Consider the following 71,768-nt stretch of genomic DNA (forward strand, 5'->3'; position numbering starts at 1 on the left):
TCTTCTAAAGACCTACCAAAGGAAAGTGACTAGGAACCTATCCCCATGAAACAGATAGGTAAACTGAGGCACGGGGAGGCATGAATTGGCCAAGGTCACACAGAGAATGATGGACAGAATCCAGGAGTTCTGACTTCCATGCTATAACCATAGTCTCGCCATCCGTCACGTTACTGGATTTTAAGGGGAGCAGCCAGATCACTGCTGCACTCATGGGGGCGGGGTGTTTGCCCCAAAGTCTGTACAGAAGGGGCCATGTGAGGTGTCAAATGAAAGCCTATACGCTACTGATTCTAGGTCTGCTACTCATGTACTGTGTGTGGAGTTATGAATATGGACTCTGTGCTTATACTGGAAGATTCTTTGTCTGAGACCGAGCAATGGGCCAGGAATGTTCATAGAATCATAAAACCATGGGGCTGGAAGAGACCTCAGAAGGTCAAGTCCAGCCCCCTGCTCTAGGCAGGACCAATCCCAACTAAATCAACCCAGCCAGGGCTTTGTCAAGCTTTGTCAGTGACTATGCTAATTAGCACAGTTCCAGGAACAATGGCTCTCAAGGTGCTCAATACACACCTGAGGAATGCGCCTGGAAACCTGCAAACCAGCCAATGCCTGGTTGCTGGCATGGGACACAAGGATAGGTCCCTTGGCCATGTGACCTGCTCCAGCTTGAAAGCATATACAGTGCCATGAGGAGGACTCCATCTTGTCTTCAATTCTCCTCCTGATCCCGGATGCAGCTTTGTGAGGGACAGCACGCCGGGAATAATCGTGGACACATCCTGACAGGATGTACACCAGAGACTTTTAAGCGAGCAGTTTGTAACTTCTCTGCTGAGAGCCTGCATCCAGAACTTGGTGACTGGTGTACGTCAGTGGTCCCCAACGCGGTGCCCGCGAGTGCCATGGTGCCCACCGGGCCATCTATGTGCATCCGCGGAGCAATTTGGGCCAGCCCCGCCCCCAGGTGTGCGGCAGGTGCTGGCTCCGAGTGCATGGGGTCGTGGAACATGCTGGTGCCAGCCCCGGCCCTGGGTGTGTGGCGCCTTGGCTGCCCCTGCCTGGGGTCGCAGCACATGCTGGTGCCGGCCCTGGCCCCGGGTGCGTGGCACATGCCAGTGCCGACCCTGGGCATACGGTGCCTGGACGGCCCCTGCCCAGGGTCACGGCACAATCCGGTGCTGGTGGCGGCGCCGGCCTCGGGCACATGGGTGGCCCCTGCCCGGGGTCGCAGCACATGTTGGTGTCAGCCCCAGGCACGCAGTGCATGCTTGGCCCCGCCCCCAGGCACATGGCCCATGAGCGGCTCCACCCCTGGACACGCGGCACATGAGCGGCCCCGCCCCCTGGTGCCCGGCAGCCCCAAAACATTGGGGACCACTGGTGTGCGTAAGGTATTTTCTTTAACAACCTTACTCTCCACCTTTTCTTTCTTTTATTAATAAACATTTAGATTTTAGATTCTAATGGATTGACCCAAGATCTTTCGAAAAAGGTTTATTTTTTGAAAGATCCACGTCTAGACTGCTGGTTTTTTTTAAAGCTCCGTTTTGAAAAAAAGTGGCAGCCATGTTTATGCAAATGAAGCACGGGATATTTAAATCCTGGCTCCATTTGCACTTTCAATGTGCCTAATCTACATTTCTCTCTCGACAGCGAGGTGTAGTCTAGACACACCTGGAGTGTCTGAGGGGTTTTGCTCGTGCGGCTTCCTGCTGGCCAGATTGGTAACTGAAGTGCTCGGTGCGACTGGTTTGTGGCCTATTTGGGAAAGGCCTCCAGTCTCTAAGGAGCCCTAATTTTGAGCCATTCACCCTGAGCGGACGCCGTCAGCGGTTCCCACACTCAGCCCAGTCCGTCACGCCGTCACACTCATATACAGACACGGACATAGCCAGCTGAGTCATAAGAGCCAGCTCTCCTGGCCCCCATCTCTCCAGCCTAATGCCCAGAGGTGTATCATCATACTCTGGTCCAAAGTCTGACCAGTGTATGTTTATTACCCATACACTGGGTTTATTCCACCCTCCCTCAATGTGGAAAGGACAATGCACCAGCCCCTGCTCCTCCTCAGCATTTCCTTTGACATTTCAAACAACTGTGTTTTGGGTAAAAAAAAAAAATATAAAGCAGATTTGTTAAATGCAGCACTTTTCAAAAGATTTTATGTGACTCTGAGTAACAGCATATGGATCAAACATGAGTATCTATGGAATAAATAAAATCACAGTCGGAGTTCTACACACTAGGCAGGGTGTCAATCCAGCAGTCTCGCACTCTGTTGGCACAAAGAGTCCACCAGTCTTCTGTACACCGGCTGGAAATCCCTTAAGCCTGAGACCACAACCCCAGTTCAGTCCTTGTTCCTAAGGTGTCACTATCACCATGTATAGCTTCTGCCCTCTGGCGAGAACGTTGGTTTTCCAATCAAAACTTCCTGACTATTCCACTTAGTGGAAAAACACAGAGGCTACGTCTACACTACGAGTTTCCCTGCAAAAATATGCTAATGAGGGACTCATTTGCATGAGTTGCAATCTCGTTTGCATATATTCTGCTGAGCCGTTTTTTGTGCTGTGGTTCTTTTGCGCAAAAACAAGCAGTGAGGATGTTTTCTTTTTGTGCAAAAAAACCCTTTTTCCGCAAGATCAGCAAACCTCCTTTTTTGGGGCATAAAGAAACCCAGTGCAAAAATGGATCAGCAGAAAATATGCAAATGAGATCGTGACTCATGCAAATTAGTCCCTCATTAGCATATGTTTTGCTGAGAAAACTTGCAGTGTAGATGTAGCCAGATACATCAGGAACTCCAGTGTCACATGAGCTGGTCACTTGCCCTTGGATGCTTCACTGATCCAGAGCAGGGGCCATCGCCTGTATCCTGGCTACAACGTTCACAGGAAAGTCCAGCACGTTGGGATGTGCTTCTTCCCAGGCCTTTTGTGTTTCTTTGGGCCATTCCCTTGAACGGCCCATCCACAATGTGCTGGCTAGACTGGGTGCAAACTAACTTGTGGGTATTACCCAGGACCAAATACTTTAAACGTACTGGCACTCAGTCAATACAAATCACTTTAGGAATTAACATGAGACATGCAAATGTAATGGCAACAGATGGCACCAAACCTGGGCCCTCTGGAGCTCAGTGCGTGAAGCGCGACAGCCTGAGCTAAAGCCAGCTGCTTCTCAGCTAAGGCTGTAGACAAGACTCATTTGCTCACTTTCAGTGAGTGGTCTAAGTGCTACTTCATGGGACAGTGCACCAGACGCAGTAGGTGAGTGGGGATATATCTAGACTACACGTCTCTGTCCAATTCAAATATTCCACGCTTCATTAGCATAAACATGGCCACCACTTTTTTTCAAAATGGAGCTTTTTCAGAAAAAATGGCAGTCTAGACACGGATCTGTCAACAATAAACCCTTTTCCGACAGCTCCTGTATGCCTCAAAAAATGAGGTTTACAGGATCTTTCAAAAGAGGCTTTATTTTTCGACAGATCTGCGTCTAGACTGCCGTTTGTTTGTTTTTTTTCGAAAAAGTTCCATTTCAAAAAAAAGCCGCAGCCATGTTTATGCTAATGAAGCGTGGGATATTTAAATCCCTGCTTCATTAGCAATTTCAATGTGCCTAATCTACATCTCTCTGTCGACAGAGAGGTGTAGTCTAGACACAGCCTAAGGGGTGTGGTTTACCAGTTATTTTGAGAGAAGGGTTTTCTCTCGAAATAACTGTGTCTTAACAGCATCTGTTATTTCGAAATAGTGCCATAACGCGATTATGGAAAGGAAGCGCGGGATATTTAAAGCCCAGCTTAATTTGCAATTTTCAATGCCCAGCTTAATTTGCAATTTTCAATTTTCATTTGCATCTCTCTTTCGAAAGTGCTAGTGTAGACATACCCTATGCAACGGGAGCTGCAACTTGATCGCAGGAAAGTAAGTACAAAATAATTTCAAAGTGAAAAAGCAGGACTAAGCAGGCTAATGAGAATTGACGCTTTACCTCATGGAGTTGCTCTGTAAGAGTTAACTGCAGCAGGTATGGGACTGGTCTTGCTTTTTTTACCAAGGACCACACACTGCCTGGAAGGCTGCACCACATAAAGAGCCTAGTGACGTGCTGCAAGGAACCAAATCAGTGCAGTGTAGGAGCTGAAGGCCTTAAAGGAGGGCCTTTCTGTAGCAGTGCACTGGAAAATGTAAATAATCCTCCCCGTTTCTGAATGGAGAGGTTGTGCACCCTGTCACCCCATGAATCCGTGGCTGTAGCGGGACTATTCACGCCTGGATAACAGGTCTCTGCTGACACTTCATCTCTAAATAAATAAATAAATAAATAAATATGAAGGAAGTGAGGGAGGCACGGAGGCAGGAAGGAAAGCAGGAAACGAAGAAGTCCTGTGGAACCTACGAGACCTAGATTAACACTAGGATCCGGGTAGAGGCATCCATGCTCAGGTGTTCTGTCTGGCTACAGGTGCAGGTAGAGGAGATAGAAGCAGTGCTGGCACATAGGAGACATTAGAACCAATCCTCAGCATGAGGGAGAGAAAGAGATCTGGGATGTACAAGGCTGAGAGGGCGCAGAGATGAGTCCCACAGGTCCCAAATGCCTTGAGCCGAGCGTCCTTTGTGGGCAGTCGGAAGATGGACCTCAGGATATGAGTGTAGGACACACCGATTAAAAACCCATCCACACTTGGCACAATGAATGTCACACAGACGCTGCAGTAACTACTTGGACGGATGTTGGCACAGGCCAGGGACACCACAGAAAAGTGCTTGCAGTACGTGTGAGGGATGATGTTGGTTTTGGTAAGTCCCTCAGCCTCTCCTCATAAGTCATATGCTCCAGCCCCCTAATCATTTTGGTTGCCCTCCACTGGACCCTCTCCAGTGCGTCCACATCCTTTTTGTAGTGGGGGGCCCAGAACTGGACACAATACTCCAGATGCGGCCTCACCAAAGCCGAATAAAGGGGAATAATGACATCTCTGGATCTGCTGGCAATGCTCATCTTAATGCAACCTAATATGCCATTAGCCTTCTTGGCTACAAGGGCACACTGTTGACTCATATCCAGCTTCTCATCCACTGTAACCCCCAGGTCCTTTTCTGCAGAACTACTACTTAACTGGTTGGTCCCCAGCCTGTAACTATGCTTGGGATTCTTCTCTCCCAAGTGCAGGACTCTGCACTTGTCCTTGTTGAACCTCATCAGATTTCTTGTGGCCCAATCCTCCAATTTGTCTAAGTCATTCTGGACCCTATCTCTGCCCTTAAGCGTATCTACCTCTCCCCCCAGCTTAGTGTCATCCGCAAACTTGCTGAGGGTGCAATCCATCCCCTCATCCAGATCATTAATAAAGATATTGAACAAAACCGGTCCTAGAACTGAACCTTGGGGCACTCCACTAGAAACCGACCACCATCCTGACATCGAGCCATTGATCACTACCCGCTGGGCCCAGCCTTCTAGCCATCTTTCTATCCATCTTACCGTCCATTTATCCAATCCACAATCCCTTAACTTGCTGGCAAGAATATTGTGGGAGACCGTATCAAAAGCCTTGCTAAAGTCAAGGTATATAACATCCACTGACTTCCCCATGTCCACAGAGCCAGTTACCTCATCATAGAAGCTAATCAGATTGGTCAGGCACGACTTGCCCTTTGTGAATCCATGCTGACTATTCCTAATCACTTTCCTCTCATCCAAGTGCCTCAATATGGATTCCTTAAGGATCCCTTCCATGATTTTTCCAGGAACCGAGGTAAGACTGACCGGCCTATAGTTCCCTGGGTCATCCTTCCCTTTTTTGAAGATGGGCACTACATTTGCCTTTTTCCAGTCATCCGGGATTTCTCCTGATCTCCACGACTTTTCAAAGATAATAGCCAAAGGCTCCACAATGACATTTGCCAACTCCCTCAGTACCCTCGGATGCACTAAGCCCGGACCCATGGATTTATGTACATTTAGCTTTTCTAAATAGTTCCTAATCTGTTCTTTACCCACCACGGGCTGTCCATCTTCATCCCATCTTGCGTCACTTGGCGCAGAAGTCCAGGAGCCGACCTTGTCCGTGAATACAGAGGCAAAGAAAGCATTGAGTACTTCAGCTTTCCCCACATCATCTGTCACTAGGTTACCTCCTTCATCCAGTAGGGGCCGCACACCCTCTCTGATCACCTTCTTCTTGTTAACATGCCTGTAGAAACCTTTCTTGTTATCCTTCACATCCTTAGCCAGTCGCAATTCCATTTGCGCTTTCGCCTTCCTGATAACCCCCCGGCATTCACGAGCTATACCTTTAAACTCCTCCCTGGTCATTTGTCCAAGTTTCCACTCTTTGTAAGCTTCCGTTTTGTGCTTAAGTTCACCAAGGATTTTCCCTGTAAACCAGTCCGGTCTCCTACCATGTTTGTCTCTCTTGCTACGCGTCGGGATGGTTTCTTTCTGTGCCTTCAATAAGGCTTCTTTAAAATACTGCCGGGTGTCCTGGACTCCTTTCCCCTTCATGTTAACATCCCAGGAGATCAGATCTCTGAGGGAGTCAAAATCTGCTTTTTTGAAGTCCAAGGTGTGTATTTTACTACTCGCTTTTCTTCCTTTGGTCAGGATCCTGAAATTTACCATCTCATGATCACTGCTTCCCAGGTTGTCACCCACCTCCACTTCCCGTATTAGTTCCTCCCTGTTTGTGAGCAGAAGGTCAAGCTGCGCACGGCCCCTGGTCGGATCCTTCTGCACTTGTGCCAAGAAGTTATCCCCAACATTCTCCAAAAACTTCCTGGTTTGCCTGTGTACTGCCATATAGGTTTCCCAGCAGATGTCAGGGAGATTAAAGTCCCCCACGAGAACCAGGGCCTGCGATCTGTGTGAAGAACTTTCTTTTATTCGTTTTAAACCTGCTACCCATTAATTTACCCATTAGTCAGACTTATTCATGATGACAACAGCACCTCCTTTATCAGCCTCTTTGATTATGATGTTAGAGTTGTTTCTGAGGCAGTGGATTGCATTGTGTTCTGCACGGCTGAGATTATGGGGCAAATGATGCTGCTTTTCCACAATCTCTGCCTATGCACGTTGGCGGAAGCATTCTGGCTGTGTCTACACTGGCATGAATTTCCGGAAATGCTTAAAACGGAATACTATTCTGTTTTCAGTTTTTCCGGAAAAGGAGCGACTACATTGGCAGGCTGCTTTTCTGGAAAAGCCCTTTTTCCGGAAAAGCGTCCGTGGCCAATGTAGACGCGCTTTTCCGGAAAAGAGCCCCAATCACCATTTTCACAATCGGGGCTTTTTTCCGGAAAAGACTACTGGGCTGTCCACACTGGCCCTTTTCCGGAACAGTGTTCCGGAATAAGGACTTATGCCCAAGCGGGAGCAGAATAGTTTTTCCAGAATAGCGGCTGATTTTGTACAGTAGAGCATCGTTGCTTTTCCGGAAATTCAAGGGCCAGTGTAGACAGCTCGCAGCTTATTCCGGAAAAGCGGCTGATTTTCCGGAATAAGTGGCCCAGTGTAGACACAGCCTCTATGTATAAGTCCAGTCTGTCGTTTTGACCATCAGCCGGAGTTCATGCAGAATTCTTCTTCTTGTACTGTGGGTGGGAGGGTATCTGTGGGCCAGTGCGCTGTTCAGTGTTGTGTTGAAAGTATTCCTTGAGACAGCGAAAGTAGGCTTCCAGATCACCGCAGAACTGTATCATATTTGTGGTGGCAGTGGGACAAAAAGAGAGTCCCTGAGATAGGACAGACTCTTCTGCCAGGCTGAGTGTGTAATTGGATAGATTGACGATATTGCTGAGTGAGTTGAGGGAAGCACTATTGTGGCCCCATGTGGCACATCGGAGTTTAGAGACCTTACAGTCCTTTTTCCTCTATAAAGCAGTGAAGTGTGCAATATAAATCTCCTGTCTTGTTTTAGTAAACTCCAGCCACGACGAAGTTTGTGTGGAAGGTTGGTTTTTTATGAGAGTCTCCAGATTTGAGAGCTCTTTTTTGCTGTTTTCCTATTTGCTGTACAGGATGCTCCCAAAAGGGGCAAGGAGTCCTCAGTTTACCTATCTCCCAGTGCCTCAGTTTACCTATCTATATATTCCAATATGGTGCTAGTGACATTCCTTTGCCAGGGGTTTTGACGAACCTTCCGTGAAAGGGGTGGCTCAGGGGGATGAGAGTTACTGATCTTCGATGTCGCACCAGCAGCCCCATTTGCCTGCAGAAAGTTTTCAAGGTTCCCCTCAGTTTGTCCAGACCTGTCTTAGCTCTGTCCCTCCCTGGCCTTTACACGGCGTCAGGCTCTAGGAAAAGCTCGATAATATCCACAGTTTTCTTCCTAATTAACCACAAAATATAAATCTACACAAATACACAGAACAGCAAATTAACCTCTGGCTCAGCCCAGAGCCCAATGGATCTCATCTCCCTTTGGGAAGGCCCCTTAATTACTGTTTACTGCTGATGCTGGAAAAATAGCCCAGCCACAGACAGGCCGGTTTGCAGCCTTTTTTCCATCCAGATGCCACATCCCCCCAGGGGCCGAGCGAACCCCACAGAGACTGCCCAGAGCTGGGTTATAACCAGTGCCCAGCCCTGTGCTGGCTCTCAGTGTGGGATGCTGCTGCAGACGCTGGGCTGAGAGAGGTGGGGACGCGGCTGCCTGAGGGGGATACCAGGAAAGACACGTCGCTCTCAGCACTCACAGGTACCAGCTCTGGCTGAGGAGCTCCCCTGCTCCACAACCCCAGTGCAACATGGGCGTGACAGGATAGAGAGTCAGTCTGTGATGCTTTCTTCTCTGCAGAGCCACTAAACATCCCAGGGACCCTCCCCAGAGGTGAGATTTTTCTAGAACCACAGGCCAAAATGTCCCTTTTGGCTGGGCCCTCAGGTTGGCTGGTTGCCTCCAGCCCTCAGGTGTCCTCATTTCAGCGCCATAGGGGACCCTGTGATGTTAAGAGAGGCACAGTACAAGGCCAATTCAGAGTCAGTGACCCAGACTTTCCTCAGGCTCCACTGAGGCAAAACCACCCTCGGAGCAAGAACAGAGGAAAAAACCTCGTAAGCCAGATGTGGGTTAATGCGCAGAGCCTGGCACCTCTTCCTCTTGCATGTGAGACCCCAAGGTGCTGTTACCCCCCATCTGCGTGCTGTGATGCATGGAGGTTTAGGGATCCTCACTGAATAGTTGTAACTTAAAACAAAAATGTGCAAGACATATTTTCTCTCACCTGTCGACTGTTTAGCTGAAATGTTATAGCTGAAACTGTCAACAAACAGGTCAGCCAGAGACAGACATGAGGGAATGGAAAATTACGGTCTAAACATTCATAGTTTGGCAAACATATACTCAGGTGTAAAAGAGCTGTCTTTACAGAAAGTGTCAGGCTGCCTTCAGTAAATTCTGTTCCTCCAGTGACCCTCAACGGCCAATCCATTTGTTAATCCCATTCCACTTAGCTCTTTGCTCTTAGTGTGTATTTCCACAAGCCAATGATGGATTAGGCCAACTGTTGTCTTTTCTCCATGTGATATGTTCTGGCCTTCCACGTAACAGAAAAATTTTCCTTTGTTGGTGGCCGTCCACCGGGACTCTGGTATTGCAACATTCATGCAGGGCCGGATGGAAACATGGGCGAGCCGGGCACCTGCCCAGGGCGCCAACCAATGGGGGGGCACCTGATGGCAGCTGTAAGGGGCGCGTGGCATCCCTTACAGCTGCCATCAGGCGCCGCGCACTTGGCTCCCACAGCGCTGGCCCACCCGCATCCCCGCGGCGGCGGCCAGTACTGTTCTCTCCCCCACACAGTCATGGGGCCCTACATGGCCCGGCGCACATGCCAGCAGCGACGGCCGGGCTGGACTGGGCCATGCTTGTGTCATGTGCCCATGGGGCGGGCCCCGGGCTGAGCGCCAACGGCCATAGCCAGGCCACGCCCGTGCCATGCGCCCGGGGGGTGGCGCCACGCACCCATGCCTGAGACGCCAGAATACCTCGGGCCGGCCCTGCATTCATGCCAGACCATGGATATTGCCAGACCAGAAAACCATGGTTGGGAGAGTTTCAACCTGTATCTGATTAGTAAGAAGCTTTCAATATTTCATTATATTAATAAATACATTTTGCTACACTCCTACTAAACATGAGTGAAATTAAGCAGCACCCATGTTTACTTACTTTATAAATGACACTTTTGCAGTTCTAACTCATTACACTATTGCAACATTGTTTTCATCTTCCTTAAAATTAAACAGCTTTTGTTATTTTTTACAGTGCAGTTACAGCGGCAAATGAGTGCCATCACAAACACTTATAGTCTTTTATGGTTCAGGTGGGATGATAAATTCACCCACAGAATGCCAGGTTTCTTGAGGAAACAATGAGGACAATGGGTCAGAGTCCAACGTATGATCACTTTGGAGACACAGGGAATACAAAAGCCAGATTCTGTTTTCTTTATTGATCAGTTCATGGGATTGAAGGGGAAAAGGAGCCATTAGCTCATCCAATTGGAACCCCTGCAGAACACGTGCCATTAATTTTTACCCAGTTACCCCTGTACTGAGCGCTGTGACTTGACACAGCACTTCATCCGAGGCCTACCCAGCGCGACCCCGAGTCGCCCTGTCCACACCTGAGACCTGCATGTCCGGCCGCTGTTAATTCAACCCCAAACTAAGTTTTCTTTTTCTGGCCATCCGCTAAAAATTCTACCCCTACCCCGAGAAGTGCAGCTGTAGCGAGTATCCTCTGAACAGGCAGCACGAGGTTAATGGAAGAATTCTTTTACCCGCTTAGCCAACATCTCTGGGGGAGACAGGATACCCACGCTGAGGGGAGCCCTGCAGTCACTGTCAGTACTATTTACGCTGCAGGGCTACAGCCCAGCCGCTATGCCTCACATGTCTAGTCAAGGCCTCAGGCAGATGCATCCCGTCTGGGCCTGCAGAGATGGGGAGCTGAAGCATCCCCCATTGGTTGTGTGTCCCAGTGGCTACTCACCCTCAGGGCTAAACTTTCAACCCTTATTATACCCCAGGAATGTGTCCGACTTCAGCTTTCGGTACATGGCTTTTCTCTGCCCGTCACAGAGCCCATGAGGGCCCCTGGGTCTCTCCCAGTGAAATCCTCAGGTTGGACATCTGTTAAGTCTCTCAGAGTCTGGCATTCTCTTCTGCCTCTGATCAGTTTTGTGGCTCTTTTCTGCAGCCATTGCAATTTTTCAACATCCTTTGTCCAGGCCTGGATGCTGGACCTCGTCCGTTCCTCCAGCACCCTGTGTAGAGGTAAGATGGTTTGGGAAGCAGGGCTCATGCCAACACAATGTTTTCATAGAGTCAAATCCATCGTTATTCTCCCAGAACCAGAGCGGCAGGTCCCACCTCACACGAGGGCTCTCTATGAGGCAAGGTTATGACCCTGAGGTGAACGCTCTGCCAATATTTGGCACATGTGACAATTTTGTGTCCGGGTTTTTTATTTGCTTCCAGGTCATTCATGAAAATATCAGAGTTCCTCAGGCTTCGAGGTGAGCCCTGCAGATCCCCACTGGAAACATCCCCATTGGCTGATCTGTGAGCCAGCGAGGGCTGAGTCTGTGTGCCACTTGCTTAGTGCTGTTGTGCAGGGTTCGTGTTCAACTGGTCTCGTTCCCAGTACTAAATTACATGCCTCAGTGAAATCAAAGTTGACTGTGTCTGAGCTATTTTCTTGATCAACCACATGCGCGCACTTCTTAAAGACAGAAATCGGATTGATTTGACAAAACTAGGTCTCCGTAAACCCTGCGGTTGCCTGGCATTTATTTTATTTTAAACTGATCCCATAGCAACCTTTCCATTGTTTCCTAACCTTGGGAAAACTTTTTAAAATTCCATTCTTATAGACTTGTTTATCCCAGTATTGTCCCATATATTTTTTTGTCTCTTGTTTCCTTACTGCTTACTTTTTGTTCCAAGTGAGCTGTGGGGTTGATTTGTCCATTTGCGACTCCTGTTCAGAACTCTTGGTTCTCCTGCAGATGCAGTTTAATATCCCCCTTGGAGGATGATAGGCTGGAAAATATTTCATCACCTCATGTGCGAGCTCTGCCTCATACGGCTTCCTTCCCCTCGCAACGCAAAGCTATGGCTTGAACACATCTAGGTTTTCAGCAACACTTACAGGTTTTCTTTCTCTGGCAAGGGATTGTCCTAAACTTCTTCTAGGATTTCATTTGTTCCTAATAGGATTCATAACTCCCATGTGATACATGGCTCTGCCAAGGATTTTCCCCGATCTCTTTAACGTCAGTTATGATAACATCCCCTTTCTATTGCTTGTGCTCAATATTTCCCTTCCCTCTGTTGTGTGTCGCTTTCCTGCTCCCCAACCTCTACCATTTGCTGCCTTCCATATCCCACTGACCTGCATATTAAGCCAAAGTTATTCACTTGCTTCGCTGAGGAATCATGAATTGGAGCCATCTCATTCATTCCTGTGAAGAAATCCCAGTGTGCATTCCTATTTTTGTCTAAATCGGGGGTGAAGAATCTAAGGCCCGGAGGCCAGATGTGGTCCCCAGCTTGCCTGGATCTGCCCCCCAGGGCTTCTCCCCACAGCCTTGGGGATCCTGCACTGATTCTCCACCCTTCACTGCCTCCAGCCCGAATGATTTTTCTGTGGGCCAGTAGCCCCTGACCCAAAGAAGATTTCTCACCCCTGCTCTAAAGGTTTCCTCTCAATCTCTTTCAGTTGTACCTGGCTACAGTGTTGGGGAGCTCACATTTCTAGAGCACTGTCTATTGCAAGGGAGGGCATGCCAAGGATTTGGAAAGTGGTCCAGGGCCACACTCTTTCAGGATATGGAGAACTGGACTGAGGTGCAGGTGGTTGGATTGTGACCCAGGGCAGGGAATTGGGGTACAGGAGGAGGTGCAGGGAGTTGGGTTTTGAGCTACGGCAGGAGGGGACTGTGATCTGTGGCAGGGGATTTTGGTACTGGATCTGGGAGGGGATATGGGTACAAGAGGGGTGGCATAGTATTTGGGTGTGTGGAGTAGGGGGCAGTAGTGGGGGGCAGAAGGTTGGGGAAGGGAGGCGCTGGGGTGCCAGAGGCAGGGTCTGCCCAGGAGACTTCTCAGCCAGCAGCCCGTCCTGGAGTCAGCCTCCCTGTGCCCGCGCCGCCCCCACACAAGCTGCCGCCATGTGCTCTGGAGCCCCTTGTGCTTCCTGGCTGCCTGTTATTGAAACAGGAGCTCCCATTGGCCAGTTTGTGGCCAGAAACCGGCCAATGGGAATGGGATGTGGGTGGCAGCACCAAAGGTTTCCCCCACTCCTTTTGGACTCACAGTTTTGAAAGAAAAACCGCCCCACATCTGCGTTTCTATGGGGTATGCGAGGGGGGCAAGGAAAGCAGAGAGCCTGCTTAGGACTCCCCACAGAATCTGTGGGCTGGATCTGGTGGGTTGGCCGTCTGGATCCAGCCCGTGGGCCATATTTTGCCCAGGCCTGGTCTACAGATATTGCATGGGGGGGACATTTCTCCCTTTGTCCATTTGAATGGAGTAAGTTCCATTTCTGTCATCTCTTCTGTCGTACACTCGTCCATCATGTCTTCTTTAAACTCAACGGTCCCAGCATTTTCAGGCTGTTCCACTTTGGCAACCACCCCGACTCTCAGAGCCCATCTCAGACACCCCTTTTGTATCTGCTATACCCCCTACAAAGAAATGGGTGAGCAAACCTGCATGCATGCCTAGAGTATGTTATTCTCCATCCCATTCTGTAGGCATCCAAAGGGTTCCTTGGTTTCGACAGAGTAGGTGGGTCCATGGAGCTGCTGTCAATTATTTCTGGCCTTCTCTCTGAGGTGGACTCCACCTGGGATGTTTCCCTCACCACATGTCTTAGTGAACTCTCTGCAGCATGGGCTCCGCAGGTTGGGTTTATTGCCTTGAAAAACAATGAAGGAGAACCAGTAGCCAAACATTGTTATCTGCTGGTGCCTGATATGTAACTGGAATTACTGACACATGGAGCTCCAGCAAATCTGGATTGGGCATTACTAGGGACAGTTGTTCATAATTCCTGTGTTTGAGTAATAAAATGTCATTTTCAGTGGGTGAGGAGCAACCAACCTGCTTCCCCAATGAGAACATTCTCCCGTAGTCATATTGACATTGTGTCTCCATCCAGGTATTTGTATTGCGACCATCATCTGGGGCACTGGGCACATACCAGAAGTCAGGGGAATATAAGGTACTCGTAGGAGACTCCATTCTGCCTCAGAGTTGGAAGCCCGCTCCTGGACTCCATGTCAGATTCCAACACAACCACCTTCACCAACCCCTCCATCTTCATCCTGCAGGGCATCCCTGGCCTGGAGGCGGCCCATGGCTGGATCTCCATCCCCTTCTGTGTCATGTACATTGTAGCCATCTTGGGGAACTTCACCATCCTGTACATTGTGAAGAGGGAGCCGAGCCTCCATGAGCCCATGTACTATTTCCTCTGCATGCTGGCTGTCACTGACCTGGTCCTGTCCACGTCCATTGTGCCCAAAACACTGAGCATCTTCTGGTTCAATTCCAGGGAGATCGATTTTGGTGCCTGCTTCACCCAGGTGTACTTCATTAACAGCTTTGCAGCAATGGAGTCGGGGATCTTCGTGGCCATGGCTTTTGATCGCTACGTGGCCATCTGCCATCCCCTGAGACATTCCACCATCCTGACAAATTCCATTGTAGCCAAGATCTGCGTGGCCGTGGTGCTGCGCGGCTTCATGATCATACTTCCCATTCCCATCATGGGGAGTAGGTGGCCGTACTGCAAAACCAACATCATCCCCCACTCGTACTGCAAACACTTTTCTGTGGTGTCCCTGGCCTGTGCCGACATCCGGCCCAGTAGTTACTACAGCGTCTGTGTGACATTCCTTGTGCCCAGTGTGGATGGGTTTTTCATTGCTGTGTCCTACATCCAGATCCTCAGGGCCATCTTTCGACTGCCTACAAAGGACGCTCGGCTCAAGGCATTTGGGACCTGTGGCTCTCACCTCTGCGCCATCTCAGCCTTTTACATCCCAGATCTTTTTGTCTCCCTCATGCAGAGGGTTGGTTCTAATGTGCCCCTGCCTGTGCTCATCCTCATGTCCAATATGTACCTCTTGGTGCCCCCCATGCTGCACCCCATCATCTATGGGGTGAGAACAAAGCAAATTAGGGACAGGCTGTTGTGGATAGTTACTCAGAAAAGGGCCTAACGTTCACTCCTGGAGCTCAGAATCACCGACTCTGCACCATGCTGAGCTGACTGGTGACATGACGCTGAGCCCTCTTTCCTCAATCGTTTCCTGGACAGTCAGACAAAACCTGAGTCCTTTCATGACTATACAGGGTCAGCATGAGAAACCGGGGAATCGGTTTAGGTCTAAGTCCCTGAATTTCCTCTTTCGTATGGCTTGTAACTGTACCTCACTCTTTGGCAAAGTGTTTCCACAGGGTGACCATGAAGAAATATGTCTTATTGTTCCTTTGAAATCTGTTGCCTATTGAATGGGTGACCCCCAGTTGTCGTGTTATATGAAGGAATAAATAATATTTCCTTGTTCCGTTTTTGCACAACCTTCATGGCTTTATAGACCTTTTTCTATCCTCCCAGTTATTTCTTTTCCAGTCTCCTTCTACAGAAGCCATTCCATTGCTTAATAATTTTCACTGCTCTTTTTTATTGTATCTGCAATGATTTGGGGCCACCAAATTTGCATGCAGATCTTGGCATTGCAAAAGGTTCAAGATAAGGGCAACAAAAATGATTAGATGTTTGGAACAGGTGCCATTTGAAGAGAGTTTAAAATGACTGAGACTTTTCATCTTAGAAGAGAGGAGACTAAGGGTGGGGATATGAGAGAGGTCTATAAAATTATGAGTTGTGTGGTGAAAGTGAATAAGGAAAAGTATTTACTTGTTCCTATAACATAAGAACTAGTAATCAACAAATTAAATTAATATGTAACAGGTTTAAAACAAACAAAAGGGGGATTTTCTTCACTCAGTGCATAGTTAACCTGTGGAACTCCTTGTCAGAGGAGTTGGTGAAGACCAGGATTTTACAGGATTCAAGAAAGAAATAGATACATTCATAGAGGTTAAGTCCATCAATGGCTATTAGCCAGGATGAGTAGGAATTGTGCCCTGGCATCTGTTTATCTGGAAATGGGTGACAGGGGAGATACCATGTGAGGATCACCTGGTGGGTTCCCTCCCTCTGGTGCATCTGGTATTGGTCGCTGTCAGAACACAGGTGACTGTCTCAGAAGGCTGATCTTATATTCTGATGTTCATTGTTCCACATGTGGGCACTATATGGGTTTATAGAGGAGCCGTATGCGATTTTTTGTCTTATTTTCTCTCCCTTTCCTAATGATTCCCATCATTTTGTTAATGTTTTTGATTAACACTGCACACCGAGTGTATTTAACCCTATAAATACATCTTCGATTGCATGAACCATCTAGATCCTCCAAAAAGATATTTTGGCCTTGGAAAGGGTTCAGAAAAGGGTAACTAAAATGATTAAGGGTTTGGAACGGGTCCAGTATGAAGAGAGGTTAAAACGACTGGGACTTTGCAGTTTAGAAAAGAGGAGACTGAGGGGGGATATAGAATCATAGAATCATAGAATAATAGGACTGGAAGGGACCTCGAGAGGTCATCGAGTCCAGCCCCCCGCCCTCAAGGCAGGATCAAGCTCCGTCTACACCATCCCTGATATGATAGAGGTCTATAAAATCATGAGTGGTGTGCAGAGGGCGAATAAAGAAAAGTTATTTATTAGTTCCCATAATTGAAGAACTGGAGGACACCAAATGAAGTTAATGGGTAGCCGGTTTAAAACTAATAAAAGAAAGTTCTTTTTCACATAGCGTGTAGTCAACTTGTGGAACTCCTTGCCAGAGGAGGCTGTGAAGGCTAGGACTATAATAGAGTTTAAAGAGAAGCTAGATAATTTCATGGAGGTTAGGTCCATAAAAGGCTATTACCCAGGGAATAGAAATGGTTTCCCTGGCCTCTGTTTGTCAGAGGCTGGAGAGGGATGGCAGGAGACAAATTGCTTGATCATTGTCTTCAGTCCACCCTCTCTAGGGCCCCTGGTGTTGGCCACTGTCGGCAGACAGGAAACTGGGCTACATGGACCTTTGGCCTGACCCAGTACGGCCGTTCTTATGTTCTTATCCTTCTGTCTCCGTGCTTTTCCTATATTCTTCAGACACTCCTCCTGTGCTAAGGGACAGGAGGCTGGGGAAAAGGCATCTTTCTGTAAATTGGTTGGTCATTGAAGCCCTCATGAAATCTCACCCAGACACCTGAAAGAAGTAAGTGCCTTGTAGAGAAAATTCAGTTTTCTCTGGCGTGTCTGCACTGGAGTGGAAATAAAAGGATTGGAAACTCGACAGACGAGGGGAGAGAGAAGATAAGAACATAAGAACAGCAATACTGGGTCAGATGAAAGGTCCATCTTGCTCAGTATTCTAATAGAGGAAGAAAGATTTGGTCCAGCCTTGAAAAACACAATGTCTGGAGAAGGCAGAAAAAGCTGAGTCAGGAGAAAGGCAGAAGGGCAGCAGAGGGGACTTTTTGGTTGCTGGGCCATGACAGCAATAGAGAGACAGCTGGAGGAAAAGCCTGACATTGGAGAAATGATACCTTGGACTCCCAGGAGGGCTATGCCTAAATCTGAAAATATGCTCCAGCATGGTATGGCCAAAGTCCTGCCCATTGCAAAACATAATCCCAACTACAGCTAGAAAATGATGGGTCTAAATTAGCTTTTATCATTCAAGAAGGAGATTGTGGAGTCAGTGTGTCATTCAATGTGCAGGGACAACACACAAAAAACCTTACAGATTGTTGGGGATCTTTAGGAAAGAGATAAATAAGAGGAAGAAAATATTGTATTATACAATCGTAGAATCCCAGGGCTGGAAGAGACCTCAGGACTCATTGGATCCAGCCACCTGCCCAAGGCAGGACCAACCCCAACTCAGTCATCCCAGCCAGGGCTTTGTCAAGCCAGGACTTAAACACCTCCAGGGATGGAGATTCCAACCCCTCCCTAGGGAACCCATCTCAGTGCTTCCCCACACTCCTCGTGAAACAGCTTTTCCTAATATCCAACCTAGACCTCCACTACTGTAACTTGAGCTCATTGCTCCTTGTTCTGCCATCTGCCCTCACTGAGAACAGCCTCTCTCCAGCCTCTTTGGAACCTCCCTTCAGGAAGTCGAAGGCTGCTCTCAAATCCCCCCTCACTCTTCTCTTCTGCAGACTAAATTGTCTCTGGAAAAGTACATGTTGTGCCCTCATATTGCACCCAGACCGAGTCACCACATCTTAAAAAAAAGTGGAAATGATGGACAGAAAAGATGAACCAAAAATATTAGGGGAATGCAACAGCTGGCAAAAGATGAGATATTATTAAACCTGGGACTTTTCAGCTTAGGAAAGGGAAGACTAATGAGAGTATGAGAGAGAGCTAGGAAATGATAATGGGTTTTGAAGAAGTAAATGAGGTACAAGGTCTCAACGACTTGATTACCTGCATCCTGCTTCAAAGACCTTTTAAGACTTTACTTCAAAGAGAATCCTCTGAACTATCATTCATGCTTAAATTCGACACTTTACACGCAAATTTGAATAAAGACGCTAATTATCTTACCCATTACAAAGATAGCTTCCCCAGTTATCACCTCTAATATCACTAGCTCGCAGACATTTACCTCCCTCCCTTCCCCCTTCTGTTCTGAAATGTGATTTGTCCTTTTCATGTGTGTTCACTTTTTTTTAATTGTATCCTTTGGTATATATGGTTGTGACAATTTTCTTCCACCATTTGATCTGAGGAAGTGGGTCTGGCCCACGAAAGCTCATCACCTAATAAACCATCTTGTTAGTCTTTAAAGTGCTATACAGTCCTGTTTTTTGTGTCAGCTGCACCAGACTAACACAGCTACATTTCTACCACTATTCTAAATGAGATACTGTCACTTACTCCTTCTCATAAGACACAAACTAGGGATGGCCTTACAGAAATAATCAGCCAATGCTGTAAAACCAAAGCAAAGGAATTAAACACACAACTCGACTTGCATAAAATGAGAGATTAATCAGAAAAAGATTTCTCATCTTGGAAAGGGATGTCTAAAGGGCTATGTCTAGACTGCAAGCCTCTTTCGAAAGAGAGCGTCTAGACTGCACGGAGAAATTTCGAAAAAGCGGCTTGCTTTTTCGAAAGAAAGCATCCAGTGAGTCTGGATGCTCTCTTTCGAAGAAGCCCTATTTACATTGAAGAACGCCTTCTTTCGAAAGAGGAACTTTCGAAAGAAGGCGTTCTTCCTCGTAAATTGAGGTTTACCGCCATCGAAAGAAAAGCCGCGTTCTTTCGAATTAATTTCAAAAGAACGCGGCTTGAGTCTGGACGCAGGGGAAGTTTTTTCGAAAAAAGGCTACTTTTTTTCGAAAAAACCCCTGAGTCTGGACACAGCCCAGGGGTCATGAGGGAGGTCAATGCAATCAAGACAGGTGTGGAGAAAGTAAATAAGAAAGTGTTCTGATATCTTGTGGAGTAGGGCTCATCTAATGTAATAAATTATTCACACAACACAGGGTCAACCTGTGGAAGTCTTTGCCAGAGCATGCTCTGTAGGCCAGTACTGTCAAAGGGCTACAAAAGGGAAAAAGATATATTCGTGGAAGGGTCTGTCAATAGCTATTGGCAAGGACAGGCAAGGACGGGATGACACACTGTGTTTGCCAGAAGCTGTTAATGGGCAATGGGGGATGACTCACTAGATGATTGTCTGTTCTGCTCATTCCCTCTGAAGCACCTGAACTGAAGTCTGAAGCACTGTGGGAAGTCAAGATACTGATCTAGAGGGTGTCACGTTGCTGAATTGGAGGGAAGCAGCCAGATCGCTGCTGCACCCCTAGGTGGGGGTGTTGGCCCCAGAAATTGGTGTGGGGGGAGCCATGTGGGGTATTGAATGGGAGATTATTGTTTGTTGATCTTATGTACGCTATTTATGTGAGTGTATAATGTCTCTGTGTGTAGGTAGGAATCTGTAATCTGTGTGGAAGCTGAATATTTCTCTGAATGTGGTTAAGCATGGCTATGGACAGGCTGCGTAGCAAAGCCCTGTGGAACAATGACTCTCGATAGGCTATGGACACACCCAAAGAATGGGACTTGTCACCTGAGGGCAGCCAGCAGGGAACATAGAGATTGGCCTCTGACCAGATGACTTGCTGCATACAAGAAGAGGCCAGGAAGGAGTATAAAGAGGCCATGTGGTCGATGCCATTTTGTTCTCAGCTCAGCACTTCATCCCAGAGGCAGCACTGCAGGGATTGAAGAGCCCGGAAGACCTGTGAACCCATCCTGATCGTAGGATGTGCAATAAGAACTTTTAAACCAGCAGCTGCAACATCTCTGCTAGAGCCTGCATCGAGAACTGGGAGATTCGGTGCATGTAACGTACTGTACTTTAATAACCTTACTCTCAGGCTTTTCTTTCTTGTAATAATAAACCTTTAGATATAGATTCTAAAGGATTGGCCCAGCGTGATTTGTGGGTAAGGTCCAGGGGGTAAATTGACCAGGGATCTGTGGCTGGTTTCTTGGAACCGGACAGGACTTGTTCGGGGTAGGTGGGATTGGGTGCTAGGACCCCCCACCTGTGTATGAGGCCCGGGGCCATCTGGGGCACGGATATTGCTGGGGTGTCGGAGGGGTTTTGCTCGGGAGGCTTCAGGCAAGTTGCTGAAGCGCTCTGTGAGACTGGTTTTTGGCCTGTGTGGAGAGGTCGCCAGTCGGGGGCTGTAAGGAACTCCGGATTTGAGCAATTCGCCCTGAGCAGACGCACTCAGCTGTGCCCAGACACGGCCCGGTCCGTCACAGAGGGACATTTCGTCTCACTCAGTAGGGCCCTTGTTATGTTCTTATGTTCACGCTGGTAGGGGATGGCATTCCGTAGCTGGACTGTGTTTATATGAATCCGGGGACCTCTTCTGCAGCAGTGATTGCTGAAAATCTTATACATCAAAGTTCTACCAAGGCCAAAGGATCAGACGCATCATCTCGCAGGTCAATTAATATTTCATGACTTCGCCAAATAGACACTAACAAGCAGTTCTTGCTATCTAAGGTGAGATTTATTAGAAATGAAGAAAGAGAGAGAGAGAGAGAGAGAGAGAGAGATTATGGGTGAAAAGATCATACAGGAATGAATAGAGTTCTTAAATTAGTTTCATAGCACAGATACTGGGCTTCAGACCTACACAGAGTTCTTTCAATTAGTCCATAGATAATATCCATATGTCAAAATACTAAATATCAGGGTGGCCCAATCTGTACCTGGATACCACAGTCTTGTGACTCAAGCTTCCCCTGATGAATCATAGAATCATAGCTCTGGATGGGACGTCAAGAGGTCATCAAGTCCAGTCCTCTGCAATCACAGCAGGACCAAGCACCATCTAGATCATCCCTGACAGGTGCCTGTCCAACCTGCTCTTAAATATCTCCAGTGATGGAGATTCTACAATTCCAAAGCAATTTATTCCAGTATTTAACCACCTGGACAGATAGGAAGTTTTTTTCTTTCTTTTTGGAATGTCCAAACCAAACCTCCCTTTCGGCAGTCTAAGCCCATTGCTTCTTGTCCTCTCCAAAGAGGCCAAGGAGAACCATTTTTCTCCCTCCTCATTGTCACACCCTTTTAGTTACTTGAAAACTGTCCTCTTTAACTCTTTTCTTTTCCAAACCAAATAAGCCCAATTCTTTCATGTTTTGTAGTCCTTTAATCATTTTGATGCTGTTATCTGGATTCTCTCTGATTTCTTCACAGCTTTCTTGACATGTGGTACCCAGAACTGGACACAATATTCCAACTGAGACCTAATCTGTGCAGAGTCAAGTAGAAGATGACTTCTCGTGTCTTGCTCACAGCACTCCTCTTAATCCATCCAAGAACCACGTTTGCTTTTTTTGCAACAGTGTCACACTGTTGATTCATTTTAACTTGTCATCCATTATGACCCCTCTATCCCTTTCTCGGTGCTTGGCACGTAGGTCTCCACTCACAGACGGAAGCCCTGAGTGTTGTTCAGTGTGGGAGACCCGCACACAGCTGACAGGTGGGTTTCTAGCCGCAGAAGGTTGAGCAAGGCTGTGTCATCACATCTGGGGTGTGTCTAGACTATAGGGTTTTGTCGACAAAACTAGACCTGTGTCTTCACTGCTGCCGAGTTCTGCCAACAGTAAGTTGACAGAATGCGGCAGCTTTGTCGACGGCAGTAAACCTTGTTCTAGGACAGAGTTGTGTCATCAAAAGGTAAGTGTGGATGCAGGGGAGAATTTATGTTGAGCATCAAGACTTCCCAGAAGACGCCCTGGTGGACACGCCTGCCGCTGCTTTGCATTCTCTTGTCCCTGCCTGAAGCCATCTTTAAAAGGTACAGGCTCCCCGGACTACCATTCTGGCAGCAAGCCAGCGACAGCCAGGACCCTGACCACACAGCTCGCCCTGGTGGAGCCACTCAAAGCCATTTACCAGGGACAAACCCCCCAAGAGCCTCTGGCCCTTCCAGGGACACATCCCCCCAGGAAGCCAGGGGCAGCAAACGCCGGGCACCCTCCCGAGATCAAAGCCCTCCTGGAGCTGTGGGCTGAGGAGGAGGCTCTTCAGCACCCACAGTCCAGGCACAGGACCGTGGACATATATCCCACACTGGCTGATGGCCTGGCAAAAAACGGCCACCCCACCACACCGCAGTGCAGGTCAGAGCCAAGGTCAAGGAGCTGAGGTAGGGGTACATCAGGGCCCCTGAGCACAGCTCCCGCTCTGGGGAAATGGCACAATATTGCATCTACCATGAGGAGCTGAACCCGAACCTGGGGGCAGGGGAACCCCTGCCTCCCGAGCGTCTTGTGGAGTCAGGCTTGGAGACCTCTGTTCAGCAGTGGCCGCAACTCCAGGCAGACAACCAGGAGCTTCCAGAGGAGGAAGAGGAGGAGGAAGACAGCAACCGGAGCACCCAGGAGCCAGACACCCCCGCTCAGGAGCCACCTTGGACCCCGGGGAGGGAACATCAGGTGAGTGCTGTGAGGGTCCCAAACACACAGGGCAGGGCAGGCAGGAGCAAAGTGGATGGTGCAGTGCTGTGACATGTCATGCTGATCACAGCCTGGGGGAAAGGGAGCACACCCATGGCCACCCACAGGGAGGGCCGTCCTACCCCTGCACCCGCACGGCTGCTAGGCACCACCTGCTCCTGCAGGCAGCGACTTTTCCCTCTTGTCCTCCACATCTGAACCAGCTGACCAGGAGGGGGCGCCCCATCTGCCCCGCCACCCCGATGGATGCAGGGATCCCATTGGCACTGGCACACCTATTTAGACCTGGTGCCCCAGCACATCTCGGTCCTGCAAGGGATGTAGGACTCCATGGACTGCAGGATGGAGGAAGAGGCCGAGTGGCGCAGGCGCTTGCTGGAGGAATTTTCCCAGCAGATCACTGACATTTATGCTGCGATGCAGGAGGCCATGGCCTTCCTTATTCCTGTGCCTGGTCCTACTCCTCCTGCTCAGCCTGCCCCCCCTCAGCTCCTGCCATCCCAGACCCAGGTACAGTCCCACCTTCTGCCCAGCCCCCTACTATCCCAGCCCACACATGCGGCCGTGTCCGAGAAGGCCTCTGCAGCCAAAGTGCCAGGGGATCTTCATTAAGGCAGCAACCTCAGTCCTGAGCCTCCCTCCCCCCTTCCAGGTTGACATTCCCCCTTCCCACCTGTGAGAGTCACTGAGGGAAGCACGTTACTTTCTTTACAAACACTTTCGTTTCTCTGAACAAAAGAGGGTTTTATTTTTTCAGACAACCAGCAGTGAAATAAACCGCTCCCATTTTCTCACCAACACCTGCCTCTGTTGTCAGTGTGTGATGAACGCGTACAATGTGTGAATGTGGGACCAGGAGGGGCTTTGGGGAGGAAGGCACCACGGGCACAGGGCAATCCCGTATTTGGAAGGCCCTGGGGAAACTCATCCACCTCCTTGGGAGAACTGCTCCCTCAGGGCTTCCCGAATGCACAAGCCCAGCTGGTGGGCACGCCGGATGGCACGCAGGGAGGAAGGCCTCCCCTTTCCTCTCCACCAGGTTGTGCAGCACACAGCATGTGGCAACCACATCGGGGATGTTGTCTTCCCCTATGTCCAGCCGAGTGAGCAGGCATCTAAACCTGCCCTTCAGCCAGCCAAAGAGACAGAAGAGAGCCTGATTCAGGCAGCAGTTAAACAGTTCCCTGCTCACATCCATGTGGCTGGTGTAGGGCTTCATGAGCCAGGGCATAAGGGGGTAGGCCGTGTCGGCCATGATGCACATAGTCTAGACGTAGCCTATGTGCTATCTATTTTCCCTTGGGCCATTTTTACAGGTTCCCGTCTCCTCCCTTCACCCTCACTGCTGTCCTCAGTTCACAAGATTTTATCCAAAGCTGTCTACTTCCTTTTCCACGTGACCTTGGATTTGTAGCTATTTCATAATGTCTTCTAAACTAGCTCCCAATGTTCCTCCCCCGTTCTGTCGAAATATTTCCACCCAATCACCTCAGCTTGAAGGAAGTAGTCATTTTGAAGCACTATTGATGAAAGGAAGCTTCAGGAGGTAGCTGAGTTAGTCTGTACAGGATAAATTTAAAAAACAAACAAGGTCTGGTAGCACTTCCTAGCACTCTTTAAAAGATCTCCGGGTGGCTGTCTTGTCACAAATACACCGGGAGGAGTTGGAATTGCAATTCATCCACAAATTCCGTTCTCACTCTGATCACCATCTCCTCAATCGGGACAACAGACAACCTGCCAACCTGAAGCATATTCTCACCAGAAACTACACACCGCACCATAATAACTCAAACTCAGGAACCAATCCATGAAACAAACCTCTGTGCCAACTCTGCCTACATATATACACCAGCAACACCATCACAGGACCTAACCAGATCAGCCATACTGTCACTGGTTCGTTCTCCTGCACATCTACCAACGTAATATATGCCATCATGTGCCAACAATGCCCCACTGCTATATACATCGGCCAAACTGGACAGTCCCTACGTAAAAGAATCAATGGACACAAATCTGATATTAGGAATGGCAACATACAAAAACCTGTAGGGGAACACTTCAATCTTCCTGGACACACAATTGCAGATCTAAAAGTAGCCATCCTGCAGCAAAAAAACTTCAGGACCAGACTTCGAAGAGAAACTGCTGAGCTACAGTTCATCTTCAAGTTTGACACAATCAACTCTGGATGAAACAAAGACCGTGAATGGCTCGCTAACTACAAAAGCAGCTTCTCCTCTCTTGGAATTCACACCTCCAGATCAGCTGCTAGAAGTGGGCCTCATCCTCCCTGATTGGATCCACCTCGTCATCTCCAGCCTGATCCTGGCCTGCATATTTATTCCTGCCTCTGGAAATTTCCACTCCATGCATCTGACGAAGTGGGTCTTTGCCCACGAAAGCTTATGCTCCTACACTTCAGTTAGTCTATAAGGTGCCACAGGACTCCTCGTCACTTTTTCAATCGGGACAATAGCTGGCTGGTCCATTACCAACCGAACATTCAATGAAGGTGCCATCAGATCTCCATATGGATTCTTGTGTCAGTTCCCTTTGATCCTTGGCTGCTTCTTTTTCACTATCCAATCTTCAGGTGCTTATAGGCGGGATAAATGCCCCAGCCTGAAGCCTGCGGTACAAGTATGAGTTTCAGAATACACGGGCATTGTATGCCCGGCCTGACCACTAGACACAATGTCTGTGAACTGTCCCCGGTGGTCAACCAGGGCCTGCAGCATCATTGAAAAGTAGCCCTTTCTATTAATGTACCGTGCTCCTCGATGGGGCGGTGCACGGATTGGGCTGTGAGTCCCGTCGAGTACTCCACTGCAGTTCAAAAAACCCAGCCCCGCAACTCCGGCCAAGATGGTCTCCAGGTCTCCGAGGCAGACAGTCCTGTGAAGCAGTTCCGAATTGATGGCCGCCACCACCTGCAGAAAGGGACAAATCCAAACACACAGAACAGGACATGAGAGGAGTTCCATGAGCTGGTGAGAGGTGCCCTCCCTCTCCCCTCCAAGATCCCGAGGTTCAAATCTCTTGTGAAACCCGGCCTCAAACCTCAGTCAGAATCTCTGCCCAGCGTCTGCTGCATTGTGGGACAATACTCCATCGGAGGCTCACGGTGGTTCCGTCTCCAAGAAGGCACCTCACTTACTTCCCCACAACCCCCTTTTCTCTGCCCCGGCCTCTGGTCTCCCCCTGCCCCCAGGGGTTCTCCCCTGGGAGTGTGTAGGAAGGAGGCCCAGGGCCAGTTCTGGGTGGGCAGGTCTCTGGGTGGCAGGGGAAGCGCAGACCTGGAGTTCACCCCTCCCAGGGGCGGGGAGCTCCCACACTCCAGCTCCCTCTGAGACCCTCAGAGTCACCGTGAAAATCTGCTCAGGCTCTGGCTTCCTCTTCCAGCCTTTCCTCCATCTCCGACGCAAGGAACAGGCCTGCTGGAGCGGGAGTCGATTTCCCTCTTGGCTTGAGGGAGGGACCAATGTTCTGGCAGGGAAGTCAGGACTCCTGGGTTCGGTCTCTCATCCTCCAATTCACCCTCACTATGACCTTGGACAATTTAAGCCTCCCAGTGCCTCAGTTTACCTATCTGTATATTGACAATGGGTTCCTAGTGATGTTCCTTTGCCTGGGCCTTTGTACACCTTCCATGAAAGGTGCAGCACAGAGGGACGATAGTTACTGGTCTTTAATGTCGCACAGACACCCCCATGCACCTGCAGAAAGTTTTCAAGTTTTCCCTCAGTGACCTGTCTCCAGAGCTGTCTTAGTTCTGTCCCTCCCAGGCCTTTGCAGGGCCCTAGAAAGAGCTCGCTTTTATCTGCAGTTTTCTTCCTAATTAACCGCAAAATAGAAATATTCACAAATGCACAGAACAGCAAATTAACCTCTGGGTCAGCCCAGACCCCAATGGATCTCACCTCCCTTTGGGAAGGCCCCTTAATTACTGTTTACTGTTAACCCGCTGGAAAAATAGCCCAGCCACAGACAGGCCGGTTTCCAGACTTTTTTGCATCCAGAGACCACTTCTCCCCCAGAGGCTGAGACAACCCCCCCGGGACTGCCCAGAGCTGTGATATAACCAGCGCACAGCCCTAAGTTGTCTCTCGGCGTGGGACGCCGCTGCAGACGCTGGGCTGAGAGAGCTGCGGGACGCGTCTACCTGAGGGGGATTCTGAGGGAAGACACGTCGCTCTCAGCACTCACAGGTACCATGCTGAGCTGAGGAGCTTCCCTGCTCCACAACACCAGAGATAAAGAGTCAGTCTCTGGTTCTTTCTCCTCTGCTGAGCTACTAAACATCCCAGGGACCCTCCTCCAGAGGTGAGATTTTTCTAGTACCTCAGGCCAAAATGTCCCTTTTGGCTGGGCCCTCGGGTTGGCTGGTTGCCTCCAGCCCTCAGGTGGCTACATTTCAGTGCCACAGATGATCCTTCGGGACAAAAGATGTTAAGAGAGGCACAATACAAGGCCAATTCCGAGTCTGTGACCCAGACTTTCCTTAGGCCCCACTGAGGTAAAACTCCCCTTGGAACAAGAATGGAGGAAGAAGACCTCGTAAGTCAATTGTGGGATAATTCACAGAGCCTGGCACCGCCTCCTATTGCAGGTGAGGCCTGTAGCTGCTGTTACCTCCCATCCATGTGCTGGGATGCATGGAGGTGTAGGGGTCCTCACTGAACAGTTAGAACAAATATTCCAAAATGAGCAAGACGTCTTTTCTCCTTCCTGTTCCCTATTTGACTGAAGGTTATGGCGGAAACTATCAACAAACAGGTCAGCCAAAGACAGAGATGAGGCAATGGAAAATTATAGTCTAAACATTAAAAATTTGGCAAATCTGAAAGCAATTGTAAAAGAGTTGTCCGTTCAGAATGGGAGCCGAGTGAGTCTGTAACAGGAAAAACTTAAAAATCAACAAATAGTCTAGCCGCATCTTAACGACTGACACACCATGGAGATGGGATCATGAGCTTTCATGGGCAACACACAATTCTTCAGATGACTGGAGTTAGGCTGCCTTAAGTAAAGCCTGTTTCTTCAGCGACTCTCAACAGCCGGTCCATTTGTAAATTGCGTTCCCCTTACCTCTTTGCTCTTACTGTGTGTGTGGCACAAAGTTCCACGGGCCAATCAGGGATTAGACCAGCTTTTATCTTTTCTCTATGTTATAAGGTCTGGCCTTCCCCATAACGGAAGAATGTTCCCTGGTTGGTGTGTGGTGAGATACAGGGACTATAAAAGCTGGATTCTGTTTTCATTATTGACCCATTCACAGGTTCGAAGGTGAAAAGGAGTCATTAGATCATCCAACTGGATCTCCTGCAGAACACTCCCCATTGATTTTAGGCAGGTACCCCAGTAATGAGCTCTGTGACCAGACATGATCCTTTATCCCAGGCCTACCCAGTGTGACTCAGAGCTCCCTGGCCCACCTGTGACCTTCCTGCCTGGCTGCTGTTAATTCAGCCCCAAACTGTGGGTTTTTTTTCAGGCCATCAGCTAAAAATCCACCTCCCTCTGCCCTCCTGCCTGAGAGGTACAGCTGTAGCGAGTATTCCCTGGACAGGCAGCATGAGGTTAATGGAAAAATCCTATTACCCACTTAGCCGCCATCTCGGGGGGAGGGGTTCCCCATGGTGAAGGGAGCCCTGCAGTCAGTGTTGGTTGTATTTACTCTACAGAGCAATAGCTGAGCCCCTGTGCCTCACACATCTAGTCGAGGCCTCAGGCAGACATATCCCATCTGGGTCTGCAGAGATGGGGAGCTGAAGCATCCCCCATTGGCAGTGCGTCCCAGTGGCTACTCACCCTCAGGGCTAAAGCTTCGGCCCTTATTTCACTCAGAAATGTGTCCAACTTCAACTTTCAGTCCACGGGCCTCACTTAGCTTCTCCCGTGAGGGCACCTGAGTCTCTCCCACTGAAATTCTTGGCTTGGTCATCAGTTAAATGTCTCTCAGCCAGGCATTGTCTTCCACCTCCCATCGATTTTGTGGCTTTTTCCTGGAACTGCCCAATATTTCACTATCGTTTGTGAACGTGAAGCCCAGGCGTGATGCTGGACCTCGTCTGTTCCTCCAGTGTCGTGTGCAGAGGCAAAAGGATTTGCGGAACAGGGCTCATGACAATACAATGTTTCCATGACGTCAAATCCATTGTTATTGTCCCAGAGCCAGGGTGGCACGTTCAACCTCACACGAGGGCTCTTTATGAGGGAAGGCCAGGACCCTGAGGTGAACGCTCTGCCAATATTTGACACATCGGACAATTTTGTGCCCGGGTTTTTTATTTGCTTCCAGGTCATTCATGAAAATATCAACGTTCCTCAGGCTTCGGGGTGAGTCCTGCAGACAAAGCCCTGGCTGGGTTGATTAAGTTTGGATTGGTCCTGCCTAGAGCAGGGGGCTGGACTTGATGACCTTCTGAGGTCTCTTCCAGCTCTATCGTTCTATGATTCTCTGATCCCCATTGGAAAAATCCCCATTGGCTGATCTGTCCGCCAGCGAGGGCTGAGTCTGTTTTACACTTGCTTAAGGCTGTTGTGTAGGTTTCATGTTTACAGGTCTAGTTCCCAGTACTAAATCACATCCGAGTGATTTCCTTAATCAACCACACGTGCGCTCTGCTTCAAGAAAGAAATCAGATTGATTTCACAAGACCAGGTCTCCAAAAACCCTGTGGTTGCCTGGCATTAACTATGATCCACGATATTCATTTTCAACTGATTCCATAACAACCTTTCCATTCTTTCCTAACCTTGGGAAAACTATTTGAAAATACCATTTTAAATACTTGATGTTCATCTCAGTATTGTTCCCCCGCTTTTTTTTTTGTTTCTTTTCTCTCTGCTGTTTCCAGCCTGCCTCCTCTTGTTCCAAGTGGGCTGTGGGATTAATTTGTCCATTCGTAACTTCTGTTCAGAACTCTGAGTTCTCCTGGAGACATGGTTTAATAGCCCCTTTGGATGCTGATGGGTGGGAAAATATTTCCTCACCTCATGTGCTAGCTGTGTCTCATACTGCTTCCTTCTCCTCGCAGCACAAAGCTATGGATTGATCACAGCTAGGTTATCAGCAACACTTACAGCTTTTCTTTCTCTGGCTAAGGATCATCTTAAACTTCTCCTAGGGTTTGTTTTCTTCTTAATAGAGTTCCTAGGCCGCTTGGTGTGACACATGGCTCTGCCAGGGATTTTCACCTGTTCTCTTCAACATCCCTTATCATAACATCCCCTTTTTATTCCTTGCGATCAATATTTCCCTTTCCTCTGTTATGTGTTGCTTTGCTGCTCCCCAACCTCCACCATTTGGTACCTTCCATTTTCCACTGACCTGCATTTTAAGCCAAAGTTATTCACTTTGGGTGTGTCTAGACTACATGCCTCCTTCGACGGAGGCATGTAGATTAGCCAGATCGGAAGAGGGAAATGAAGCCGCGATTAAAATAATCGCGGCTTCATTTAAATTTAAATGGCTGCCCCGATCTGCCAATCAGCTGTTTGTCGGCAGATCGGGGGAGTCTGGACGCGATGCCCCGACAAAGAAGCCTTTCTTCATCGACACAGGTAAGCCTGGTTTCACGAGGCTTACCTGTGCCGATGAAGAAAGGCTTCTTTGTCGGGGCATCGCGTCCAGACTGCCCCGATCTGCCGACAAACAGCTGATCGGCAGATCGGGGCAGCCATTTAAATTTAAATGAAGCCGCGATTATTTTAATCGCGGCTTCATTTCCCTCTTCCGATCTCGCTAATCTACATGCCTCCGTCGAAGGAGGCATGTAGTCTAGACACACCCTTTGTTTCACTCAGGAATCGTGAATTGGAGCCATCTCAGAAATTCCTCAGAAGAAATCCCAGTGTACATTCCCATTCTTCTGTTCAAATCAGGGGTGGGGATCTAAGGCCCAGAGGCCAGATGTGGTCCCCAGCTTGCCTGGATCTGCCCCCCCCCCCCCCCCGGAGCTCAGGGATTTCTCCCCACAGCCTTGGGGAGCCTGCACTGTCTCTCAAGCCTTCACTGCCTCCAGCCCGAATGATTTTTCCGTGGGCCAGCAGTCCTCGACCCAAAGAAGATTCCTCAACTCCGGTCACAAGGTTTCCTCTCAATCTCTTTTAGTCATGCATTGGTGCAGCGTTGGCATTTCTAGAGCATCATCTATTGCCAAGGATTTGGCAAGTGGCCGAGGGCTGCACTCTTCTATGATACAAATGGAGGAGGAGTGGGGTTCTGGGACGGAGGCTACGTACAGAAGGGAGCTTGGGGTAAGGAAGGAGGCAACTGTAACCTGGGACACTGGACTGAGGTGCAGGGGGTTGGACTGTGTCTTAGGACAGGGAATTGGGGTACGGGGGGGGGGTGCAGGGATTTAGGTAGGAACCGATGATCTGGGACAGGGGTTGGGGAGCTGGGTCTGAGAAAGGATCTGGGTACAGGAGGTCGGGTCAGAGCATTTGGGTATGTGGAGTAGGGAGAAGCAGTGGGGGGCAGAGCATTGGGAAAGGGAGGAGTTGGGGTGCCAGAGACAGGGTCTGCCCAGGAGACTTATCAGCCAGCAGCCCGTTCCGGAATCACCCTCCCTGCCTACCAGCCACTGGCTGCAGCCAGGTGCTCTGGAGCCCCTTTTTCTTCCTGGCTGCCTGTTGTTGAAACAGGAGCTCCCATTGGCCAGTTTGTGGTCAGAAACCGGCCAATGGGAATGTGTTGGGGGTTTCCCCACCCCCTCCATACTCACAGTTTTGAAAGAAAACCCGCCCTGCAGCCATGTGTCTAAGGGGTGTGCGAGTGGGAGGAGGCAAGCAGGGAGTCTCAGGCCTGGTCCACAGATATTACACGGGGGGGAGGGACATTTCTCTCTTTGTCCATTTGAATGGCGGAAGTTCCATTATTGTCACCTCCTCTGTCATGTACGTGTCCATTATCTCTTCTTTCAACTCAATAGCGTTTTCAGGCTGTTCCACTTTGGCAATCACCCGACTCTCAGGGCTCATCTCAGACACCAATTTCTGTCTGCTGCACCCCTACAGGGAGACTAGATGTCCAAACCTCTGTATGCCCAGAGCATATTATTCTCCTTCCTGTTTCCTAGGCATCCAAAGGATTCCTTCATTTTGAGCACTGTGCTGACAGAGCAGGTGGGTCCCTGGAGCTGTTGTCATTTACGTCTGCCCTTCTTTTTGAGATGGGCTCTACCTGGGATGTTTCCCTGGCACATGTCTTATTAAAGTTTTTTTGATTATTTTCCACTATCCAATGCTGAGCATGTCAGTTAAGGGGGACCTGCATATTAAGCCAAAGTTATTCACTTTGTTTCACTCAGGAATCATGAATTGGAGCTGTCTCAGAAATTCCTCAGAAGAAATCCCAGTGTACATTCCCATTCTTCTGTTCAAATCAGGGGTGGGGATCTCTCCGCATCACGGGCTCAGCAGCTTGAATTTATTGCATTGAGGAACAAGGAATGAGAAGCAGGAGGCAAACCCTTCTCATCTGCTGGTGTTTACGAGGAACCTGGAATTACTGACACATGGAGCTCCAGAAAATATGGTCTTGGCCTTAGTTGGTTTAGCTGATTCTAATTCCTTTGTTTTAATAACAAAAATGTCATTTTCAGTGGGGGAGGAGCAACCAACTTGCTTCCCAAATGTGAACATTCTCCCGTAGTGCATGGAGTGTCTCATATTGACATTGTGTCTCCATCCAGGTATTTATACTCCGACCATCACCTGGGACACTGGGCACATACCGGAAGTCAGGGGAATATAAGGTACTTGTAGGAGACTCCATTCTGCTTCAGCGTTGGAAGCCAGCTCCTGGACCCATGTCAGATTCTAACACAACCGACTTCACCAACCCCTCCACCTTCATCCTGCTGGGCATCCCTGGCCTGGAAGCGGCCCATGGCTGGATCTCCATCCCTTTCTCTGTTATGTACATTGTATCCATCTTGGGGAGCATGAGCATTCTGTACATCGTGAAGAGGGAACCGAGCCTCCATGAGCCCATGTACTATTTCCTCTGCATTCTGCTTCTCACCGACCTGCTCCTGTCCACGTCCATTGTGCCCAAAACATTGAGCATCTTCTGGTTCAATTCTAGAGAGATCACATTTGGTGCTTGCTTCACCCAGCTGTACCTTAGTCACTTCTTTTTAGTGATACAGTCGGGGATCTTCGTGGCCATGGCGTTTGATCGCTACGTGGCCATCTGTGATCCCCTGAGACATTCCACCATCCTGACAAATTCCATTGTAGCCAAGATCTGCTTCGCTGCGGTGCTGCGTGCCTTCATAATCATACTTCCCATGCCCATTATGGGGAGTCAGTGGCCATACTGCAGAAGCAACATCATACCTCTCACGTACTGCAAGCACTTTTCTGTGGTGTCACTGGCTTGTGCTGACATCCGCCCCAGTACTTACTACAGTGTCTGTATTGTATTCCTTGTGCCCAGTGTGGATGGGTTTTTCATTGCTGTTTCCTACATTCTGATCCTCAGGGCCATCTTCCGACTGCCCACAAAGGACGCTCGGCTCAAGGCATTTGGGACCTGTGGGACTCATCTCTGCGCCCTCTCAGCCTTGTACATCCCAGATCTCTTTGTCTCCCTCATGCAGAGGATTGGTTCTGATGTGCCCCCGCCTGTGCTCAGTCTCATGATCAATGTGAAAATCCTGGTGCCCCCCCTGCTACACCCGATCATCTATGGGGTGATGACAAAGCAAATCCGGGACAGGCTGCTGTGGAAATTGATGCAGAAAAGGGCCTAATGTTCACTCCCGGCACTCAGACTCTCTGGCTCACCTCTGTGCTGATCTGACTGGTGACATGATGCTTTTGCCCTCTTTCATGAGTTGGTTGCTGGACAGTCAGACAAATCCTTTCATGACCTGACATTACAGGGTGAGTGTGAGAACCTGGGGGAACAGTCTAAGTACAAGTCATAGAGTTGTCTCCATTTGTATTGCTTGAATTTGTACCTCACCCTTTGGAAAAGCATTTCCACAGGCTTACTGGGAAGAAATACATCATGCTGTATGAAATCCTCTGCCTATAGATTGGATGACCTCCCAGTTGAGTTACAGGAAGAAATAAATAATCTTTCCTTGACCCATTTTTACACAACCTGCATGACATCATAGACCATCTCATATCCTCCCAGTCATCTCTTTTCCAAGTGGAAATGACACAATATTTTAATCTCACCTCCTGTAGCTATACCCCTATTGCATATTGTTGAGAGGAGGGTACCAGATCTCCATGCATGGTCTATACTGTGACACACCAAGGACAGGTGGCACCAATAATCTGGTGAAGGGAAGACATGCCAGGAGCTGAGTGAATGGTTTTCTGTTTCCACAACCTAGCCCTTTTCCTATCCACCAAGTCAACCCTTTTTCAGACTGAAAATACACAGTCTTTATACTTTCTCCTTTTATAGAAATATAGAATCATAGAGCTGGAAGAGAGCTCAGGAGGTCATCAAGTGGAGCCCCCTGCCGAAAGCAGGACCAATCCCAACTAAATCAATACATCCAAGGCTTTGTCAGGTCAAGACTTAAAAAATTCCAGGCATGGAGATTCTACCACCTCTCTTGGGCATTGATCCCCGTCCTTCCCCAACCTTCTAGGGAAATAGATTGTCCTAGTATCCAACCTAGACCTTCCCAACTGAAATTTGACACTATTGTTCCTTGTTGTGCAATGCGCCACTGTTAACAGAGCCTCTCCTTCGTCTGTGGAACCTCCCTTCAGGAAGTTGAAGGCTGCTCTCAAATCCCCCCTCACTCTTCTCTTCTGTAGACTAAATTGTCTCTGCAGAAATCTATGTTGTGCCCACATATTGCACTCAGACCTGGTCACCACATCTTCAAAAAAAATAGTAGACATGACAAGAGACAGAAAAGAGAAACCAAAACTGTTAGGGGGCTTGAAGAGATTGCTTAAGATGAGATATTATTAAACCTGGGACTTTTCATCTTAGGAAAGGAAGACCAATGGGAGTATGAGGAAGTAAACGAGGAAGTGTCATTTACTCCTTCTCATGAGATACAAATTAGGGATGTCCTTACAGAAATAATCAGCCAATGGTGTAAAACCAAGTAAAGGAATTATTCACATGACTTGACTTGCATAAGATGAGAGATTAATCAGATGGGGACTTCTCGTCTTGGAAAAGGGATGTCTAAAAGGATCATGAGGGAGGTCAATGAAATCATGATGAGTGGAGGAAGGAAATAAAAATTCATTGTGATAACATATGGCCTAGGACCACTGTGTCTCCTAAACAGTGGGACAGTGGGCTGACCAAAGGTTAGGGGCTCAGGAGTAGGACTGACCCTGCCACAAGTGGTGTCAGAAGTGGGATGGTTTCGCTGCAGTAAGACCTTGCAGCAGACCTACCCAGGGCAGGCTAAGCCACCTTACTAAGACGAGAGAAAAAGAAGATGGAGGGTGTACTAAAGGCCCTCAAGAAGCCACTGCAGCACAGCAAGAAGATATCTGGCCTCAAGTGGCTGCCCAGCCAGAGTCAGTGGGACTACAGCAGGAAACAAACCAACTGCTGATGAGCCAGGCTGCCCAGGATCGAGCCACCTTACAGGAGCTAATAATGGAGATCAATGCTCTGACCGCTCAGGTACATGGCTCAGACGGAGCACGGTCCCTGCTTGGCCCGAAAATGGTTGCAGCCAGAGACCTACAGCCCAGAGAAGATCATGGAAATTGTTGTCCTGGACCGGTTTCTGAGGGGCCTACCACCTGATCTGCGAGTCTGGGTCAGCCAGAACGTACCCTCTTCGTATGATTACATGGTAGCCCTTGTGGAAACACAATTAACGACTAAAGGACTCTTGCAACCCCTCAGCAAAGAAGTCCGGAGCAATAAAAGAGCTGGACTAAGCCCAAAGGACTGTGGCTCTGAACCCTCTGGAAAGACATGGCTGGGGAAGAAGGAAACAGAAGAGCGGTCAGAAGCCACGAAGGGACTTGGGGACCAGAGGCAGGAAAGTCAGGGGTAAGACCCAGTAATCCAAGAAATAGGGGGATGCCCCGTGCAGGGTATCGATGCTATGCATACGGGGAGATAGGGCATATAGCGGCACGCTGTCCAAACATAACAGAACCCATGCACTGTGACCTAAGGTACCTGGAAGGCCTTTGAAGTCTCATATATTTGGCAGGCATAGCAATGGCCCCGCATCTGTACACCCGACCCGTTAAGATGAATGGAGTAGAGACCACGGCCCTTGTGGACTCAGGGAGCACTGTCACATTGGGCTCAGGGCAGCGAATGGAACCAAATCTGCTGACTCATACAAAGTGCACAGGGATCTGCGGTGTCCATGGAAATGTCTGTTATTGCCTTGTTGTCCCTACAACTGAGGGGAAGGAAGAGAGGCCCTTCCCAATTTTTCACGAATTTTCCCAGGACCTATTTTCTGAGCCTGGAAAACCCCTGAAATCAAGGCAGAAAAGGAGGGCAGCCAAGAGTCTGGGCACTCGAATCCTGACCCAGAACCAAAGACAGGCCCTGGCCGGTGGGGAAACTGAGCTATCCGAAAATTGAGCACTGCTAGCGGTAGACAAGCCTGAGGCTGGGCCTAGCTCAGCAGGGCCCCCTGTTACGGCAGGGGCTGAAGGTTCCCCAGAGCCCAGGCAGGTAGGGCCCTCACAAGAAAATTTTGGACAGGACCAGGCCAACGACCCGTTGTATCAAAACATCCGTAAAGAGGTAGTTGAGGTAAACGGGGTCCCCGTAGAAGGAAGGCTCAGGGGCCTAGGCCCTATTACATTATCCAGGGGGACCTACTGTACCGAGTGTCACCAGGCCCAGAAGAGGAGGTGGAAAAGCTCTTGGTGCCCCAGAATCACTGGCGAGTCGTGCTGGACCTAGCCCACGGTCATTTATTCGGGGTCACCTAGGTATTGGGAAGACCACAGATTGGATTTTATGAAGGTTCTACTGGCCCAGGGTGTATATGGAGGTCCGGCTGTATTGTGCCTCTTGCCCTGAATGCCAGCTTCATGGGCCCCGACCACACTTAAGAGACCCATTCATACTCTTACCTATCGAGGTCCCTTTTGAGCGCATTGCTATGGACCTAGTGGGCCCATTACAAAAGTCAGCATGAGGACATGGGAGCATATTAGTGGTCCTGGACTACGCCACCCGATACCCTGAGGCAGTAACCCTGAGAAATACACATTCGAAGACAATAGCAAGGGAGTTAGTTCCAATCTTCTTGAGGGTGGGGATACCCAAGGAGATCATAACTGATCAGGGTACCCTCTTTGTGTCTAAGACCTGTGTGCACTACTTAGACTTATGCCCCATCCATATGCCCATGGCACTAGAAGCTGGTTTACCTCTTGATCGCGTGTGACCTGGTCTAGGAGGTCCCTCTAGATGATGAAATATGATGAAATAAGGCCCCTGGACTTTGGGTTTTCCCAAAGTGCCTCTTCTCTCTGGGTATGTCTACACTACCACCCTAGTTCAAACTAGGGTGGTAATGTAGACATACCCTCTCTGCCACATTTTTCCTGATGTTCTTGTACCTTAGTCCCATTCAAATGTCCCCCTCCCGGGACTTTGCAGCCCTAAGTTTCCGGTTCTGCTTCTACCCTCTTGGATAACTTGATGAGGTGGAGCCAAGCACGGCAATGCCAATGGCTTATTGAGGGTGCACTGTCAGCTGTCCCAAGTAGCCCAACCCCAAGTGTTGAGCAAGGGAGGGAGATATGTGACAGAGCAGGTTAAAGGATTGGTGGAAGGGGAGAGAGGCACCTGTTACGAACAGCAGCAATCCTGGCTAATTAGGGGCAGCTGAGACAGGGGAGCTGCAAATCAAGTAAGGGCCAGGGGAAGCTGATTGGGGCTGCCATGGGCCTCTTTAAAAACCCTCCCAGTGGGGGAGGGAGGGAGAATTGAGAAGGGGTTTAGAGAGTTCAGAAGGCGTTTGGAGAGTTGAGAAGAAGCTTGGAGAGTGAAGGCTGAATACAGTTCTTTCACAATTAATCCATAGATTATAGTCCCGTGTCAAAATGCTCAATATCAGGATGGTCCAATCTGAACCTGGATACCACAGTCTTGTGACTCATGTTTCCCCTGATGAATCATAGAATCATAGCACTGGAAGGGACCTCAAGAGGTCATCAAGTCCAGTCCTCTGCCATCACAGCAGGAAAAAGCACCATCTAGATCATCTCTCACAGGTATCTGTCCAGCCTGCTCTTAAATATTTCCAGTGATGGAGATTCCACAATTCCACAGCAATTTATTCCAGTGTTTAACCACCCTTTCAGGTAGGAAGGTTTTTTTTTCTGAATGTCCAACCCAAACCTCCCTTTCTGCAGTCTAAGCCCGTTTTTTCTTGTCCTATTCAAAGAGGCCAAGGAAAACCATTTTTCTCCTGCCTCATTGTCACACCCTTTTAGTTACTTGAAAGGTGTCCTCTCTAATTCTTCTCTTTTCAAAATCAAATAAACCCAATTCTTTCATGTTCTGAAGTCCTTTAATCATTTTGGTGCTGTTATCTGAACTGTCTTCAATTTCTCCACAGCTATTTTGAAATGTGGTGCCCAGAACTGGACACAACACTCCAAGTGAGACCTAAGTGGTGCAGAGTAAAGTAGAAGAATGATTTCTCCTGTCTTGTTCATAACACTCCTGTTAATGCATCCCAGAACCATGTTTGCTTTTTTTGCAACAGTGTTGATTCATTTTTAACTTGTCATCCACTATGACCCCTCAATCCCTTTCTGCAGGATTCCTTCCTAGACAGTCACTTCCCATTCTGTATATGTGAAACGGATTGTTCCATCCTAATTCTTTGAACTTGTCCTTATTGAACTTCATCCTGTTAACCTCAGACCATTTCTCCAGTTTCTCCAGATCGTATTGAATTATGACCCTATCCTCCAAAGCACTCGCAACCGCTCCCAGCTTGGTAACTTCTGCTAACTTAATGGGTGTCGTATGCTAATATCTAAATCATTGATGAAAATATTGAACAGAACGAGTCCTAAAATTGAATCCTCCACAACACCATTTGTTAGGCCCTTCTAGCATGACTCGGAACCATTAATAACTACTCTCTGAGAATGATTCTCTGGCCAGTTATGCACCCACCATATCGTAGTTTTATTTCTCCAGTTTATTGTTAAGGTCATGTGGACCATATCAAATGTTTTACTAAAGTCTATGTATACCACATCTACTGCTTCCCCCTCATTAACAAGACTTGTCCTATCAAAGAAAACTATCAGAGTGGTTTGACATGATTTGTTCATTACAAAGTCATGCTGGCTGTTACATATCACTTCATAATCTTCCAGATGTTTGCAGAGGAATTCCTTAATTATTTGCCCCATTATCTTTCCTGATACAAGTTAAACTGAATGGTCTGTAGCTTTCTGAGTTGTTCTCATTTCTCTTTTTATAGATGGGCACTAGATTTGCCTTTTTCCAATATTCTGGGATTTCTTCCAGGCTTAGGCAGTCCTGAAATAGAAAGGTCAGGTTCCAAAAGCCCTTTAGACAGTTCCCGGGCAGTATAAACTTTAAAAAGGCACACTGAAAATGACATGGTTAAACGCAACACTCATCTAACAATGTTCCCTTTTGTTCTCTGAATGAGTAGAAAACAGTCCTAGAAGAATTCCTTTGTTTACACTGTTAACCTCTAGCATTTTGTATGTAAACAATAGACAATTACAGTCCCTATCTTCTGCTAGTTCTTTAAAAACAGAGGCCTACATTTCAATACTCCATCCTACCGACCATGGGGTGGTTCTCCTTCCCAGCGAGAGACTTTTCTAACCATGGCCAAAGACGGAATCTGGGTCAATGAGTCTGCCAGTTGCTTAACCCACTCTGGTCATGTGTCATGCAACCATTTTTGCCAGGTCTGGATCTGTTGGCTTTAATGAGCATGTGCCCCAAAAGAGGGACACTGGAAAGGGAGTGCAGCCCCAGGGTGCAGCTCTGGGAAAGATGAGCTGGCGCAACTGAAGAGTGCGTATGAGCTGAGAAGAAACTAGTCTGCGGTTCTTGGTGCTTCGCACGTAGGTCTCCACTCACAGTGGGAGGGCCGAGTGTTGTTCAGTGCGGGAGACCCACACACAGCTGCCAGCTGGGTTTCCAGCCACAGGAGCTTGAGCTGGAGGCTGGAGAACTGTGAGTGGCCGGGGAGTGTTGGGAGATGCCCACAAGACATTCTTTTCTCCCAAATATGCCTCCTCTGCTCTGTGCTTTCCTGACTACTCTCTCTCACACTTTACCGTTGTGATAAGCTGCCAAGTGCTCCAGCATACACTATCAGGCAGCTCGAGCGTATCCACAGATTTTTTCGTAAATAACCACAACATTGAAATCTACACAAATACACATAACAACAAATTAACCTCTGGCTCAGCCCAGAGCCCAATGGACCTCACCTCCCTTTGGGAAGGCCCCTTAATTACTGTTTACAGTTAACTCTGGAAAAATTGCCAACCCATAAACCAACTGGTTTCCTGCCTTTCTTGAATCAGACTCCCCTGGAGTCAGAGCCAACTCCACTGGGACTACCCACAGCTGTTATATAACCAGTGCAAAGCCCTGTGCCGACTCTTGGCATGGCACGCTGCTGCGGATGTTGAGAGAGCTGTGGGACGCGTCTGCCTGAGGGGGATTCCCAGGGAAGACACGTTGCTCTCAGCACTCACAGGTACCGTCTCGAGCTGAGGAGCTCCCCTGCTCCACAACCCCAGTGCAACATGCGTGTGACAGGATAGAGAGTCAGTCTGTGATGCTTTTTGCTCTGCAGAGCCACTAAATATCCCAGGGACGCTCCCCCAGAAGTGAGATTTCTCTAGAACCAAAGGCCAAAATGTCCCTTTTGACTGGGCGCTCTGGCTGGCTGGTTGCCTCCAACCCTGAGGTGGCTCCATTTCAGCGCCACAGGGGATCCCTCAGGATAAAAGATGTTAAGAGAGGCACAATACAAGGCCAATTCAGAGTCAGTGACCCAGACTTTCCTCAGGCTCCACTGAGGCAAAACCACCCTCGGAGCAAGAACTGAGGAAAAAAAACCTCGTAAGCCAGATGTAGGTTAATGCGCAGAGCCTGGCACCTTCTCCTCTTGCATGTGAGGCCCCTAGGTGCTGTTACCCCCATCTCAGTGCTGTGATGCATGGAAGTGTAGGGATCCTCACTGAACAGTTATCACTGAAAACAACAATGGGCAAGTCGTCATGTTTCCTACTTGTCGACTATTTGGCTGAAATGTTAAGGCTGAAACTGTCAACAAACAGGTCAGCCAGAGACAGAGACGAGGGAATGGAAAATTACAGTCTAAACATTTAAAGTTTGGAAAACCTATAAGCAATTTAAAACGAGCTGTCCTTACGAAGGTATCAGGCTACCCACAGTAAATTTTGTTCCTCCAGTGCCCCTCCACAGCGAATCTATTTGATAATCCCATTCCCCTTAGCTCTTTGCTCTTATTACATCTGCGGCAAGGAGTTCCACGGCACAATGAGGGATTACGACAACTGTTGTCTTTTCACCGTATTATTTATTCTGACCTTCCACACAAAGGACCTATGTTCCCTTGTTGGTGTCTGGTGAGACACAGAGAATTTAAAAACCGGATTCTATTTTCTTTATTGAAATAAAAATCCATCAGTTAAAAATCCCCCTCCCACCTGCAAGAGGTGTAGATGTAGTGGGTACCCCCTGGATAAGCAGCATGAGGTTAATGGAAGAATCCTTGCACCCTCTTAGCCGCCATCTCTGGGGGAGGCAGGATACCCACGCTGAGGGGAGCCCTGCAGCCAGTGTCGGTTGTATTTACACTGCAGGAATACAGCCGAGCCGCTGTGCCTCAAACCTCTAGTCGAGGTCTCAGGCAGATGCATCCCCTCTCGGTCTGCAGAGATGGGGAGCTGAAGTATCCCCCATCGGCAATATGTCCCAGTGGCTACTTGCTCTCAGAGCTAAAGCTTCAACCCTTATTATTCCTCAGAAATGTCTCTTTCAGTCCGCAGTCCTCACTCAGCTTCTCCCGTGAGGGCCCCTGAGTCTGTCCCAGTGCCTCTCAGCCTGGCATTATCTTCCACCTCCCATCAGTTTTGTGGCTCTTTCCTGCAACTGCCCAATATTTCACTATCCTTTGTGAAACGTGAAGCCCAGGCGTGACGCTGAACCTTGTCCGTTCTCCAGTGCCATGTGCAGAGGCAAAAGTGTTTGGGGAGCTGGGCTCATGCCAACACAATCTTTCCATAGAGTCAAATCCATCGTTATTGTCCTAGAGCCAGGGTGGCACATCCCACCTCACACGGGGGCCCTTTATAAGGCAAGGCTGACAGATCTGTGCCCGGGTTTTTTATGTCCTTCCAGGTCATTCATGAAAATATCAAAGTTCCTCAGGGTTCGAGGTGAGCCCTGTAGATCCCCACTGGAAACATCCACATTGGCCGATCTGCCAGCCAGGGATGTCTGAGTCTGTGTGGCACTTGCTTGCTGCTGTTGTGCAGGGATTGCTGATGTGTAGGGATCTCGTTCCCAGTACTAAATCACATGCCTCAGTGAAATCAAACTTGATAATGTCTGAGGGGTTACCTTAATCAACCACATGTGCTCTCTCCTTCAGGAAAGAAATCAAATTGATTTAACAAGTCGAGATCTCCAAGAACCCTGTGGTTGCCTGGCATTAATTATAATCCTAGAAATTCATTTTCAACTAATTCCATAAATACTTTTCCATGGTTTCCTAACCTTGGGAAGACTTTTTGAATACTCCATTTTTATAGATGTGATGTTTATCCCAGTATTGTCCCCCTGACCCTTTGCTTTGCCTTGCCGTTTCCTGGCTGTCTACTCCTTCTTCCAAGTGGGCTGTGGGACTGATTTGTCCATTCGTGACTCCTCTTCAGAACTCTTATGTTCTCCTGCAGACGTGGTTTAATAGCCCCTTAGGATGCTGATGGGCAGGAAAATATTTCCTCACCTCATGTCCTAACTGTGTGTCATATGGCTTCCTTCTCCTCGGAACACAAAGCTATGGATTGATCACATCTAGGTTTTCAGCAATATTTACAGATTTTCTTTCTCTGGCTAAGGATCATCCTAAACTTCTCCTAGGATTAGTTTTCTTCTTAATATAGTGCCTAGCCTGTTTAGTGTGATACATGGCTCTGCCAAGGATTTTTCCCTGTTCTCCTTAATGTCCCTTATGATAACATCCCCTTTCTATTCCTCGTGATCAATATTTCCCCTTCCTCTGTTAGGTGTTGCTTTCCTGCTTCCCACCCTCTACCATTCGCTGCCTTCCTTTTCCCTCTGACCTGCAATTTAAGACAAAGTTATTCACTTGCTTCACTGAGGAATCATGAATTTTATCCATCTCAGAAGTTCCTGTGAAAAATCCCAGTGTTCAGTCCCTTTTTTTGTGTCTCAATCCGGGGTGGGGGATGTAAGGCCCAGAAGCAAGATGTGATCCCCAGCTTGCCTGGATCTGGCCCCTGGGGCTCAGGGCTTCTCCTCACAGCCTTAGTGAACCCGCACTGACTCTCCAGCCTTCACTGCCTCTGTCTGGAGTGATTTTTCTGTGGCCAGCAGCCCCCGACCCAAAGAACGTTCCTCATCCCGGTCTAAAGGTTTCCTCTCGATCTCTCTTACTCACCCATTGGTGCAGCGTTGGGTGTCTATTGAACGGGGGCCCACTCCTAGGATATGGCAAGTGGCCAAGGGCCGTACTCTTCCATGGTATGAATAGAGGAGGTGTGGGGGTCTGGGATTGGGGTTGGTGCAGAAGGGAGCTTGGGGTAAGGGAGAGAGTTTGGGTGCAGGAGGCAGTTGTAACCTGAGACACCGGACTTAGGTACAGGGGGTTGTACTGTGACCTAGGACAGGGAATTGGGGTACAGGAGGGGGTGCATGGATTTCGGTAGTGAGTTAGGGCAGGAGGAACTGATAATCTGGGACGGGGGTTGGGGAGCCGGATCTCAGAGGGGATATAGCTACAGGAGGGCGGGACAGAGCATTTGGGTATGTGGAGTAGGGAGAAGCAGTGGGGGCCAGAGGGCTGGAGAAGTGAGGGGCTGGGGTGCCAGAGGCAGGGTCTGCCCAGGAGACTTCGCAGCCAGCAGCCCGTTCCGGACTCAACCTCCCTGCCTACCAGCCCCTGCACTGGCTGCAGCCATGTGCTCTGGAGCCCCTTGTTCTTCCTGGCTGCCTGTTATTGAAACCGGAGCTCCCATTGGTCAGTTTGTGCTCAGAAACCGGCTAATGGGAATGTGTTGGGGGTGGGAGCAGACCCAAAGGTTTCCCCCACCCCCTCCAGACTCACCGTTTTGATTGAAAACCCGCCCTGCAGCTGTGTGTCTAAGGGGTGTGCGAGTGGGATGAGGGAAGCAGGGAACCTGCCTTAGGATCCCTGCAGCATCCGCTGGCTGGATCTGCCGGGTTAGCTGGCTGGATCCTGCCCATGGGCCATATTTTGCCCAGGCCTGGTCCACAGATATTGCATGGGGGGGGACATTTCTCTCTGTGTCCATTTGCATGATGGAAGTTCCATTATTGTCATCTCCTCTGTCATGTACGTGTCCATTATATCTTCTTTCAACTCAATAGTGCCAGTGTTTTCAGGCTGTTCCACTTTAGCAACCACCTTGACTCTCAGAGCCCATCTCAGATACCCCTTTCCATCTGCTACACCCCCTACAGAGAGACTAGATCACCAAACCCGTGTATGCCCAGAGCGTCTTATTCTCCATCATGTTCTCTAAGTATCCAAAGGGTCCCTTGGTTTTGACCACAGCTCTGACAGAGCAGATGGGTCCATGGTACTGTTGTCAAAGGCATCTGCCCTTCTCTTTCAGGTGAGCTCTACCTGGGTTGTTTCCTTGGCACATGTCTTATTAAAGTTATTTTGATTATTTTCCACTCTCCGATGCTGAACATATCAGTTACACGGGCCCCGCAGCTTGGGTTTATTGCACTGAGGAACAAGGAATGAGAAGCATGAGGCAAACCCTTGTTATCTGCTGGTGCTTATGAGGTTTCTGGAATTACAGACGCATGGAGCTCCAGAAAATATGGTCTGGGCGTTAGTTGGTTTAGCTGATTCTAATTCCTTGTTTTGAATAATAAAAATGTCATTTTCAGTGGGTGAGGAGCAACCAACCTGATTCCCCAAATGTGAATGTTCTCCCGTAGTGCATGGAGTGTCTCATATTGACATTGTGTCTCTATCCAGGTATTTATACTCCGACCATCACCTGGGACACTGGGCACATACCAGAAGTGAGGGGAATATAAGGTACCTGTAGGAGACTCCATTCTGCTTCAGCGGTGGAAGCCAGCTCCTGGACTCCATGTCAGATTCTAACACAACCGACTTCACCAACCCCTCCATCTTCATTCTGCTGGGCATCCCTGGCCTGGAGGCGGCCCATGGATGGATCTCCATCCCCTTCTGTGTTATGTACATTGTAGCCATCTTGGGGAACATCACCATTCTGTACATTGTGAAGAGGGAGCCGAGCCTCCATGAGCCCATGTACTATTTCCTCTGCATTCTGCTTCTCACTGACCTGTTCCTGTCCTCGACCATTATACCCAAAACACTGAGCATCTTCTGGTTCAATTCTAGAGAGATCACTTTTGGTGCTTGTTTCACCCAGCTGTACCTTAGTCACTGCTTTTTAGTGATAGAGTCTGGGATCTTCGTGGCCATGGCGTTTGATCGCTACGTTGCCATCTGTGATCCCCTGAAACATTCCACCATCCTGACAAATTCCAATGTCACCAAGATATGCGTGGCCGTGGTGCTGCGCGGCTTCATTATTATACTGCCCATTCCCATTATGGGGAGTCGGTGGCCATATTGCAGAAGCAACATCATCCCCCTCACGTACTGCAAGCATTTTTCTGTGGTGTCCCTGGCCTGTGCTGACATCCGCCCCAGCAGTTACTACAGCATCTCTATGGTTTACCTTGTGCCCAGTGTGGATGGGTTTTTCATAACTGTGTCCTACACCCAGATCCTCAGGGCCATCTTCCGACTGCCCACAAAGGATGCTCGGATCAAGGCATTTGGGACCTGTGGGTCTCATCTCTGTGCCCTCTTAGCCTTATACATCCCAGATCTCTTTGTCTCCCTCATGCAGAGGATTGGTTCTTATGTGCCTCTGCCTGTGCTCAGCCTAATTGCCAATGTATACCTCCTAGTGCCCCCCCTGCTACACCCGATCATCTATGGGATGAGGACAAAGCAAATCCGGGACAGGCTGCTCTGGATAGTTACTCAGAAAAGAGCCTAATGTTCACTCTCAGCGCTCATCCTCTCCAACTCACATCCGTGCTGAGCTAACTCGTGGCATGACGCTAAACCCTCTTTCCTGAATCGATTGCTGGACAGTCAGACAAATCCTGAGTCCTTTCATGACCTGACAGTACTGGGTCAGCGTAAGAAACTGGGGGATAAGTCTTGGTACAAGCCAATGAGCTGTCTCCTTCCGTGTTGCTTGAAATTTTACCTCACTCTTTGGCAAAGCATTTCCACAAGCTTACTGTGAAGAAATATGTTAGGCTGTTTGGTTGAAATCCTCTGCCTATTGATTGGGTGACCCTTGGTTGAGTTATAGAAAGGAATAAAACATATTTCCTTCTTTTATTTTTACACAACCTTCATGACTTCATAGACCATCTCTTATCCTCCCTGTCTTCTACTTTCCAAGTAGAAATGACACAATATTTTAATCTCCCTCCCATCTCTTCTGTTTCATATCCCTAATTCTTTTCATTTCACTTTTCACTAACATTTCCAATTCTACAAATTTTTTGAGATGGGGCTACCAGATCTCCATACATTGGTCCATACTGCAACACACATCATTGTCACACCCTTTTAGTTACTTGAAAGTTGTCCTCTCTAATTCTTCTCTTTTCCAAACCAAATAAACACAGTTCTTCCATGTTTTCTAGTGCTTTAATCATTTTGATGCTGTTATTGGATTCTCTCTGATTTCTCCACAGCTTTCTTGAAATGTGGTGCCCAGAACTGGACACAATACGCCAATTGGGCCCTAACTGGTGCAGAGTGAAGTAGAAGAATGATTTCTCCTATCTTGCTCATAGCACTCCTGTTAATCCATCCCAGAACCACGTTTGCTTTTTTTGCAACAGTGTCACACTGTTGATTCATGTTTAACTTGTGGTCCACTCTGACCCCTCGATCCCTTTCTGCAGGACTCCTTCCTAGACAGTCACTTCCCAATTTTTATGTGTGAAATGGATTGTTCCGTTCTAAGTGGAGCACTTTGCACTTGTCCTTATTGAACTTCATCCTGTTAACCTCAGACCATTTCTCCAGTTTCTCCAGATTGTATTGAATTATCACCCTATCCTCCAAAGCACTCGCAACCCCTCCCAGCTTGGTAACTTCTGCTAACTTAATGGGTGTAGTATGCTAATATCTAAATCACTGATGAAAATATTGAACAGAACTGGTCCTAAAACTGAATCCTCCACAATATCATTTGTTATGCCCTTCCAGCATGACTGTGAACCATTAATAACTACTCTCAGAGGTTATGTCTACACTACCACCCTAGTTCGAATTAGGGTGGTTAATGTAGTCAATCGAAGTTGCAAATGAAACCTGGAATTTAAATATCCCAGGCTTCATTTGCATCTTGCCGGGTGCCGCCATTTTTGAATCCCCGATAGTTTGGACTCCGTGCCTGCAGCTACACGCAGCATGGAGTAGGTAGTTTGAATTAGGCTTTCTAATTCGAACTACCATTACACCTCGTTCCTGTTTAGGCTCTGTTCCATACTTCCCAGAGTTTGATTCATGATTCTATGATTCCGGAAGTCCTCTTGTGTGCAGTGAAGAACCATGAACAAGGCCGCTCCCTGTCAGGTTCAGCTCCGTTACCCACGTCAGTCGCTGGGAAAACACCAAGGTTCCACAGATGTTGGAGACAACTGGCTTTTATCTAAGTGCAGGGCTCCTCCCCCTGCTTCTCCTTTTTAGCAAGTTTCCAATTCTTCTAGTCTCACCCCTCTGCAGAGACACTGGGAAGAATGAGCTTTTATGTGACATTCAGTTATTGCTTTCTTCCGTCTTCAATGGCCAACTTCTAGATCGACACCTTCATTCCAGCCTCCTGCCTCTGAGTGCAAGGAATGTGAGTGGAGAGTCCCGTAAGACATAAGAATGCCGTTGAATCTGAGATAATACGATTTCCACTCATCTGAGTTTCACCTTCACAGGACTTCTATGTCTGAGTGCCATTTCAAATTGCCAGGGACTGCAGGTATCCACTGGAACGTGCGGTCAAAAAGGAGACCGGGCAGTGCATGGTCGACCCTGTTCATTTGGGATTCTCTCCTGTGATCTCTGTGATAAACAGGCATCCTTAATGATGAGCTGTGTTCAGCTCCTAGCTTCTGCCAGTAGGAAGAAGGATTTCAGAGCAAACCAATGGGTAGAACTTTGGAAAGGGTACCAGTGAGGCTCTTAGATGGGGATGAGGGCTGTGTAATTAGCACTCGGGAGACGAGGCAAAACACTGTTGGACATCTTCATCAGCCGCATGCCAGAAGAACCTGTGCAAGATTCTCACCTGTGTTTTCTCCACCCCCAGATGTCCCCCTGAAAGGTTACTGTGAGCAATGCTTAAGATTGCCGTTTGGTGTTTCCATGGCACTAGAAGCTGGTGAACCTCTTGATCATGTGTAACCAGGTCTAGAAGGTCCCTCTAGATTGTGAAATATGGCCCCCAGACTTTCGGTTTTCCCAAAGTGCCTCATCTCTCTCAGCCACATTTACCTGATGTTCTTGTACCTTGGTTCTATGCCAATGTCACCCTCCTGAGACTTGGCAGCCCTATCTTGCCGGTTCTGCTTCTACCCCTCTGACAACTTGATGAGGTTGGAGTCGGTACCAGTTTCTGAACCCACTGGCATCCTGGAGTTCTCCCCTTGTTCAGGCTGTGTCCATCTATCCATACAGGAGGCAATCTGTGCCACCACGAGATTTAGATAACCAAGGATACCAGCTGAAGAAATGCTAGTCGGCTGGCTCTCTGTGCCCTAATAAATAAGCATCAGTTTCCTGAGCATGGGATATGGGGTTCAAATCCCTATTCTCCCATTCCTAAAAGAAGCTGCTGTGCTGATTGGTTCTAATTCAGCCGCAGAGCAAGTAACTTTTCCTGGGAGCAGCTGCACATCCAACCACTAACTGGCATGAGCTGAAGGTCTGGAGAATAAGGCATCCAATGAAGGTGGGATGGGTCCCAATGACCCAATGACTACAGAATGTGGAAGTTGAGGGACCAGCCCTGGTTTCACTTTCATTTGGTGACTCCCAGTTCTTTTATTATGGAAACAAGTAAATAACTTTTCCGTATTTACTTTTTCCACACCAGTCATGAGCTGATAGATCTCTCTCATACTCCCACCCACTTAGTCTCCTCTTTTTTAAGCTGAAAAGTCCAAGCCTTTTCAGTATCTCTTCATATGGGACCTGTTCCAGACCCCTCATTGTTTTTCTTGCCCTTCTCGAAACACCAACCTGGTTCACCTTTTTCTTTTCCAGCCCAAATATCTTTCCTGTCTCAGATCTCAGCACTCTAACAACTCACTTCCTCCTTTCAGTCCTTTGCTCTTCTCCCTCCCCTTCCCTTATCTGAGGGAATCTTTTAAAGGTGCACAATGGGCCCTAATGGCTGTGTTGCTTCAGGTAAGCTCTCAAAAGCCCCTCGTGTCTGCCTGCTATGATTATGTGGCAGCAGTCTCAGACAGTTTGCTCAGGAAATAGAAAACCATTCACCCAGCTCCCGGGATGCATGTCCTCCACCAAATTATTGGAAACAGTTTTCCTGAGTGTGTCACAATATGGACCAATGAACGCAGATCTGGTAGCCCCATCTCAAAAAATATGCATAGTAGAATTGGAAATGTTAGGCCATGTCTACACTGGTGGAACTCTTGCACAAGAACACGTCCACACGGCCATGTGCTTTTGTTAAAGACTGAATCTTGGTCAATAAGGGTATGTCTACACTACCCTCCTAGTTCGAACTAGGAGGGTAATGTAGGCATACCGCACTTGCAAATGAAGCCCAGGATTTGAATTTCCCGGGCTTCATTTGCATAAGCGGGGAGCCGCCATTTTTAAATCCCCACTGCTTCGAACCCCGTGCAGCGCGGGTACACGGGGCTCGAACTAGGTAGTTCGGACTAGGTTCCTATTCCGAACGACCGTTACTCCTCGTGAAATGAGGTGTACTGGTAGTTCGGAATAGGCACCCTAGTCCGAACTACCTAGTTCGAGCCCCGTGTAGCCGTGCTGCACGGGGTTCGAAGCAGCGGGGATTTAAAAATGGCGGCTCCCCGCTTATGAAAATGAAGCCCGGGAAATTCAAATCCCGGGCTTCATTTGCAAGTGTGGTATGCCTACATTACCCCGCTAGTTCGAACTAGCGGGGTAATGTAGACATACCCTCAGTTTGCCAGTTGCTAACCCACTCTAGTCATGTGTCTCACAACCGTTTTGCCAGGCCGGGATCTGTTGGCTTTAAGGAACATATGCCCCAAAAGAGGGACACTGGAAAGGGAGTGTGGCCCCAGAGTGCAGCTCTGGGAAGGATGAGCTGGAGCAACTGAGGAGCGCGCAGGAGCTGAGCTGAAACCAGTCTGAGGTTCTTGGTGCTTGGCGCACAGGTCTCCACTCACAGAGGGAAGCGCTGAGTGTTGTTCTATGTGGGGGGCCCACTCGCAGCTGTCAAGTGGGTTTTCAGCCACAGGAGGTTGGGCTCCTCACATTGCTTCACAACCGTGTGACTGCCTGCCCCCTGGGCCTGACAGGATCTGTCCGTTCCATGCCCCCAAGATATGCACAGGTGAGAGAGACTTTCTTGGCATGAGGGAGGGACCAATGTTACGGTAGGGACATCCGGACTCCTGGGTTCTGTCTCTCATCCTCCTCTTCACCCTCTCTATGACGTTGGGCAACTCAATCCTCCCAGTGCCTCAGTTTACCTGTCTGTAAATTGACAGTGTGTTCCTAGTGATGTTTCTTTACCAGGGATTTTGAAGACTCTTCCGTGAAATGGAGATGATAGTTCCTGGTCTTAGATGTCGCACGGCCAGCCCCATGTGCCTACAGAAAGTTTTCAAGTTTCCCTTCAGTGACCTGTCTTAGTTCTGTCCCTCCCTGCCCTTTACAGACTGTCAGGCCCTAGAAAGAGCTCAATAGTGTCGTCAGTTGTCTTCCTAATTAATCACAAAATATAAATATTCACAAATACACAGAACAGCAAATTAACCTCTGGCTCAGCCCAGAGCCCAATGGATCTCATCTCCCTTTGGGAAGGCCCCTTAATTACTGTTTACAGCTAACGCTGGAAAAATAGCCAGCTCATAAACAGGCTGGATTCCAGCCTTTTTTGAATCCAGAAGACACGTCTCCCCTGGAGTCAGAGCCAACCCCACTGGGACTGCCCAGAGCTGTGATATAACCAGTGCACAGCCTTGTGCCGGCTCTTGGCATGGGACGCCGCTGCGGACGCTGGGTTCAGAGAGCTGCAGGACGCGGCTGCCTGAGGGGGATTCCCAGGGAAGACACGTCCCTCTCAGCACTCACAGGTACCGTCTCAAGCTGAGGAGCTCCCCTGCTCCACAACCCCAGTGCAACACGAGCATAGCAGGATAGAGAGTCAGTCTGTGATGCTTTTTGCTCTACAGAGCCACTAAACATCTCTGCTACCTTCCCCCAGAGATGAGATTTTTCTAGTACCACAGGCCAAAATGTCCCTTTTGGCTGGGCCCTCAGGCTGGTTGGTTGCCTCCAACCCTGAGGTGGCTCCATTTCAGTGCCACAGGGGATCCCTCAGGATAAAAGATATTAACAGAGGCACAACACAAGGCCAATTCAGAGTCAGTGACCCAAACTTTCCTCAGGCCCCACTGAGGCAAAACCACCCTCGGAGCAAGAAAGTGAGGAAAAAAACCTCGTAAGCCAGATGTGGGTTAATGCACAGAGCCTGCCACCACCTCCTCTTGCATGTGAGACCATAGGTGCTGTTATCCCCACCTATGTGCTGTGATGCATGAGGGTGTAAGGATCCTCACTGAAGAGTTATCACTGAAAACAACAATGGGCAAGACGTCTTGTTTCCTACTTGTTTGGGTGAAATGTTGTGGCTGAAACTGTCAACAAACAGGTCAGCCAGAGACAGAGATGAGGGAAGGGAAAATTACAGTCTAAACATTTAGGCTACACCTAGATTACATCCCTTTTTCGTAAAAGGGATGTAAATTAGACATATCGCAATGGCTAATGAAGTGGGGATTTAAATCTCCCCATCTTCATTAGCATAAAAATGGCTGCCACTTTATTTGGCATGGAGGTTTGTCGGAAAAAAGCACCAGTCTAGACGCGGATCCTGTGGAAAATAAAGCCTTTTCCAAAAGATCCATTATCCCTTATTTCATAGAGGTTAAAGTTTGGGAAATCTCTAAGCAATTGTAAACGAGCTGTCCTTACGAAAGTGTCAGGATGCCCACTGTAAATTCTGTTCCTCCAGTGCCCCACAAAAGCCAATCCATTGTCAATACCATTCCCCTTAGCTCTTTGCTCTTATTACATCTGTGGAAAGGAGTTCCACAGGCCAATGAGGGATTAGGGCAGCTGTTGTCTTTTCACCGGGTTATTTGTTCTGACCTTCCACGTAACGGAAGAACGTTCCCTTGTTAGAGCGTGGTGACACAAAGCCAATATAAAAGAAGGATACTATTTTCTTTATTGATCTATTCATGGGATTGAAGGGGAAAAGGAGCCATTATATCATTCAGTCCCCACTTGTGACCTGTATGGCCGACCACTGTTCATACAATCCCCAACTGCGTTTTCTTTTTCTGGCCATCAGCTAAAAGTCCCCCCTCTCACGCCAAAGAGGTGCAGCTAGAACGGGTACCCCCTGGACTGGCAGCATGAGGTAAATGGAAGAATCCTTTCACCCGCTTAGCCACCATCTCTGGGGGAGGCGGGTGACCCACGCTGAGGGGAGCCCTCAGTCAGTGTCCGTTGTATTTACACTGCAGAACTAAACCCGAGCCGCTGTGCCTCACACGTCTAGTCGAGGGCTCAGGCAGACGCATCCCGTCTGGATCTGCAGAGATGGGGAGCTGAATCATCCCCCATTGGCAGTGCGTCCTAGTGGCTACTCCCCCTCAGAGCTAAAGATTTGGCCCTTATTTCCCTCAGGGATGTGTCCAAGTTCATCTTTCAGTCCAGGGGCCTCACTTAGCTTCTCCCATGAGGGCACCTGAATCTGACCTTGTGAAATTCTCAGCTTGGTCGTCAGTTAAATGTCTCTCAGCCAGGCCTTGTCTTCCACCTCCCATCGTTTTTGTGGCTCTTTGCTGCAACTGCCCAATATTGCAATATCCTTTGTGAAAAGTGAAGCCCAGTCGTGACGCTGGACCTCATCTGTTCCTCCAGTGCCGTGTGCAGAGGAAAAAGGTTTTGGGGAGCCGGGCTCATGCCAACACAATCTTTCCATAGAGTCAAATCCATCGTTATTGTCCCAGTGCCAGGGTGGCACGTCCCACCTCACACAAGGGCCCTGTATGAGGCAAGGCAGACACTTCTGTGCCCAGGTTTTTTATTTCCTTCCAGGTCATTCATGAAAATATCAAAGTTCCTCAGGGTTCCAGGTGACCCCTGTAGACCCCCACTGGAAACATCCCCATTGGCTGATCTGCCAGCCAGGGAGGTCTGAGTCTGTGTGCCACATGCCTGTTATGTGTTGCTTTCCTGCTCCCCACCCTCTACCATTCGCTGCCTTCCTTTTCCCACTGACCTGCATTTTAAGCCAAAGTTATTCACTTGCTTCACTGAGGAATCATGAATTTTATCCATCTCAGACGTTCCCGTGAAGAAATCCCAGTGTTCATTCCCATTCTTCTGTCTAAATCAGGGGTGGGGGATCTAAAGCCCAGAAGCAAGATGTGATCCTCAACTTGCCTGGATCTGGCTCTTGGGGCTCAGGGCTTCTCCTCACAGTCTTGGTGAACCCGCACTGTCTCTCCAGCCTTCACTGCCTCTATCTGGAGTGATTTTTCTGTGGCCAGCAGCCCCTGAGCCAAAGAAGGTTCCTGACCCCCCGCTCTTAAGGTTTCCTCTCGATCTCTCTTACTCACCCATCGGTGCAGCGTTGGGGAGGTAGCATTTCTAGAGCACCGTCTATTGCACAGGGGGCCACTCCTAGGATTTGGCAAGTGGCCAAGGGTTGCACTCTTCCATGGTATGAATGGAGGAGCTGTGGGGGTCTGGGATGGGGGTGGGTGCAGAAGGAAGCTTAGGGTAAGGGAGGGAGTTTGGGTGCAGGAGGCAGCTGTAACCTGGGACACTGGACTTAGGTGCAGGGGGTTGGCTTGTGACCTAGGACAGGGAATTGGGGTACAGGAGGGGATGCAGGGACTTGGGTTGTGAACTAGGGCAGGAAGAATTGATAATCTGGGACAGTGTGTTGGGGAGCCGGATCTGGGAGGGGATCTGGCTACAGGAGGGCGGGACAGAGCATTTGGGTATGTGGAGTAGGGGGCAGTAGTGGGGGCCAGAGGGCTGGAGAAGGGAGGGGCTGGGGTGCCAGAGGCAGGGTCTGTCCTGGAGATTTATCAGTCACCAGCCCGTTCCGGAATCACCCTCCCTGCCTGCCCCTCCCCCGCACTGGCTGCAGCCATGTGCTCTGGAGCCCCTTGTTCTTCCTGGCTGCCTGTTATTGAAACCGGAGCTCCCATTGGTCAGTTTGTGGCCAGAAACTAGCCCCTGGGAATGTTTTGGGGGTAGGAGCAGACCCAAAGGTTTCCCCCACCCCCTCCGGACTCACAGTTTTGAAAGAAAACCCGCCCTGCAGCCGTGTGACTAAGGGGTGTGCGAGTGGCACGCGGGAAGCAGGGAGCCTGCCTTGGAGCTCCCTGCAGCATCCGCTGGCTAGATCTGCAAGGTTAGCTGGCTGGATCCAGCCCATGGGCCATATTTTGCCCAGGTCTGGTCCACAGATATTGCATGCGGGGACATTTCTCTCTTTGTCAACTTGAATGGTGGAAGTTCCATTATCGTGGTCTCCTCCGTCGTGTAAGTGTCCATTATCTCCTCTTTCAACTCAACAGTGCCAGCGTTTTCAGGCTGGTCCCCTTTGGCAACCACCCCGGCTGTCAGAGCCCATCTCAGACACCCCTTTCTATCTTCTACACCCCCTACAGAGAGACTAGATGGCCAAATCCGTCTATGCCCCGAGCGTCTTATTCTCCATTCCATTCCCTAAACATCCAAACTGTCCCTTGGTTTTGAGCACTGGTCTGACAGAGCAGGTGGGTCCATGGAGCTGTTGTCATTTATGTATGTCCTTCTTATTGAGATGGGCTCTAACTGGGATGTTTCCTTGGCACATGTCTTATAAAAGCTGTTTTGATTTTTTTTCCACTCTCCGATGCTGATCATGTCAGTTAAGGAGGACTCTCAGCATCTCGGACTCTGCAGCTTGGGTTTATTGGATTGGGGAACAAGGAATGAGAACCTCGAGGCAAACCCTTGTTATCTGCTGGTGCTTACAAGGTAGCTGGAATTACTGACACATGGAGCTCCAGAAAATATGGTCTGGCCTTAGTTGGTTTAGCTGATTCTAATTCCTTTGTTGGAATTACTAGAATGTCATTTTCAGTGGGTGAGGAGCGACCAACCTGCTTCCCCCATGAAAACATTCTCCCGTAGCGCATGGAGTGTCTCATATTGACATTGTATCTCTATCCAGGTATTTGTATTGCAACCATCACCTGGGACTCTAGGCACATACTGGAAGTGACAGGAATATAAGGTGCTTCAGCGTTGGAAGCCAGCTCTGCAACTCCATGTCAGATTCTAACACAACCGACTTCACCAACCCCTCCACCTTCATCCTGCAGGGCATCCCTGGCCTGGAGGCAGCCCATGTCTGGATCTCCATCCCCTTTTGTTTTATGTACATTGTAGCCATCTTGGGGAGCATGAGCATTCTGTACATCGTGAAGAGGGAGCCGAGCCTCCATGAGCCCATGTACTATTTCCTCTGCATTCTGCTTCTCACCGACCTGTTCCTGTCCACGTCCATTGTGCCCAAAACACTGAGCATCTTCTGGTTCAATTCTAGAGAGATCACTTTTGGTGCTTGCTTCACCCAGGTGTACCTTAGTTACTGCTTTTTAGTAATACAGTCTGGGATCTTCGTGGCCATGGCGTTTGATCGCTACGTGGCCATCTGTGATCCCCTGAGACATTCCATCATCCTGACAAATTCCACTATAGCCAAGATCTGCTTGGCCGCGGTGCTGCGCGGCTTCATAATCACACTGCCCATGCCCATTATGGGGAGTCGGTGGCCATACTGCGGAAGTAACATCGTCCCCCTCACTTACTGCAAGCACTTTTCTGTGGTGTCCCTGGCCTGTGCCGACATACGCCCCAGTACTTACTACAGCATCTGTATGGTATTCCTTGTGCCCAGTGTGGATGGGTTTTTCATTGCTGTGTCCTACGTACTGATCCTCAGGGCCATCTTCCGAATGCCCACAAAGGACGATCGGTTCAAGGCTTTTGGGACCTGTGGGACTCATCTCTGTGCCCTCTCAGTTTTGTACATCCCCGATCTCTTTGTCTCCCTCATGCAGAGGATTGGTTCTGATGTGCCCCCACCTGTGCTCAGTCTCATGATCAACGTGAAAATCCTGGTGCCTCCCCTGCTACACCCGATCATCTATGGGGTGAGGACAAAGCAAATCCGGGACAGGCTGCTGTGGATATTGACTCAGAAAAGAGCCTAATGTTCAGTCCTGGCGCTCAGACTCTCACTCACCTCTGTACTGAGCTGACTGGTAACATGATGCTGAGCCCTCTTTCGGGAAGTGGTTGTTGGTCAGTCAGAGAAATCCTGAGTTCTTTCATGACCTGACATAACAGGGTCAGCGTGAGAAACTGGAGGATCTGTCTAGGTACAAGTCACAGAGTTGCCTCCTTTTGTATTGCTTGAAATTGAACCTCACCCTTTTGGAAAAGCATTTCCACAGGCTGACTGTGAAGAAATATGTCATGCTGTTTGGTTGAAATCCTCTGCCTATAGATTGGGTGACCTCCTGTTGAGTTACAGGAAGGAATAAATAATCTTTCCTTGACCCATTTTTACACAACCTTCATGACTTCATAGACCATCTCATGTCTTCCCAGTCATCTCTTTTCCAAGTGGAAATGACACAATCTTTTAATCTCCCGTCCTGTAGGTTCGGTTCCATACCCCTAATTCTTTTCATTTCACTTTTTAATAACACTTCCAATTCTACGATGCATAATTTTGAGAGCGGGCTACAATATATCCATGCATTGGTCCATACTAAGGACAGCTGGCTCCAATAATTTGGTCGAGGGAAGACATGCCAGGAGCTGAGTGAATGGTTTTCTATTTTCACAACCTAGCCCTTTTTATATCCACCAAGTCATCCCTTTTTCAGACTGAAAAGACACAGTCGTTATACTCTCGCCTTCTATAGAGTCATAAATTCGTAGAGCTGGATGAGAGCTCAGGAGGTCATCAAGTGCAGCCCCATGTCAAAGGCAGGACCAATCCAAACTAAATCAACCCAGACAGGGCTTTGTCAGGTCAAGACTTAAAAAACTCTGGGCATGGAGATTTCACCACCTCTCTAGGGAATCGATACCAGTGCTTCCCCACCCTTCTAGGGAAATAGTTTGTCCTAGTATCAAAGGGTATGTCTACACTACAAAGTTAATTCAAACTAACAGACGTTATTTCAAATTAACTTTAATAGGCACTACACATACAAACCGCTAGTTCGAACCTAATTCGAAGTAGCGGAGCACTTAATTCGAACTAGGTAAACCTCATTCCACGAGGACTAACGCCTACTTCGTATTAACTAGTTCTAATTAAGGGCTGTGTGGCCACTTAATTCGAACTAGTGGGAGGCTAGTCCTACCCAGCTTTCCCTGTTGGCCACTCTAGGCACAACCAGGGAAACTTGCCTGCCCCACTCCCGGCTCTGGAGCCCTTAAAGGGGCACGGGCTGGCTACGGTGCGTGTGCCAGGTGCAAGCCTGCCAGCACCCAGCCAGCAGACCCTGCACCTGTCACGGCACGAACCAGCCACCCGCTGCCACCCAGCCCTCCGCCTCTTCCCGGGACTAGGTTGGAGGCTCCCAGGAGCCTTCCCGGGTCCGCAAGATGCAGGCACCCACCTGTTCTAGTGCGGACATCATGGACCTCATCCACGACATCCGCACTAGGCACAGGAAAGTGGCCGTCTAGGGAAGTGTAGCTGCAAGCGTGGCCACCCAGGAGCAGGTTTGCATGAAAATCAGGGTGGTCCACTGAGACCCCCGACTCTGAGCCCTTAGCTTAGAATGGCCATACTGGGTCAGACCAAAGGTCCATCTAGCCCAGTAGCCTGTCTGCCGACAGTGGCCAACACTAGGGACCCTGGAGGGGATGGACCGAAACGATGACCAAGCCATTTGTCTCGTGCCATCCATCTCCAGCCTTCCACAAACAGAGGCCAGGGACACCATTTCTACCCCCTGGCTAATAGCACTCCATGGACCCAACCTCCATGACTTTATCTCACTTCTCTTTAAACTCTGTTCTAGTTCTAGCCTTCACAGCCTCCCGAAGCAAGGTGTTTCACAGGTTGATTATTTGCCTTGTGAAGACGATCTTTCTGTTATTAGTTTGAAGCCTGCTACCCATTTATTTCATTTGGTGTCCTCTAGTCCTTCTATTATGGGAACTAATGAAGAACTTTTCTTTATGCACCCTCTCCACACCACTCGTGCTTTTATAGACCTCTATCAAATTTCCCCCTCAGTCTCCTCTTTTCTAATCTGAGAAATCCCAGTCTCTTTAGCCTCTCTTCATATGGGACCTGTTCCAAACCCCTGATCATTTTAGTTGCCCTCCCCTCTCCCACCCTGTCTCTTCCCCTCTCCCATCTCCTTTTCCCTGTCTCCCCCAGTTTTGTTCAATAAAGAGAGTTTCCATTTTTGACCACACGTGTCCTTTATTTTGTACATCAGGAAGGGGGGCTAGGGAGGGGTAAGTGGAAGGAGGTGAGGGAGGAATGGGGTACGAGCCCCAGATGGGGAGGACAGGGGTGGCTCGCAGGCTCCTCGGGGTGAAAGCTCTCCTGCAGGCCCCCAATTGACCTCCTCTGGATGGCAGCCTGCGGCAAGTGCAGCCGGTCTGATGGCTGAGTGCTGTGATGTGCTGAGTGTGGGCACTCAGGGCACTCTAAGCCAGGACTGCTTTGCAGGCGGGGAACCCCTGAGAACTGTCTGTCCGGGGTGGGGGTCGGGTCCCTTTAAGCACAGCCCTCGGCTAGCCTGAGACAGCAGCTCCACGCTCTAAGTCCTAATCTGATGCCCTGCCGGCACTGCTTCCGGCCATCCTCAACCTCGGTTCAGGGTCCACTCAATGTGGACATGCTAGTTGGAATTAGCAAAATGCTAAATCAAACTAATTTTTAGGTCTAGATGCACTAATTCGAATTAGCTTAGTTCGAATTAACTAATTTGAATTAAGTTAGTTCAAATTAGTGCTGTAGTGTAGACATACCCCAACCTAGACCTCCCCAACTGCAACTTGACACTATTGCTCCTTGTTGTGCAATGTGTCACCACTGTGAACAGCGTCTCTCCATCGTCTGTGGAACCTCCCTTCAGGAAGTTGAAGGCTGCTATGAAATCCCCCCTCACTCTTCTCTTCTGTAGACTAAATTGTCTCTGCAGAAATCTATGTTGTGCCCACATATTGCACTCAGACCAGGTCACCACATCTTCAAAAAAAAGTAGACATGACAAAAGACAGAAAAGAGAAACCAAAACTGTTAGAGGACTTGAAGAGATTGCTTAAGATGAGATGTTATTAAACCTGGGACTTTTCATTTTAGGAAAGGGAAGACCAATGGGAGTATGAGAGAGATCTAGGATATGATAATGGGTTTTGAAAAAGTAAATGAGGAAGTGTCACTTACTCCTTCTCATAAGACACAAAGTAGGGATGTCCTTACAGAAATAATCGGCCAATGGTGTAAAATCAAGTAAAGGAATTATTCACACGACTCGACTTGCATAAAACGAGAGATTAATCAGATGGGGACTTTTCATCTTGAAAAGGGATGTCTAAAAGGATCATGAGGGAGGTCAATGCAATCGTGATGAGTGGAGAAAGCAAATAAAAATACATTGTGATATCATGTGGACTAGGGCCACTGTGCCTCCTAAACGGAGTGGGACTGACCCTGCAACAAATGGTGTTAGAAGTGTGATGGTTTCGCTGCAGTAAGAGCTTGCAGCAGACCCACCCATGGCAGGCTAGGCCAGCTAATAAGACAAGAGAAAAACAAGATGGAGGGTGTAGTAAAGGCCCTCATACAAGCCACTGCAGCACAGCAAGAAGATATCCGGCCTCAAGTGCCTGCCCAGCCGGAGTCAGTGCAACTACAGCAGGAAACACACCAGTTGCTGATGAGCCTGGCTACCCAGGATCGAGCCACCTTACAAGAGGTAATAATGGAGATGAAGGCTCTGACCGCTCAGACGGAGCATGGTCCCTGCAGGCCAGCAGTTTCCTCCAGAAAATGACAAGGGAGGATGATGTGGAGGCCTTTGAGAGGACAGCCCTGCAGGAAGGCTGGCCCCAGCCCACAACCTCCCTGGGCAATTTATTTCAGTGTTTGACTACCCTGACAGGTAGGAACTTTTTCCTAATGTCCAACCTAAACCTCCCTTGCTGCAGTTTAAGCCCATTGCTTCTTGTTCTATCCTCAGAGGCCAAGATGAACAAGTTTTTCCCTCCTCCTTATGACACCCTTTTAGATACCTGAAAACTGCTATCATGTCCCCCCTCAAGCTTCTCTTTTCTAAATTAAACCATCCGAATTCCTTCAGCCTTCCCTCATATGTCATGTTCTCTAGACCTTTCATAGAATCATAGAATCATAGAATAATAGGACTGGAAGGGACCTCGAGAGGTCATCGAGTCCAGCCCCCCGCCCTCAAGGCAGGACCAAGCTCCGTCTACACCATCCCTGACAGATGTCTATCTAACCTGTTCTTAAATATCTCCAGAGAGGGAGATTCCACCACCTCCCTGGGCAATTTATTCCAATATTTGACCACCCTGACAGTTAGGAATTTTTTCCTAATGTCCAATCTAAACCTCCCCTGCTGCACTTTAAGCCCATTACTCCTTGTCCTGTCCTCAGTAACCAAGAGGAACAAATTTTCTCCTTCCTCCTTGTGACACCCTTTTAGATATTTGAAAACTGCTATCATGAGCGGTTTTAGATATTTGAAAACCACTTTAATCATTCTCGTTGCACTTCTCTCGACCCTCTCCAATTTCTCTACATCTTTCTTGAAATGCGGTGCCTGGAAATGGACACAATACTCCAACTGAGGCCTAACCAGTGCAGAGTAGAGTGGAAGAATGACTTCTCGTGTTTTGCTCACAACACAGCTGTTAATGAGTTTACGTGCGGTATTGTCCCAAACGGTTGGAGAAGAACAGCATCCTGTACTATACCTAAGTTGGAAGCTCCTCCCAAGGGAATGAAACTATGCTATAGTGGAGAAGGAGTGCCATGTAGTAAAGTGGGCCGTGGAGAGCCTACGATACTTCCTGCTCAGAACACAAATCACCGTCATCACAGACCACGAGCCCCTACAATGGATGCACCGGAATAAAGACAGGAACGCAAGTTTAACGTGGTGGTTCCTGTCCCTGCGACCATTCTACTTCCAAGTGATACATAGGGCTGGAGCCAAGCATGGCAATGCCGATGGCCTATTGAGGGTGCACTGTCAGCCATCCCGAGTAGCCCAACCCCCTAGTGTGGAGCAGGGCAGGGGGCTATGTGACAGAGCAGGTTAAAGGACTTGGTGGAAGGAGAGAGAGGCAGCTGTTGCAGAGGGAAGAGCAGCAATCCTGGCTAATTAGGGGCAGCTGAGACAGGGCAGCTGCAAATCAATTAAGGGCCAGGTGAAGCTGATTGGGGCTGCCATGGGCCACTTGAAAAACCCTCCCAGTGGGGGAGGGAGGGAGAGAGACTTGAGAAGGGGTTTAGAGAGTTGAGAAGGCGTTTGGAGAGTTGAGAAGAAGCTTGGAGAGTGAAGGCTGAATAGAGTTCTTTCACAATTAATCCATAGATTATAGTCCCGTGTCAAAATGCTCCATATCAGGATTGTCCAATCTGAACCTGGAAATCCCAGTATTGTGACTCATGCTTCCCCATATGATCATCTCGCACAGGTATCTGTCCATCCTGCTCTTAACTATCTCCAGTGATGGAGATTCCACAATTCCACAGCAATTTATTCTAATGGCTAACCACCCTTTCAGCTAGGAAGGGTTTTTTTCTGAATGTCCAACCCAAAGCTCCGTTTCTTCAGTCTAAGCTCATTGCTTCTTGTTCTATCTAAAGAGGCCTAGGAGAACAATTTTTCACTCCTCGTCACACCCTTTTAGTTACTTGAAAGCTGTCCTCTTTAATGCTTCTCCTTTCCAAACCAAATAAACCCAATTCTTTCAGGTTTCCTAATATTTTAATCGTTTTGATGCTGTTATCTGGACTCTCTCCAATTTCTCCACAGCTTTCTTGAAATGTGGTGCCCAGAACTGGACACAATATTCCAACAGAGACCTAATCGGTGCAGAGTAATTAATGCAAGCTGTATGTAAACAATAGCCAATTACAGTCTCTATCTTCTTGTTCTAGTCCAGCCAATCGACCATGGGGTGGCCCACCTTCCCAGTGAGAGACTTTTCTAACCGTGGCCAAAGACTGAATTTGGGTCAGTTGCTTAGCCCGCTGTGGTCATGTGTCACGCCACCATTTTTCCCAGGTCGGGATCTGTTTTTTTTAATGAGCATGTGCCCAAAAAGAGGGACACTGGAAAGGGAGTGCGGCCCCAGGGGGCAGCTCTGAGAAAGGGGAGCTGAAGCAACTGAAGAGCTAGAGCGACTGAGGAGTGCGCCGGAGCTGAGCTGAAACTAGTCTGAGCTTCTTGGTGCTTGGCACGTAGGTCTCTACTCAGAGACGGAAGCCCTGAGTGTTGTTCAGTGTGGGAGACCCAGACACAGCTGCCAGGTGGTTTTCCAGAAACAGGAGGTTGGGCTCCTCACTCTGCTTCAAAACAGCGAGACTGCCTGCTCCCTGGGACTGACAGGCTCTCTCCGTCCCATGCCCCCAAGATCCGCACAGGTGAGAGAGATTCTCTTGGCGTGAGGGAGGGACCAATGTTACGGCAGGGACATCCGGACTCCTGGGTTCTGTGTCTCAGCCTCCTGTTCACCCTCTCTATGACCTTGGGCAACTCACGTTCCCCAGTGCCTCAGTTTACCTATCTCTATATTGACAGTGTGTTCCTAGTGACCTTCCTTTACCAGGGCTTTTGAAGACTCTTCCCTGAAATGGAGATGATAGTTCCCGGTCTTGGATGTCGCACGGCCAGCCCCATGTGCCTGCAGAAAGTTTTCAAGTTTCCCCTCAGTGACCTGTCTCCAGACCTGTCTTAGTTCTGTCCCTCCTGGCCCTTTACAGAATGTCAGGCCCTGGGAAGAGCTCGGTAGTGTCCTCAGTTGTCTTCCTAATTAAACATAAAATATAAATATTCACAAATACACAGAACAGCAAATTAACCTCTGGCTCAGCCCAGAGCCCAATGGATCCCATCTCCCTTTGGGAAGGCCCCTTAATTACTGTTTCCTGCTATCTCTAGAAAAATAGGCAGCTCATAAACAGGCTGGTTTCCTGCCTTTTTTGCATTCAGAGGCCACGTCTCCCCTGGAGTCAGAGCCAGCCCCACTGGGACTGCCCACAGCTGTGATATAACCAGTGCACAGCCTTGTGTCGGCTCTTGGCATGGGACGCTGGTGCCGACACTGGGCTCAGAGAGCTGCGGGATGCATCTGCCTGAAGGGGATTCCGAGGGAGGACATGTCCCTCTCAGCACTCACAGGTACTGTCTCGAGCTGAGAAGCTCCCCTGCTCCACAACCCCAGTGCAACATGGGCGTGACAGGATAGAGAGTCAGTCTGTGATGCTTTTTGTTCTGCAGAGCCACTAAAAATCCCAGGCACCCTCCCCCATAGGTGAGATTTTTCTAGTACCACAGGCCAAAATGTCCCTTTTGGCTGGGCCTTCAGGCTGGCTGGTTGCCTCCAACCCTGAGGAGGCTCCGTTTCAGTGCCACAGGGGATCCCTCATGATAAAAGATATTAAGAGAGGCACAATACAAGGCCAATTCAGAGTCAGTGACCCAAACTTTCTTCAGGCCCCACTGAAGCAAAACCACCCTCGGAACAAGAACTGAGGAACTGGTGAGACACAGGGAATATAAAAGCCGGATTCTATTTTCTTTATTGATCGAGTCCTGGGATTGAAGGGGAAAAGGAGCCATTAGATCATTCTGTCAGACCCCCTGCAGAACACACACCAGTGATTTTAGCCAGGTACCCCTGTAACGAGCTCTGTGACTGGACACAGCACTTTAGCCGAGGCCTACACAGTGCAACCCTGAGTAGTCCTGTCCCAGCTGTGACCTGTATGGCCGGCTGGGGTTCATGGAACCCCAAACTGTGTTTTCTTTTTCTGACCATCAGCTAAAAATCCTCCTCCCACTCCCAAGAGGTGCGGCAGGTACCCCCTGGACAGGCAGCATGAGGATAATGGAAGTATCCTTTCACTCGCTTAGCCGCCATCTCTGGGGGAGGCGGGTGACCCACGGTGAAGGGAGCCCTGCAGTCAGTGTCAGTTGTATTTACCCTTCAGGGCTACAGCCAAGCTGCTGTGCCTCTCATGTCTAGTTGACGTCTCAGGTAGATGCATCCCGTATGGGTCTGCAGAGATGGGGAGCTGAAGCATCCCCACACTGGCTGTGTGTCCCAGTGGCTACTCACCTTCCAGGTCATTCAGGAAAATATCAAAGTTCCTCAGGGTTCAAACTGAGCCCGGGAGAGCCCCATTGGAAACATCCCCATTGGCCGATCTGTCATCCAGCGAGGGCTGTTGTGTACATTTCCTGTCCACTTCTTTTACCAAGTGGGCTGTGGGATTGATTTGTCCATTCGTGACTCCTGTTCAGAACTCTAAGTTCTCCTGCAGACGTGGTTCAATAACCTCTTCGGATGCTGATGGGCAGGAAAATATTTAATCACCTCATGTCCTAGGTGTGTCTCATACTGCTTCCTTCCCATCCCAACACAAAGCTATGGATTGATCACATCTAGGTTTTCAGCAACATTTACAACTTTTCTATATCTGGCTGAGGATCATCCTAAACTTCTCCTAGGATTAGTTTTCTTCTTATATTTCCTAAACTGCTCAGTGTGATACATGGCTCTGCCAAGGATTTTTCCCTGTTCTCTTTAACGTCTCTTATGATAACATCCCATTTCTATTGCTTGCGATCAATATTTCCCCTTCCTCTGTTATGTGTTGCTTTTCTGCTCCCCACCCTCTACCATTCACTGCCTTCCTTTTCCCACTGACCTACATTTTAAGCCAAAGTTATTCACTTGCTTCACTGAGGAATCATGAATGTTATCCATCTCAGAAGTTCCTGTGAAGATATCCCAGTGCATGCGGGGGAGGGGCATTTCTCTCTTTGTCCATTTGAACGGTGGAAGTTCCATTATTGTCGTCTCCTCTCTCGTGTACGTGTCCATTAGATATTCTTTCAACTCAAGAGTCCCAGTGTTTTCAGGCTGTTCTACTTTGGCAACCACCCCGACTCTAAGAGCCCGTCTCCGACACCGCTTCTGTCTGCTACACCCTTACAGAGAGACTAGATGGCCAAACCCCTGTATGCCCAGAGCGTCTTATTCTCCATCCAGTTCTCTAAGCATCCAAACTGTCCCTTGGTTTTGTCCACTGCGCTGACAGAGCAGGTGGGTCCATGCAGCTGTTGTCAATGATGTCAGCCCTTCTTTATCAGATGGGCTCTACCTAGGATGTTTCCTTGGCACTTGTCTTATTAAAGTTGTTTTGATTATTTTCCACTCTCCGATGCTGAGCATGTCAGTTAAGGGGGGACTCTGCCGCTTGAGTTTATTACATTAAGGAACAAGGAATGAGAAGCACAAGGAAAACCTTTTTCTCTGCTGGTGCTTGTGAGGGTCCTGGAATTACTGAGCTTCAGAAAATATGGTCTGGGCCTTAGTAGGTTTAGCTGATCCTAATTCTTTTTTTTGAATCACAAAAATGTTATTTTCAGTGGGTGAAGAGCGACCAGCCTCCTTCCCCAGTAAGGACATTCTCCCACAGTGCTTGGTGTGTCTCATATTCACATTGTGTCTCCACCCAGGTATTTGCATTCCGACCATCACCTGGGACCCTGGGCACAAACCGGAAGTCAGGGGAATATAAGGTACCTGTAGGAGACTCCATTCTGCTTCCGCGGTGGAAGCCAGCTCCTGGACTCCATGTCAGATTCTAACAAAACCGACTTCACCAACCCCTCCATCTTCATCCTGCTGGGCATCCCTGGCCTGGAGGCGGCCCATGGCTGGATCTCCATCCCCTTCTGTGTTATGTACATTGTAGCCATCTCGGGGAGCCTCACCATCCTGTACATCGTGAAGAGGGAGCCGAGCCTCCATGAGCCCATGTACTATTTCCTCTGCCTTCTGCTTCTCACCGACATTTTCCTGTCCACATCCCTTGTGCCCAAAACACTGAGCATCTTCTGGTTCAATTCTACAGAGATCACTTTTGGTGCTTGTTTCACCCAGGTGTACCTTACTCAATGCTTTTTAGTGATACAGTCTGGGATCTTCGTGGCCATGGCGTTTGATCGCTACGTGGCCATCTGTGATCCCCTGAGACATTCCACCATCCTGACAAATTCCATTGTAGCCAAGATCTGCTTGGCCTTGGTGCTGCGCGGCTTCATGATCGTACTGCCCATTCCCATCATGGGGAGTCGGTGGCCATACTGCAGTAGCAACATCATCCCCCACTCGTACTGCAAGCATTTTTCTGTGGTGTCCCTGGCCTGTGCCGACATCCGTCCCAGTAATTACTACAGCGTCTGTGTGACATTCATTGTGCCCAGTGTGGATGGGTTTTTCATTGCTGTGTCCTACATTCAGATCCTCAGGACCATCTTCCGAATGCCCACAAAGGACGCTCGGCTCAAGGCATTTGGGACCTGTGGGACTCATCTCTGCGCCTTCTCAGCCTTGTGCATCCCAGATCTCTTTGTCTCCCTCATGCAGAGGATTGGTTCTGATGTGCCCCCACCTGTGCTCAGTGTCATGGTCAATGTGAAACTCCTGGTGCCTCCCCCACTACACCCGATCATCTATGGGGTGAGGACAAAGCAAATCCGGGACAGGCTGCTGTGGATATTGACTCAGAAAAGGGCCTAATGTTCACTCCCAGCACTCAGACTCTCCGACTCACCTCCGTACTGACCTGACTGGTGACATGACGCTGAGCCCTCTTTCCTGAATCGGTTGCTGGACAATCAGACAAATTCTGAGTCCTTTCATCACGTGACATTACAGGGTCAGCGTGAGAAACTGGGGGATCAGTCTAGGTACACGTCATAGAGTTGCCTCTTTTCGTATTGCTTGAATTTGTGCCTCACCCTTTGGCAAAGCATTTCCACAGGCTGACTGTGAAGAAATACGTCATGCTGTTTGAAATCCTCTGCCTATTGATTGGGTGACCCCCCAGTTGTGTTACAGGAAGGAATAAATAGTCTTTCCTTGACCCATTTTTACACAACCTTCATGACTTCATAGACCATCTCATATCCTCCCAGTTATCTCTTTTCCAAGCGGAAATGACACATTCTTTTAATCTCCCCTTCTGTAGGTTCTGTTCCATACCTCTAATTCTTTTCATTTCACTTTTCACTAACATTTCCAATTCTACAATGCATATTTTTTGAGAGTGGGCTACCAGATCTCCATGCATTGGTCCATAGTCTGACACACCAAGACAGGTGGCTTCACTAATTTGCTGGAGGGAAGATTTGCCGGGAGCTAAGTGAATACCAAGGACAGGTGGCTCCAATAATATGGTGGTAGGAAGACATGCCAGGAGCTGAGTGAATGGTTTTCTATTTCCACAACCTCGCCCTTTTTATGTCCACCAAGTCATCTCTTTTTCAGTCTGAAAGGACACAGACTTTTTACTCTCTCCTTCTATAGAGTCATAGAATCTTAGAGCTTGAAGAGACCTCAGGAGGACATCAAGTGCAGCCTCCTATCCAAGGCAGGACAAATCTCAACTAAATTAACCCAGCCAGGGCTTTGTCAAGCCAAGATTTTTAAAAAAAACTCTAGGGATGAAATTCCACCACTTCTCCAGGAAATCAACCCTAGTGCATCCCCACCCTCCTAGGGAAATAGTTTATCCTAATATCCAACCTAGAGCTTCACCACTCCAACTTGAGACTATTTCTCCTTGTTCTGCCATCTGTCACAACTGAGAACAGCCTCGCTGCATCTTCTTTGGAACCTCCTTTCAGGAAGTTGAAGGCTGCTATCAAATCCCCCCTCACTCTTCTCTTCTCTAGACTAAATTATCTCTTCAGAAATCTTTGTTATGCTCACATATTGCACCAGACCGGGATGACAAGTGACAGAAAAGAGAAACGAAAACTATTAGGAACAGATGGCTTAAAAAGAGATATTATTAAACCTGGGATGTTTTAGCTTAGGATAGGGAAGACCAATGGGAGTATGAGAGAGATCTAGGAAATTATAATGGGTTTTGAAAAAGTAAATGAGGAAGCGTCACTTACTCCTTCTCATAAGACACAAACTAGAGATCGCTTTACAGAATAAATCAACAAATGGTGTAAAACAAAACCAAAGGAATAATTCACATGACTCAACTTGCATAAAATCAGAGATTAAGCAGATGGAGACTTCTCATCTTGGAAAAGGGATGTCGAGAGGGGTCACGAGGGTGGTAAATGAAATCATGATGAGTGGAGAAAATAAATCAAAATGTGTTCTGATATCATGTGGGGTAGGGATAAATTAATGAAATAAATTATTCACACAAGTTAAGGCCAACCTGTGGAAGTCTTTCCCAGAGTATGCTCTGTAAGCCAGTACTCTCAAAGGGCTACAAAAGGGAATAGCTAAGTTCATGGAAGGGTCTGTCAATAGCGATTCGCAAGGATGGGCAAGGATGGGACACCGTACTCCGTTTGCAAGAGGTTGTGAACGGGAGATGGGGGATGACTCACTGGCTGAATGTTTGTTCTGCTCATTCCTTCTGAAGCACTTTGCACTGGCCACTGTGGGATGTCAAGATACCGATCTAGAGGGACATTTAGTCGAACTCAGTAAGGCCCTGCTTATGTTCCGGTCCTGCAGGAGTAAGACTGTGTTTGTATGAATCTGGGGACCTCTTCTGCAGAGGTGATTGCTGAAAATCTTGTTCGTCAAAGTTATACTAAGGCCTAAAAATCAGACACACCATCTCGTGGGTCAATTAGTATTTCATGTCTTCACCAAATACATGCTTACGCACAATTCTTGCTATATAAAGTCAGATTTTTTAAAAATCAAGAAAGAATGAAAGCGAGAGAGAGAAAAGCGGGAATTATTGGTGAAAAAACTAACCATGATGAATCGTAGAAACATAGCTCTGGAAGGGACCTCGAGAGGTCATCAAGTCCAGTCCCCTGCCATCAGAGCAGGAACAAGGACCATCTAGATCATCCCTGACAGGTGCCTGTCCAACCTGCTCTTAAATATCTCCAGTGATGGAGATTCTACAATTCCACAGCAATTTATTCCAGTGTTTAACCACCCTTTCAGGTAGGAAGGGTTTTTTTTCTGAATGTCCAACCCAAACCTCCCTTTCTGCAGTATAAGCCCGTTACTTCTTGTCCTATCAAAAAAGGCCAAGGAGAACCATTTTCTCCCTCCTTGTTATCACACCCTTTTAGTTACTTGAATGTTGTCCTCTCTAATTCTTCTCTTTTCCAAATCAAATCAACACAATTCTTCCATGTTTTCTCGTACTTTAATCATTGTCATGCTGTTCTCTGGACATTCTCCAAGTTCACCACAGCTTCCTTGAAATGTGGTTCCCAGAACTGGACACAGTCCTTCAACTGAGCCCTAACTGGTGCAGAGTGAAGCAGAAGAATGATTTCTCCTGTCTTGCTCATAGCACTCCTGTTAATCCATCCCAGAACCACATTTGCTTTTTTTGCAGCAGGGTTGATTCATGTTTAACTTGTCAACTACTATGACCCCTCGATCTCTTTCTGCAGGATTCCTTCCTAGACAGTCACTTCTCAATCTGTACGTGTGAAGTGGATTGTTCCATCCTAAGTGGAGCACTTTGCACTTGTCCTAATTGAATTTCAAAATGTTTACCTCAGACCTTTTGTCCAGTTTCTCCAGATTATATTGAATGATGAGCCTGTCCTCCAAAGCACTTGCAACCGCTCTCAGCTTGGTAACTTCTGCTAACTTCATGGGTGTACTATTCCACTATCTAAATCATTGATGAAAATAGTGAACAGAACGAGTCCTAAAACTGAATCGTCCACAACACCATTTGTTAGGCCCTACTAGCATGACTGTGAACCATTAATAACTACTCTCTGAGAATGATTATCTTGCCAGTTATGCACTCACCATATCGTAGTTTTATTTCCCCAGATTATTAATAAGGTCATGTGGACCATATCAAATGCTTTACTAAAGTCTATGTATACCACATCGACTGCTTCCCCCGCATAAACAAGACTTGTCCTATCAAAGAAAACTATCAGAGTGGTTTGACATGATTTGTTCATTACAAATTCATGCTGGCTGTTACCTATCACTTTATAATCTTCCTAATGTTTGCAGAGGAATTTCTTAATTATTTGCCCCATTATCTTTCCTGACAGAAGCTAATCTGAATGGACTGTAGCTTCCCGAGTTGTTCTCATTTCTTTTTCATAGATGGGCAAGAGATTTGCCCTTTTCCATTTATCTAGGATCTCTTCCAGACTTAGATAGGCCTGAAATAGAAAGGTCAGGTTCCAAAAGTCCTTTAGACAATTCCTGGGCAGCATAAACTTTACAAAAGGCACACTGAAAATGATATGGTTACATCAAGACTAATCTAAAAATGGTCCGTTTTGATCTCTGAATGAACTGAAAACAGTCCTAGAAGAAATCATTTGTTTACACCGTTAACCTCTGGCAAGCTGTATGTAAACAACAGACAATGACAGACCCTCTTTTCTGCTAGTTCTTTACAAACACAGGTCTGCATGTCAAAGCTCCACCCTATCTTTTCTAACCATGGCTAAAGACTGAATGTGGGTGAGTAGCTTAGCCCGCTGTGGTCATGTGTCACACAACCATTTTCCGGGCCGGGACCTGTTGGCTTTAATGAACATATGCCCCAAAAGAGGGACACTGGAAAAGGAGTGCGGTTTCAGGGTGCAGTTCTAGGAAGGATGAGCTGGCGCAACTGAGGAGTGCGCCGGAGCTGAGCTGAAACCAGTCTGAGG

General features: G+C 48.4%; 2 protein-coding genes across 2 annotated transcripts; both read left to right on the plus strand.

The window, feature by feature from the left end:
- Positions 1 to 14,312: 14,312 nt before the first annotated feature.
- On the plus strand, positions 14,313 to 15,260 carry LOC142831082 (olfactory receptor 52M1-like). The gene has a single exon (XM_075940282.1). The coding sequence runs from the start codon at positions 14,313 to 14,315 to the stop codon at positions 15,258 to 15,260; it is 948 nt and encodes a 315-aa protein (XP_075796397.1).
- Positions 15,261 to 45,535: 30,275 nt separating this feature from the next.
- LOC102456220 (olfactory receptor 52E4-like) lies at positions 45,536 to 46,483 on the plus strand. Its single transcript, XM_075940371.1, has 2 exons — positions 45,536 to 45,846; positions 46,054 to 46,483. Exons 1-2 carry the CDS (start codon positions 45,536 to 45,538, stop codon positions 46,481 to 46,483), a joined length of 741 nt encoding a protein of 246 aa, XP_075796486.1.
- The last annotated feature ends 25,285 nt before the right edge of the window (positions 46,484 to 71,768 follow it).

Source organism: Pelodiscus sinensis, chromosome 1 (assembly GCF_049634645.1).
Source record: "Pelodiscus sinensis isolate JC-2024 chromosome 1, ASM4963464v1, whole genome shotgun sequence".
NCBI lineage: Eukaryota > Metazoa > Chordata > Testudines > Trionychidae > Pelodiscus > Pelodiscus sinensis.

Bases quoted from the DNA above. Each gene is read 5' to 3' on its own strand.
- LOC142831082 (XM_075940282.1), top strand. From the start codon at position 14,313: ATGTCAGATTCCAACACAACCACCTTCACCAACCCCTCCATCTTCATC.
- LOC102456220 (XM_075940371.1), top strand. From the start codon at position 45,536: ATGTCAGATTCTAACACAACCGACTTCACCAACCCCTCCATCTTCATT. The intron at 45,847-46,053 runs GTACCTTAGTCA...GCCATATTGCAG, and splicing joins GGTGCTTGTTTCACCCAGCT to AAGCAACATCATCCCCCTCA.